The following is a 54,777-nucleotide window of genomic DNA, read 5'->3' as shown; positions in this document are numbered from 1 at the left end:
CACTGGCCAAATCTCGCCATTAAGAATGTGCCTCTCCTGCCTCGTAAGACCAGCCTACGCAGGGGAAGGGGAGTGGGAGGGAGGAAAACTGGAACTGCTGCCTGTGTGCAAGCTTTTTCGGGAATTTCGGAGCCACTGAAGTGACGGGAGCAGCTGACAGGACAAAACCCTCTGCCGTCTCCCAGACTGCCCCTCAAGGAAAGAAAAACAGAAGAGGTGAAAGAGGAGGAGCACGGGAGGCTCATGGGCGCAGGTCCTTTCCACCGAGCAGCTTTCATTGACTTCTGGTGCCATCCGTCTTCCAGCGGGGAAGCCCAAGCGTGCCAAGAATGTTAGCTACAGGCTTTGAAGCTTTACGAGGCTGAGTACTCCACCCACCACACACCTCAGGAAAAGCCTGGAGGCCTGGCACGGTAGGTTTTCCCTCGCAGCCTTCAGGCTGATCCGGTTGGACTTGATGCCCATTCTTGTGGCTTCCTTGCCCTGTGACCTTGAGCATTCGATCAACCTCTCCGGGCCTCAGCTTTCCCATCCATGGGAGTGAGATCCTGTGCCTAAACTGCAGGGCTGTTGTATGGTTACACAAGTGCCTGGAACACAGCCTCCCTCACTTGAAGGATGCAGAGACTCTGTGACTGGCCTCTGATAAACTGCCTCATCTTTCAGCAATTCAGGGCTTGTTTTCCACCCATAAAGTGGGAATGGCACATCTTCGGGAATTTGTAGGTATTACACACAAGGTCTGACTTTCTGAAAGCTATTTCACATCTTCTATCAAGGAGAACGTCAGTAGGTCTGAGCCATGGCATCAAATAGAATGGCCAAAGAGTTTCTGTGCTTCAGTAATGGACAATACTGAGGGCATCCTTCTCTCTAGACAAAGGGGTCACCTGTCACGAAATTGGCCAGAGGAGGGGCACCTGGCTGGCTCAGTTGGTAGAGCATACCAACTCTTAATCTCAGGGTTGTGAGTTCAAGCAGCCTCTTAAAAAAATTAAAAAAAAAAAAGAAAAGAAAAGAAATTGCCCAGTGGAGCAATTAATCTAGGATTCAAGAGCGGTACAGAAAAGAATCACACAGGTGAGAAACATAAAAGGGGGGACACATATGCTCCGTGCTGAGTGCATGCAGTGGTTAAGCACAGATTCTTGGCTAGACTGCCAGTCTTGATCTTGGCTCTACTATGGCGCATCCTTGCAACTCGGCCTCATCGCCTGCAAAATAAAGTGCTTTGAGGATGAGTTAATATACACGCAAAAGTACTTAGAACATCAGCCGGCATAGAGAAAGCTATTAACAATTGTAGATGGTTTTTACTCACCCAAGATCCAAAATACCCCAGGGCGATGATCCCTTCTGACTCCCTTGCAGTTAGGTTGGCTCATGTGACCCACGCCCATCAGTGGGCTGAGAACAAGCGCCCGTGTCATTTCAGGACTGAAGCACGGAAGAGTTGGTGCGTTTGCCAACTTTTCCTTACCCCCCGCCGTCAGGGAAACCATGTGCTAAGATGGGAGAGCGGCAAAGTGGAAGTAAACTGAGTCACTGGATCACCGCATGGAGAACAGCTGCCCTGCAGCGAATTTTAGAAAATTAGGAAACATTTGCTGAGCACCTGGAGCGTTCCAGAAATTACATGTAGTACTTTGTTTTTAATAATTCTGTTGTTGCTACAGGAGAGTGGTTCTTAACCAGGGGAGGTTTGGGCCCCCAGGGGACATCTGACAATGGAGATATTTTTGACTGTCACAACCGAAGGGCTACTACTGGCATCCAGTGGGTAGAGGCCAGGGACGCTGAATGACCCTGCATGTGGATGACAAGTGCACAAAGAAACCCTCCTGTGGCAGCCCAGGCACTGTCTCCTGCGACGAGCACCAGTGTCCTCGATCTTCCAGAAATCTCCTGCGCGTACACACAGGCACACCCGTATCCTTTATGCTCAGTGGGAACAAATTGCACACTGTTCTACACGTGTATCTTCACGTTCTTTCCGTGTCAGAACCAACCCTATCTGCCTTAGTGCTCAAAGAACCAAAAGTGCTGATTTCTCACATCAGGGCACAATGGGAGGCCTTCCCCAGGGGTGCTTTATCTTCGTCCCAGCCCCACTCCCAGAAATCCATAGATTCAACTGGCCCGGGAAGGCCTGCATACCCACCATTTTCCCTGAGTACCATCAAGCTTGAAGGCTACAGCTAGTCCCTCCCTCTGCGCCTGGCTCTCACGGGATCTCATTCCACCCGAGTCTCCAGTCTCATTCACTCTATTCCCCCTTCCCCACAGGCATTTAAACGTGTTCTCACCTCCCTCACACCACCTCATCTATCAGCCACTACTGCCACCCTTCCCCCTTCTAGAACAGCCAAGTCTCTCCACTCACTCACGTTACATTCAATTCACTCTTCAGACCGTTTAGGTTCCTCTCTCCCAGACCACCAAGCTCGAACTTTTCACATCTTACCTTTCCTGTCAACTGACCCTACAGCACACCCCTTTTGAAGTACTTATGTTGCTTCCACAACTTTACCAACATTCAGCTGGTGGGCTGGAAGCAGAGTCCAGCAAAAATATATGTGAGTACAACCCTATTAATCCAGGATGAAAATATTGGTGGCAACCAGGTTAAATACTGGGTGTAAACCAGTGAATGCAGGTGCTGCTTCTTCATGGTCCTCCAGTTTGGGAAATCTGTATTTGTGGTAGGCACGGGTGTGGGGTTTGCTGCACTTAGCAACAGCAGGAGTAAAGTCCTAACAAAACCAGGTACACTACGGAACACATTAAGATGGAGAGGTTTATTACAGATCCAAATCAAAATAGCAAACAAGCAATCTGACAACTCTAGAGTTCAGGAGAGAAGTTGGATATAAATTAGGGTCTTCAACATAGATGGTATCCAAAGCCATGAAAAGTAGGTGGGTTTCAACAAGGGAAGGAGTGTAGACAAGTCCAAGAACAAATCCCTGGGAAAAGAGGAGCTGGAACTGGCAAGAGACCGAGGAGGAGCAGGGTAGCACATCACTGCACAACAAGGCTAAGGAAGCGGTTCTGGAAGGAATAGTCAGACCTGTCAAACAGGACTGAAGGTTAAGTAGAAGACTGGACCTCTCAATGTGGTCAGCACTGCTGACCTTGACATGCGGCTTCAGTGGGGTGGCAAGCCTGATGGGAGTGCTTGAACAGTAAAACTGGGAAAGCTCGTATAGAAAACTCACCCGAGGAATTCTACTATAAAAAAGAACAGAAACTGGAGACGGACGTGGCCTGAGACCAACCCATCCTGAGTCATATAAAATGTGATTTCTTTAAAGGGCATCTAATTCCCTCCTACTATTTCAGAACAAGGAAGGAAATCCCATCATGCTCTCTTTCAACTGTTTTCATCTACTAGAAATTATTCTGCAGCCAGACTTGCTGCTAACAGAGAGCCACAGAGCATTGAATTCCTAAGAGTGAAGTTCCTATAGGTATTAGGCTTATCAGGTAGCCCACCAGGGAGGAAATAGGGCCACCCCAGTAGACAAAAGGCAAACTGCAGACTTACTAGTTAAATGCTGTTTTCAAACTAGTGGGCTGGGTAAAATCAGAAGTGATTTCCTTCCTGCTAAGATACATACCGCAAATATTTTCTAAGTATGCGTGCAAATGGGTACGTGATACATGTGCTAATTTAATTTCCTAAGTGAAATTCTGCACAACATCTGGGTCAGAGTGTACTTTGCATTATCAAAAAGGATGAACCAGAAGAAGGGAAAATGCATGACAAAGTCTTTACTTTTAAATGATTATCAGTACACGATGTAACAAGTTTTGGAATTCTATCAGCTAGTAATTTTGATTAAGAGAAACTAAAAGCAGCCCAAACAATTATACTAGTATTTATTGTTCTAACCCTTAGCCAGAAAGGACTATTTTAAGGCTGGCTGCTGCTTCACACAAGTTACAAATAACCTATTTACTACTTTTTCATAGATAAAGCCCCTGACCTTTAAGAAAGCTATAGGGAAAAAAAATATTTAATCCCTTTCTTTCTTTAAAAAAAAAAAAAAAAAAAAAATTAATTTTTTTTTTTTTACTACATCTAAGAAAGAAAAAGTATTGATATATATGTTGCTTGAGCTAAAAGGCATAGGAAAACAGACAACATATACACTTTAAATTTTAAGAAATATGAGGTAAAAGAAAATCTTTGGATAAGCTCTAAGTTTGTACAAAGAAGCTAGGTCTGCTATTCTCTAAAAAGTGAAGGGATCTACTATATGACATACAGAAATAATTTAATGCCTTTTCACAAGAAAGTAACTCAAGCTTTGCTGAAGCCTCATAACCACGAAGGCATCGAAAAATGCCAATCTGCACGCAGAGCTGCTCCTTCCTCCCCTATCCGTTTATGCGGTAGTTTTCGTGGATTTCTGGCCGGATGTCACAGACAAAGGCCAAGAGGTTATCCAGGACTTCATCCCTGTTCTGCTGGAAGTAGGTCTGGAGGATGGTCATCTTCTCCTGGGTCTCCTTCTCCACCTCAGTGCTGCAGCTGCCGTGGGATCCCAGGGCCTGGAGTCGGGGGGCAAGGACACACAGGGAAGGTCAGGCTGATGCTCTGGTTGGCACAACCTCCTTAGTTCTGGAGAAACCCAGTCTCGTTGGTGAATACAAAGAATCAGCTGCAGGCAGTGTGACCTCGTGACTGAAGAGCATGCGGGAAGGTGGCGTTCCCAGTTACTGGGAGCAAAGAAAGGACGCAATCCCTTGGTGGCCAACCTTCACACATCTATCAAAAGGTAAACTGCACAGCGTTTCCACCGCTCAGAAACTACCCCGGAGAGCAGTTCCTTCACATCTCTCTAGTGTCTAATGGATCACCTTAACCAAAGACTGGAAAGAACCTTAAGACCCGGAGTACAGCAAGACGGGACAAACTGTCAAATATGCAGTTTAAGAGGAAAAAGCAAGACGTAAAATGGTGTCAGCGTGGTTGGTAAATGCATATCCTTGTGTGGTTTTAAAAGGCAGAAATAAGTGATGTTAAAAAAAAAAAAAAGTCAAAAAAAAAATAAACCTAAGGGCACAACAGGATGCAGTTCGGGAGGAACCCGCAGTTTACATTAACCAACACTGGTTAATGTTCTAGTTCTTACATTCGGCAGTGGATTCACCAGCATTATGAATACATGACATCTTTTCTTTCAAACAGAATATTCTAGAAGGATTTGCAAGAAACTACTAACAGTGACTGCCTCTGAGGAGGAGTCCAGGTCTGGGTGGGAGGGAAACTAACTTCACCGTTGCCCTATTTTACTGCTTGAATTTTTTTTACCATATTCATGTCTTACCCCTTCAAATTCCAGTCACAATATAACACACATGGACGGATAAATTTCCTTTATCCTCAGTCTTCACAGTATGGCTGGCTTTTGTCAAGTGTATGCCTACTTGATTAGAATGAGACCTATCAGGTTCTTGAAGACAAAGCTTTTTTGCATCTGATCCTTTCTATCTTGTAACCTGTTTCTGCCTCTTTACGTGTACGTTAACAGCTACAGGCCTTCCTATCTGTATGCACACTACAGTGCTTAACGAGAAAGCATTCTCTCACATGTTACCTATTCCTCCAAAACCTGTTCAGAAGTCATCCCTCCACTTTTCACAGATGAGGAGACCCAGGCTCAAAGAGGTCAAAGTGAACATGCAAGGATTCAAACCCAAGTTTCCTGAGTTCAAACTTATGACCCTTCATCCTATATTGTAACTGTTCATATTAGCAGAATAAGGGGCCATCGCCTATTAGCTCAGTCGCTAACTCCTACTTTTAAAATTTTAGTCCAAAAACCCTACTGCGGGGAAGGGATAGGAGAGGGGGACACTACCTCTGTTCTGTGAATAGACACCGTATGCCAAGTCTGGGTACGCGGTCACAAAGCCCAAGGGGTTACCACAAACATTGCTGGAAAACCTCGGGGCTCATGCCTACACCACAGCGCCGATCCAGGCTCTGTGAGTAACTGCAGCATAGATGTAAAAATAAGATGAAGTGGTCGCCCCGACAAGAGTATTTCCACACTGTTCTGTGGGCGGTCTGACAGTTTACAGCACCCATCTACCCCGCTGCAAGAGCCAGAGACACTTTAAGTTTTAACAGCACGGTAGCCGCCCAGTGCAAAGACAAAAGGAACTTTTGCCACTTACTGCTCAGAGGGAGGCACGTGCCGCAGGCCTGGGAGGGTGTGCGCCTGGAACACCCAAGGCAGGCCACAGGGCAGGACTTGAGAATGGAGCCCACAAAGACAAGGCAGAGTTGAGAGATGGAAATGAAGTCCTGAGAGCATTATTTAAGCTCCTGATCAAAATAAAGTTAGCCTTTTGCCTGGGTTTTTCATTATACAAGCCAATAAATTCCATTTTCCTTAAAATCAGCCTGAACTGCTTTCTGTTACCTCGTAGTTTCTTTTCTCCGTAAAGCCCTCCTTCATCCCTTCCCCTCTCTGGGATCTGCTGCTGTACCAGTACTTCATGCATCTCACGCTCCCTGGCCCGGCCTGTACTGTCGCTAAGTGTCTCTACTACACTGAGGTGGGCTCCGTCTGATGGATGCTTACGACCACCGTGGCTCTCTCACAGCTGGAACTCCGCCAGACTTGCGTTTCGTTGCCGAGTCTCCCTGACCATCAGACTATAGGAGGTAAGCTCCACGAGGCAGGGACCATGTCGACTTCTGCTCACAGCTGACCCCCTAGCATCTGGCACAAGCTAACATGTTTAACAGATATTTTTGAAATGACTAAGTGAAGACCAGGGTTCAATGTTAGTTAAAAACTGATCACTGAGGAGACTCAGCCTGAGCATCCAAAAGACAAACCTTCAAATTTCTGCCAGAAATCACAATCTCCAAGCTATGCTAGATATTTTGAGAGCCTGGGGAAAAGGGAAGAAGAGGAAAGCCTCAGGAAACTAAAGCAGTAATGAAAATAAACCAGGCCCACCGCAGCTTCCTTGGCCTTGAACTCCTTCTCCCTTTGCAGGCGGTACTGTTCAATTTCAGCCTGAGCTTCTTCTTTGGCCTGCTTCAGCCTCCGGTTCTTTCCTGTTTTCAAAGGAAAAAGCTGCATCAAGAAGTGGTTAAAAGACAAGTAGAAGAGGAAGCAGAGACTGAGATAGTAAATTCTAACAGGTAACAAGGAAAAAAGTTTTATGCTATAGTCCCAAGAGACATGCACGGGGGAATTCAAAGCTAACTAGCAGTATAGGTTCCTGCCTCCTGCAAGCTGTACTTAGCTAGGAAGTGACTAGATAAAAAGGACCGTCTTCCATAACTACAAACAGAAAAATGATGGAAACAATTCTGCAATGTGTCAGAATATTCTCTCAATCTCCACTGTTAAGAACCAACATAAAATGGGTGACATTACCCATCTGGGGAATTCTTGCTCTTCCTAAGAAGTAAACACCTAAGTATGCTGTTGATTGTAACTAGAGGTCTGCTTAGAAGCTGAGTGAGGAGAGGAATATGCTCCCAAGAGACAGTAACCTAAAATGTAACTAATGAGACACATGATGTAATATTGGAAACTAAAACCATGCCTGTGCACAAGGAAATAAGTAACAAAGTGGTTCTGGGAAGGCATCCTGAAATGGGGAGCACTGGACCCTAAGACTCCACAAGCATCTAAGAAGTGAGGAGACACAGGGGCTCTGGTTTCTAGAGAATAAACATACAGCTGAAAAGATTCTTTAAATTCCATCAGACCCTGTCTGAAAACAGACCACAAGACCAGCCAGCATATATTCTCTGCTTTGATCCTCTGCTCACTGATCAAACTTCTCAGAAACCCAAATTGAGGCTATATGTTCAACCTGAGCATTTATTTAATCCAGAGCAAAAGACATCCTGCACCTAAAAGTAAGCTTTATTAGACATTCTTGTACATCAATTTCCCAAATCCCACTCAACCCATGTAGACAAATGAAAGTGAATTTAACCTCCCATCTCCTGATGAAGAACAGGATTTTCGATGTATAATGACCCCACATCAACACTCCATCATGTTTCTGGTGAAACAATCAACAGACCTCTCTAAAAACCCCAAACCTATTTCTGTAAGTGTATGTTTTCTCCAGTATTATTTAGGGCCTACCGCTGTCCCTGTGAGCTAACTTCTACCCCTGTCCTCCACATGTCATCTTCCTTATCACCCATCTCCAAACCCACACTTCAGAGCTGAAGATCTTTTCTAAACCAACAATCTACAAGTAACACTTATGACTCAAACATTATGCGAGCTCCACGTAATTTCACAATACCTCTCTCCTGGTCACTCCCAACTCCCAAAGTTCTCTGAATTAAGATAAACCATTCCCTGCCCATAACATATCTTTGAAGTTCAATGCTGATAGGCTTGTCTGAAAACCAAAAATAAATACTTGAACAGGAAACCATATTTCTTTTACACCTTATTTTTGTGGGAGCCAGTGTTTTATTGGCTCCCACCATGAAATAAACATCACTGAAACAGCTACGTCAATAAAATAAACCATAACGCATTTTTTTTTTTTAAGTTTTATGGTCCAAAGCAACAATTTCAAGAAAAATTTAAGTAGGATCCCTTTGCCACATATGTACTGCCTCTTCCCAATTCCTAAATGGGCAAGATAACCATAATTACAAATCAAAAAAGGCAGTGATTTTTTTCAAATTGTAGCTCTTGTCAATATTTCTGTCTTTTTTTTTTTTTTTTTTAACGTTTTTTTTTTTTTTTAAATTTTAACGTTTATTTATTTTTGAGAAGAGAGAGACGGAGCATGAACAGGGGAGGGGCAGAGAGAGAGGGAGACACAGAATCTGAAACACGCTCCAGGCTCTGAGCGGTCAGCACAGAGCCCGACGCGGGGCTCGAACTCACGGACCGTGAGATCATGACCTGAGCCGAAGTCGGATGCTTAACTGACCCAGCCACCCAGGCGCCCCTTAACATTTATTTTTGAGACACAGACAGACAGAGCATGAACGGGGGAGGGGCAGAGAGGGAGACACAGAATCGGAAGCAGGCTCCAGGCTCTGAGCCATCAGCCCAGAGCCCGACATGGGGCTCGAACTCACAGACTGCGAGATGGTGACCTGAGCTGAACTCAGACGCTTAACCGACTGAGCCACCCAGGCACCCCTCAATACTTCTGTTTCTAATTACTGCAAATTCTGAGATGTATATTAACCATAAACTCACTCCTTTAAAACAAATTCATTCAGTAAATATGTAATAGCTATATGACCTATACAAGACCCTGCACTAAGCTTGATGAGATAAAGAAAAATGTATAACATGACCCCTACATCCAAGACACTCAGAATTATTCTGACCGTTTTACAAGTATTTGTTCCTGCACCTCCCCCAAATAATCTCACATACTTCCCAACAGTAACTTCTGTTACTAATGAGCCACCACAGGACAAACTCTGAGAAGTCATTCTGGAAATACTTTATCATCAAGACCATGATGAGAAATATTCTATGAAGAACACAAAACTTTCCAGTCACCAGCGCAAGAATAAAAGTCTTGTTCCCATCATCCTCAGCTCCCTCAAAGAAAGCTTTTCCTATGAAATAGAGTATTTCATAGGAAATACTCTAAGCCAGAAAGTATAAGAGCCGTGCTTGAAATCTACTTGGGTATGGGATAAAAGTGTAAGTCTTCTAACAGGAGAAACACCAAAGAATTACTAAGGGTCATACTCCTTGCATGGGAAAAGAGGCCTCTAGGCTCCCGCTATGCTTTTTCTCACGGTATGGTCAAATCATTTCAATAAGCCTCCTATCACCCATCTGTATAACAGGGATAAGGATACCTATCTCACCAGATGGGAAAATGAATACATACAGTTAAGTTACACACAGTCCATGTACTCTAGGAGCTTAGTGACTAAGCTCTATTAAGAAACCTGTTATCGCATCGCGATGACAGAAATAAGGTCTTAGGAAGGACTCAGCCTGGTTTGAGAGAAGGACAAAGCAGGGAAGGCTTCCTGGAAGAAATGCTGCCTAAATTTTGAGATCTGAAGAAAGACTAAGTGTTAAAGAGAGAGGAAACTACGAAAAGGCACTTTCAACTGGAGAAAACAGCTGTACCGAGGCTTGCAGGTGAAATAAGGCATCACAGTGGTCCAGGATGGCTGGAGGAGAGAACCCAAAAATGAGATGAGGGAAGAAAGCTAGAGCCCGATCCAAAAACACTGCCTACACCCTATTAAGGAATCTGGTCTGGGCAACCCAGCCCTCTCACTCTTGAGAGCTTTGTACTTTTGCTCAATAAACCCTACTGTTTTGCTCAGAAAAAGAAAAAGAAAAGAAAAAGAAAAAGAAAAAGGAACCTGGTCTTTATTCTGCAGGCGCTAAACTGACTGTAAAGGAAGTAGGGAAGTCCTATCTGCACCCCAGGGAGGGCTCTGATGGAAGGAGAATGCACTTGGAGGAGGTTAGATCCACCCCTTAAGTTCCTTAGCAACCTTACACTTCTAACTAGCCCACATCTCACCTGCAACTAACCCACCCAGCATTGGCTTCCTCCACTGGGACTTTTGAATACCATGATGATGGAGACACCGGTCACTGGTACACTGGGTAATGCGTCTGGCACATATTAATCACATTTAAAAAAAAAATTTTTTTTTAAGGAATTAACGAAGCAGGCTGGTACCAGAGCCTCAGGAAACCTAGTGTCCCGGACTAAGATGCTAGCTGTGGGGATGCGGGAAAAGTAAACAGGCGTATACACCTTGGCTACTGTCTAAACGTGGCGAACAAGAGAAGCAGACGTGGCAAAGAGGACTCTGTGTTCAACAGCATGGATTACGGTAGCTCTGTACACGGACACAAAACAACCCAAAGGAGCAAGTGACAGGGAGAAAGACGAGTTCCGTTTGAATAGCCCATTTCACAAGCCTCCCAAGACCCCAAGGTCATCCACCTACTATTGTCTCCACGCCCTGTCTACTACCCCACATCGCGGCTTCCAGTCGACCCGCAAGCCTTCCAGAGCCTCAGATCCAGACAGTTTCGAGCCACACAAGATCCCGCGATTGTCACCACCACTCCACGCCGCAGTTTTTCGGGCCTCATCTACCTACGACCTCCTGCGGCCTGGCGGCGTTTCGTGCACTGGTACCACGCCTGGCCGCCCCACCCCGAAACTCACGCTTGCGGGCCTCCGACACCTTCTCGGCGGCCCGCTTCTCGGCCTGCAGCAGCTGCTGGATGCCCTGCGACTGGCTGGCCATGGCGGTGGCGACTCCGAGGCCGAGGTAAGCGGCCTAGATCGGCGAGATCGCCCCCTCGGGTCAGCTGACCCAGGAGCCGAGGATCTGCGCCTGCGCTGTGAGGCGACGCCCCGCCCGCCGCCACGTGACTACCGTAGCGCCGCGTCAGCTGACTGCACAAGGCGTCTGGTGACTGGACCGGGAAGGGAGGGGCGAGGGGAGGAAGAGTGGAATGTCTCGGCTGCGCCTGCGCAGAATCTGTCTTCTGTCTTCACCCCCTTCCTCCTCTCAGCGCCCCCGCTCCTTGCGTGGCTGTTCCTTCGCTAGTTCGGTTGTGGTAGCTGCCCCGGTATGTCGTTTTTGCTATAATCCCTCGCTTTACAATATACGCGCCTTAAGGTCGGGAGAGGAAGAGCCAAGCCAAACACAAAGAGGTTCCCTTATTTTGCACTCTTCTTTACTCTCCCCTTTCTGGAATTTTCTTTGGCACTCAAATATATTAGGGGGCACGTTAGAAAAATTCTTACCAGGCTCAGGGGATAGAGTGCGGATTGGGAATAGGGACACATGGGGACAGATATGCCACTTACGCTCTGTGATTTGGAGAAGGATGCTTTCCTCCTGTCTGAACCTCAGCTCAAAGAACGAGGTGGACTATTTGCCATAAATATTTGATGAATGCCTGCCATGATCCTAGACCACTGTACGTACTGAGGAACTAGAGAGTCAAACAGAGTCCCTGGTGGAATGCACATTGATGAACAAAAAAAAAAACATTAAAATAAATAGGAAATGGCAAACTGATACAGTAATGAAAAGTGCTCTAAGAAGAGGGGCATGAGGGCTTTCCAAGGAAGTGGCATTTAAAATGAGATCAGAGGGGCGCCTTGCTGGCCCAGTTGGCTAAGCTTCCGACTTTGGCTCAGGTCATGGTCTCACGGTTTGTGAGTTCAAGCCCCACCTCCCGCTTTGTGCTAACAGCTCAGAGCCTGGAGCCTGCTTCAGATTCTGTGTCTTCCCCCGCCCCTCCCATGCTCATGCTCTGTCTCTGTTTCTCAATAATAAATAAACGTTAAAAAAAAAACATTAGAATGATATCAAAAGAGTGAGAAGTTAACCAGGAAAGAATTGGGTGGTGGGTTGGGGGTGGGAAGAGGAGTTAGGGTTGATTAGTGGAAAAGAACCAGCATGTCTGGATTTGGTGGGCACAACTTGGCACAGAGATACCTCCCACCACAAATCGGTAGTTAGGAAGCCAGTAGTTGAGTTTACAACATGACGGGTATTGCCCTAACACTTGACTGGTTCTGACAGCAACTCTAAAGTAATGTTATTAACCCCTTTCTATAACCAGACTGAAGCTCAGGGAGGTTAAGTAACTTGCCCAAAGTCACTCCCCTATTAACTGTCAGATGGGATCAGATGGGATATTTGAATCCAACCAGGCCTGCAAAGTGGAACATCTGATCCACTGTGCTCTACAGGAATCTCGTGGGCTGTGGGAAGGACCAGATGGTCTCCTGGAGCCACCAAGCACTGGGAACATAAAATAACGCCAGAACTTTTTGATAGAAGCATCTCTGCACTCTAGGAGGAGCTGGATTCATGGTTCAGGACATTGTTCACTGGATTAACGTTAGAGATAGGGTTGGAAAGAAAGCTAAAATCCAGAACATCTAAGAACCAGCATTTGACTGGTCTCTGGGACTTTAAGTCCAGTCATTGATTTCCTGGAAAGATTTGTCATTTTCAGTGTTCTAGGAAAATGTAATTCATTGAATCAACAGAGGACAATACATGCTTCTAAGGGTGGCAAGAGGATTAAGAGATGGTGGTAGCCAAAAAGTGGAAATAACCCAGATGCCTATCAAGTGACGAGGAGGTAAACAAAATGTGGCTTACCCATCGATGGAATATTATTTGATCATAAAAAGGAGTAAAGTACTGATACATGCTGCAATATGGGTCGACCTTAGTAACATGCTAAGTGAAAGGATCTGGGCACAAAAGACCACATATTGTGCAGGTCTGCTTATCTGAAGTGTTCAGAATAGACAAATCTTACAGAGACAGAAAGTAGGTTAGTGGCTACCCAGGAGCTGGTGGGGGGGGGGTGCGGGGGGAGGGGGGAGAGGGAACAAGGAGTGAGGGCTCACTGGCAAGGGGGTTCTTTTTTGGGATCATGGAAATGTTATGGAATGAGGTAGTGGACAGCTGCACACCCTTGTGAATATACTCAAAATACCAAATTGTCTACTTTAAAACGGTAAATGGTACAGTGTGTGAATTATGTCACAATAAAGCTGTTACAAAGAGAGAGAAATGATGATAATGTTGGAGGTGAAGCTTTTGCACGGTTTCTAGTCTGTCATCAATGCCAGGAGATGGAAGCTGTTGTTTTTATCTGGCTAGGGGGTAATTGATTTACAAATCTGGTCCTCCACTTAACAAAAGCCTTCACATGAGGGTTCCTCTAACAGCCAGCTTCCTGAAAGCATCGAAATTTCTACACATTCCAGAATTTTTTTTGCTTGCAACATTTCAAAAGTTTATTGTATAAAGAGAACAGTACTAGACAATCCATCCACTGAAATTTTCAGACTAGTGTATGTTTTCTGGTTATCTGAGTGGGTGTTTGTTGTCAGAACTTGGGTACTCTGGGGAGATGTCCTGAAATAACTAGGAAATGAGGGTGAAGCAATTGCCCTCCAGAGGAAACCCTGAAGTCTTGAGCCAGCAGTCCAGAGCGAAGATTCACAAAGTCAGCTGAGGGACACAGAGTGGATCCCAGGCTTTGAACCCCTGATGTGCGGCTGTATTATCACATCTTTTTTTTTTTTTTCCATTTTATTTATTTGAGAGAGAGAAAGCAAGTGGGGGAGAGGGGCAGAGGGAAAGAGAGAGACAGACAGAGAGAATCTTAACCAGGCTTCACACTCAGTGCATAGCCTCACACTAGGTTCGATCCCACGATCCTGGGATCATGACCTGAGCTGAAACCAAGAGTCTACGTTCAACCGACTGAGCCACCCAGGCACCTGAAATGTATCAGCACATCTAAGAAAAGACTGTGCCCATTCTGATATGTGGCTGTTCAAACACAAGTCAGAAACAAGGTGAAGGAGCAATAATGACCTATACGGGTCCCAAGTCAGCAACAAGGGAAGTGTGACCTCTCATTGCCTTGCCTAAGGAAACTAGACAGTTGGGTTCAAATCCCAGCTCTGACATTTATCTGTGAGCCTCAGACTCCTCAGTTAAAAATGGAGTTAATGATAGTATAATAGGGTTATTGTGAGAGTTGAACTCGTTAATTCACGGAACTAGCTTTGAATGTACTCACTATTCATAATAACATAGGTATCTGACTCCTTGTGACCGTGACTTCTCAAAGAAAGGTAATCAGTGAGCCTTATGTTTTTATCTATCAACCTGGTGTACTTAGTTAATGGAAGTTCACCTCAGAGAAAGTGACTGCTCTAGAGAGTCTTTGCAGGACCAGTGCTTATGGCTGAACAGGTTGTTCACCGCACAAGGAAGTGAGACTATGCTAAAAACCAGCTCATGCTCCACCCACTCTCCCCAGAGAGAGCACCTTTCTCTAATTCATTCAAAGGCTCCATGTGGCCAACTAGTAGTCCTGTAACAAAATCCAGGGTGGGGGGCCTGACTTGCCTCATGGGAAACTCATAAAGGAACTAAATGCCCCACCCTACCTCCACTCCCACATAGGGCCTCCTATGAGACAGGTTCTTGGTCTCTGCATATACATTTTCCACCTTGGAATGTTGATGACTAATAGTTAACCCTTACTCTTCCTTGATTTACACTGAAAATAATTCTAGGGGTGCCTGGGTGCCTCAGTTGGTTAAGTGTCTGACCCTTGATTTCAGCTCACACCATGATCTCACAGGAACCCCACATTGGCCCTGCACTGACAGGTGCTTGGAATTCTCTCTCTTTCCTTCTGTCTCTGGACCTACCCCACTCATGCTCTCTTTCTCTCAGAATAAATAAACATTAAAAAAAAATTTAAAGTGGGGCGTCTGGGTGGCTCAGTCAATTAAGCATCCAACTTCAGCTCAGGTCATGATCTCACAGTCCATGAGTTTGAGCCCCACGTCAGGCTCTGTGCTGACAGCTCAGAGCCTGGAGACTGCTTCAGATTCTGTGTCTCCTTCTCTCTCTGCCCCTCCCCTGCTCATGCTCTGTCTCTCTCTGTCTCAAAAATAAATAAAAACATTTAAAAAAAATTTAAAGAAAATAATCCTAAAGAAACTAAGATTCTATTCTCAAATTTTACTGGTGTTATAGAGAGAATATTTATCCTCCAGTGAACCCAGGTGCTGTGTATTGCTGGAATAGTTACAGGGTTCAGGATACATCAACCAAAAATATGGCACCTGGACATATTGACTATTTTAAACTGAAAGAATTTGAGAATCAGCATGTTCAGGAAGGATTCTTTGGCCTTCCCTTAAAGCAGGTCATGAGACTCTCATGTAAAAAATGCCTTCCCTATTTCCAGAGGAAAGGAACATCCTTATCTGCAAGGACCCCAAGAGGGTTCAAGAGAAATCAGGACAAACAGGCCTTGCTAAGTTTCCTCAAGTTTCCTCCTCTTAGCTCATACCCCTTTTGTCCTAACACATTTTCCATGACTTCCCACACTTCATCAAACAAGTGTAAAAATACTCAGTTTGAAGCACTTCCTCTGGTCTTCATTTCCTTATGAAGGCTCCCATGTCACATAGAACTTACCTTAAATAAATTTGGATGCTTTTCTCTTGTAAATCTGTCTTTTGTTATAAAGACCCAGCCAAAAACCTAAGTTGGGTAGAAGAAAGATATTTATCCTCCCTTACAAAAGCATTTGCTTACTATTTCCATCTCTTCACAGACACAGATCTAGGATCTGCCTGGGTAACATTTATTTCTCTGCTTTCCCAGGAGCTAAGAAGCAGGCCTGGAAAGCAGGTCAAGGAACAAAGCATTGCAAATTATTCCTAGAAATTAACTACAAATGAGTCTGAACAAAGTCAGGACAAAAAGATATTAATAGAGACACTCTTCATTAATTCATTCATTTATTAAAAAGTGTTTATTGAGCACCTGGTTTGTGCCAGCCTTCAGCAAGCTACCGTATATGAGCAAAACAGACACATTCTTTGTCCTCCTGGAGCTTGGAGTTAATGAGGGAGACAGCCAGACAAAAATGCCCACCAATGAATACATAATATTTAACTGAGTTAGATGCTCCGCAGTCAGGCTATCCAATATGGGAGACACTAGCCACATGTGGCTATAGGGAAATTGAAATATGGCTAGTCTTTTTTTTTTAATTAAATATATTTTTTAACATTTATTTCTTTTTGAGAGGGGGAGGGGCAGAGAAAGGGAGACAGAGGATCTGAAGCAGGCTCCGTGCTGTGAGTGCAGAGCTCAATGGGGGCTCGAATCCACGAACGTGAGCTTGTGACAGCCAAAATCAAGAGTTGCTTAACCGACAGTGAAATGTGGCTAGTCTGAATTGAAATATGCTCTCAGAATAAAATATGTAACACATCTCAGGCTTTGCACCAAAAAATGTAAAATACCTCGTTAATAATTTTTTTATTGATGGTAGACTCTATAATATTTCAAATACACTGGGATAAATAAAATGTCTTATTAAAATTAATTTCACCACCTTATACCCATTAGGGAGGCTACTATAAAAAATGAGTGTTAGCAAGGATGAAAAGAAATGAGAACCCATGTGTGATGTTGGTGGGGATATAAAATGGTGCAGCTGCTGTGGAAAATAGTATGGTAGTTTGTCAAAAAATGAAAAGTGAAATTGTCATGTGATCCAGCAGTTCTGTTTCTGGGCAGATAACCCCAAAGCAGGGTCTTGAAGAAATATTTGCACATCCATGTTCATAGCACTACTCATAATAGCCGCAATGTGGAAGAAACCCAGGTGTCCCTGAAGGGAAGAACAAACCATACAAAGGAAAGAAATGCTGACACCTGCCACAACGTGGGCGAGGCTTGAGGACATTATTGAGTGAAATAAGTCAGTAAAAAAGACAGATACTGTATGATTCCATTTATGGGAGGTACGTAGAGTCGTCAAACTCCTAGAGACAGAAAGTAGAATGGTAGTTGCCAGAGACTGGGGGAGAGGAGAATGGGGTGTGGTTTAACGGGTCGACAGTTTGGGTTTTGCAGAATGAAACAGGTCTGGGGATTGACTGCACAACAGTGTGAACGTACTCAACACCACTGGGCTGTGCACTTGAAAATGGCTAGGATAGTATGTTTTATGTGTATTTCACCGCAATTAAAACTTTTTAAATAAGGGGCGCCTGGGTGGCTCAGTCGGTTAAGCGTCCGACTTTGGCTCAGGTCACGATCTCGCAGTCTGTGAATTCGAGCCCCGCATCGGGCTCTGGGCTGACAGCTCAGAGCCTGGAGCCTGCTTCGGATTCTGTGTCTCCCTCTCTCTCTGGCCCTCCCCTGCTCACACTCTGTCTCACTCTCTCTCTTAAAAATAAATAAACATTAAAAAAATTAAAAAAAAAACTTTTTAAATTAAAAAAACGAAAACATTGAATTTCACCTTTTCTTTTTACTTTTTCAAATTTGCCAAGAGGAACATTTAATATCACACGTGTGGCTCACATTGTATTTCCATTGGTGCTGCTCTAAAGGAAAAGAATTTTGACCTCCAGGGATTTTTGTTTTGTTTTTTGTTTTTTTAAAAGAATAACTATTCACTAAAGTAGTTATGCTCAAAATGTAATAGCGCTTTACATGTTGTGTTTGTGAAACCATTTCTGTTAACAATGTTTATAACCAAAAATTTCGATAGATTACAGATTTATTTAATTGTACTTGTCAGACACACAGTTGATAACCTTGAGGTGAAAATACATCAAAGGCATAGGAGTTCTTATTGCACATGTATCATGGAAGGTACATTTATTTACCACTTTTTACATATTCTAGATGACATTCAAATGAAGATAGTTGCTTCAAAGTGGTTGATAAACTTCTGGTGGTTGATGGATCTCTGGCAACTTTTAACTAAGGAACCTAGTCTGTACTGAAAAGGTAAAGGTAACCAGAAAAGCTTGAAGTGTCTAAACCCGGGTGGGGTTGAAGTCAGGAGGGGTGGAGAGTTTTTGAGGCAGAGAAAACAACTTGGGCAACAGTTTTTAGACAAAAGAGAGCATGGAAAATTCCAGAAAGAGCAATGGAGACTGGAATGCCCAGATAGAGAGGTAAGAAGGCCCAGAGATGAGTCCAGAGGGGCAGACAGGGGCCAGATCATGTAGGGCCTGGAGGTCTTGCTAAGAACTTCCATCTTTATCTGGAAAACAGTGGGAGGCCAGCAGAGAGGCGACAAGGATGCATTTGTCTTTGGAAAAAAAATTGCTCTTGCTCCATCTGTGTGTGTATGTGTGAGTAGTTACTGTTTTTATTTTTTTATCATTTTTAATGTTTTTTTAATTTAATGTTTATTTTATTTTTTAAGAGAGAGAGAAGAGACAGAGCACGAGCCAGGGAGGGGCAAAGGGAGACAGGGAGAGAGAGAATCCTAAGCAGACTCCACACTGTCGACAGAGAGCCTAGTGTGGGGCTCAATCTCACAGACTGTGAGATCATGACCTGAACTGAAATCAAGAGTCGGATGCTTAATCAACTGAGTCAGCCAGGTGCCCCTAAGATTTTATTTTTAAGTAATCTCTACAACCAATATGGGGCTCAAACTCACGACCCCAAGATCAAGAGTCACATATTCCACTGACTGAGCCAGCCAGGTGCCCCTCTTTTTATCTTTTAAACAAGTGAGGCATAATATATAATTAAATATAGCTTAATTTTTATATCTTTTTTAATGAAATTGACAATGTTAAACTTTCTCTGAGTCCTGTGATCCTGGAAAACAGCAACAGTTCAAAAGTCTCCCTAACCTTTGTTTTCTAAAATCCCCCATCTTTGTGTGTTCCTAGAAATGACTTACCCAAAAGGACCACTCTTCCCCATACAATTTATTTATCTATTTATTTATTTTAATGTTTATTTATTTTTGAGAGAGAGACAGAGAGACAGAGTGTAAGCAGGGGAGGGGCAGAGAGAGAGAGGGAGACACAGACACCAAAGCAGGCTCCAGGCTCTGAGCTGTGAGCGCAGAGCCCAACAGGGAGCTTGAACTCACGAACCTCAAGATCATGACTTGAGCCAAAACCAGACGCTTAATTGACTGAGCCACCCAGGCGCCCCTTTCCCATACAATTTAGATAAGGCTCCCTGGACACTCGTTGTCATGACTACCACAAATTCACAGATGACTTTCTTGTTTACTTAACAAAACCAACCACCGACAACCCTGGACTTCCCATTCTTTGCCTCACGAGCGATTAAGATTAGAATTGTTTTGGGGCACCTGGGTGGCTCAGTTGGTTGAGTGTCCGACTTCAGCTCAGGTCACGATCTCACCACTGGTGAGTCCGAGCCCTGTGTCGGGCTCTGTGCTGATGGCTCAGAGCCTGGAGCCTGAATCCGATTCTGTGTCTCCCTCTCTCTCTCTCTCTCTCTCTGCCCCTCCCCTGCTCATGCTCTGTCTCTGTCTCTCTCTCAAAAATAAATAAACATTAAAAAATTAAAAAAAAAAAGATTAGAATTGTTTGTCCCTCCAAAACCAGCCAGACACAGAAATAAACACTTCCTGTTCAGCTAGCTGAGACTTCCTCTGATTGCAAAACAATTCTAGCTCCACATCACCCTACCTGGAACTTGTGTTGCTCCTCCCTATAAGTCTAAGGTAAAGCCACCCTGCCAACATACCTTGACCTTCACACCTGGATGCCTCTCCCTGCTGTGATAACCTGAACAAAAATATCTCCATAATTCCCCTGTGCATTTTTGTCTCTGACAAGATCTTTCCAGGAAATACATTCATAAACCAGAACTTCAGTCGAACATACCATTCATTGAGCATCTTCTCCGTGCAAAGCACTTTGTGGGGCTCTAGATCGTGGGATGGATAAATCTGCCAGGAGCAATACACAATTACCTCTTAAGTAAATTGTTATCCCCACCATTTTCTATACAACAGCTTTCGAAAGTGATATCTTCAGAGAGGCGTTATTATCTCTGTTTTCTTAGCCTCGCTTTTGTCTTCTGTAAAATGAAAATAATAGTCCTACCCTACAGGAATGTTGCAGGGGTGGGGTTGGGTGGTCAATGAGATAATGCAGGAAGTGTTGGCGTTTTATTTTTTTTAATCTTTATTTATTTTTGAGAGAGAGAGAGAGCGTGAACAGGGGAGGGGCAGAGAGAGAGGGAGACACAGAATCTGTAGCAGGCTCCAGGCTCTGAGCTGTCAGCAGTCAGCACAGAGCCTGATGCAGGGCTTGAACTCACAGAGCACGAGATCATGACCTGAGCTGAAGTTGGACACAACCAACTGAGCCACCCAGGTGCCCCAAAACGTTGGCCTGTTATTATGGGCTACGTTGGGAAGGCAGTCTGGTCTTCTGAAAGGAGAGGTCTTGTCTACAAGAAGATGCCCGATCACACTGTGTCTGCCACTCTCTCAGCTCACTTATGAGCCAAGTGGCCAGAAGGCAGACCCTTGCACACAGGTCGTCATGCTTTTGCTCACATAACCCTGCAACCCTGATGTAGCAGCAGCTGTCATTGCCCCATCCAGTTTCCTGTGACCTTTTAGAGGGCTCTAGCCCATTTCCAGCAGTCAGTATCTGCATGTCTCAGCCTGAAGACTTTTTCTAACCCCCTTCTTCCGATGTGCAGAGCCAGCTGAAAGTGACCAGGAATTGACATCCCCAGGGAGCAACCCTCACCCAGTGGCACTAGGGAGTTGGTGTATGGATATCTGTTTTCTCTCGACCTTTGAGTGGAATAATTCTGGGGCAAATGTTTTGTGTTGGATTTTCCCTAGGGAATTAACGATAGTCTCCCACGACAATCATTGGCTCAATAATGTTCCTCCCCTTCCTTGCGTCACTTCTGTATTCCCCTACCAATCTGCCCCCTGCACCTTCCCAATGAAATCTTGGGCTTAAATCATTGCTTCAAGGTCTGCTTCCCAGAGAACCCACACTAACCATCAGGTTCAACTGATGAGACAAGGATTGAGCCTTGATCCAAGATAGCCACCAACTGTGGGCCAGAACTCCACTGTGTGCATGATTATGACTAAGCAAAGCAACTGGATTCTTTTTCTCAGGGAGCAGAGAAGAAAGAAACAAAAGGGGGAAAAAGGAAACAGCAACAGAGGAGCTAGATCCCGTGAGTGGTGGCCTGTGGCATCCTGAGCGAGGCTGGTGGTGGCTCCACCAGCCCCAGTGATGCACTTTCCTGGGTACATGCATGTCTCTGTGCAGTTTCATGCCAGCTTCCACCACCTGAGTCAAAGTATGGTGATGCTCACAGTTCTAGGAAGTGCAATTCACACAGACGTCAGGGCTAGGTGGTGCCAAGTTCAGATCTGTGTGGTCTTCAGCAAATGGCCTAGTGCCTCTGAGCCTCAGTTTTCTCAGTGTTAAATGGGGTAATACTAACATCCTTGTAGGTATGTGTGAGGATTAAATAAATAGACGCTAAGCAACCTGGTCCATAGTTCATGGTCAGTAATAGCTTCATCCCTTACCTGAGATCTTCTACAGGTACTGGCATCTACAAGTAGTTCCTGTCTTCTGGTCACCATGGCGACCCTAGACAAGCTCATAAATATCCACTAATGAAGCAGAGATATTTTCACTTTTCCCTGCTGTGTTTGTCTGTGTCTCGGATAGATTAAAAACTCCCAGAGGAGTCACATTTTAGAGTATGCAGTCTGGCCATTTATAATCCACATCATCTACTGTGATATGGGCAAAAACCATCAACTAGGAAAAATAGAAAAAGTTCGATTCAGTCTTCCCTGAGAACAAAATTGCCTCTATATTTCTGATGGTTTAGGGAACACCTAGAGAGTGGGAATGAGAACAATTTTGGGTTGGTTTTAGAAGGAAGAAGAGCCTTTGGTCAATTGGTGTCATTCAACAGACCATCAAGTAAGGTGCCTGCCTTGATGCCTTTCCTTCAAACTTCCCTTTGGGTTTGTCATTAATTTTGATTCCTCTTGAGCACCTGATCATACCAGGTCCTGAGCTAAGCATGAGGGTCTCAGATATGAAACTAGCCTTGGAACTGACCCAAGGAGCTCACCATCAGCAATAACATTTTCCTTCTTCATAAGATAAAGGTCTTGGACCAAGAGATTTTTAAATCCCTTCTCACCTTGAAATTCTGTGATTTTCATGACTATGAGGTCAATTCTAGGAAGAAGCCCTGTACAGAAAGGCTTTACTTGAAGATAAAGATGAGAGTGGGAGAGAATGGAAATATCATGGATTTTTGCGAAGAATCTAAAGTATTACCAAAATCTGGGGCACCTGGGGGGCTCAGTCGGTTAGGCATCCAACTTCAGCTCAGGTCATGATCTTGTGGTTTGTGGGTTAGAACCTCGAGTCAGGCTCTGTGCTGACAGCTCAGAGCCTGTAGCCTGTTTCAGATTCTGTGTCTCCCTCTCTCTCTCTGCTCCTCCCCCTCTCATGCTCTGTCTCTCAAAAATGAATAAATGTTAAACAATTGTAAAGTATTACCACAATCTTTCCATAAGTTTAAAAGACTATCACATAACTGGGACCCCAGTGTGTGAATAAGCTGCCTCCACTGTTGAGATTCAGAATGTCTGGGCCAGACATCTGTAGTGAGTTCAGCTTTAACACTTGTTTTGAAATGTGAATTTGTTCCTATGCCATGGATGCACTGGAGAATAATCTAAGCATAATACAGATGTTTATTTCATCCACAAGAAACGCTAGGTGCAAGCAGAACCATCCTGAACCAACTTCGTAGTGTCAAATAAAACACAAATCTGGACCGAGACAAGGAGACGCTTTATTTGATAGGTTTTTGCAACGGTGGCAGACGGACAACTACAGTAGGAAAAATTCTCCCACTGGGAGATCTGCGATGCTTTCAAAAATTAAGTGAGGGGCACCTGGGTGGCTCAGCTGGTTAGGCATCTGACTCTGGCTCAGGTCATGATCACAGTTCGTGAGTTCGAGTCCCGAGTCGGGCTCTCTGCTAATAGCTCAGAGCCTAAAGCCTGCTTCCGATTCTGTGTCTCCCTCTCTCTCTGCCCCTCCCCTGATCCTGCTCTGTCCCTCTCTCTCTCTTCAAAAATAAATAAATATTTTTTAAAAATTAGAAAAAAAAGATTAAGCGAAAGGATTTTTCTTTTTTTTTTTAATTTTTTTTTTTTTTAACGTTTATTTTTGAGGCAGAGAGAGACAGAGCATGAACGGGGGAGGGTCAGAGAGGGAGACACAGAATCTGAAACAGGCTCCAGGCTCTGAGCTGTCAGCACAGAGCCCGACGCGGGGCTCGAACTCACGGACCGTGAGATCATGACCTGAGCCGAAGTCGGACACTCAGCCAACTGAGCCACCCAGGCGCCCCAGGATTTTTCTTTTATGGAGAGAATTAATCAAGGCCTGAAAGAACCAACCATGGAGAGAAGGGCATGATCAGACAGAGTAGTTCAGAGGATTCCACTTTTTGAGGGTGGACCAACAAAGCTCAGACACCTAGGGGAAGGAGAGAAAGCTTAACCCAAGTTTGGGTAACAAGCATTTTGTTCCAATGGATCAGTGGGACAAAACAACTCAGCTAATCATTTCTAAAGTAAAAAAAAAAAAAAAAGGGAATTTGGAGGGTCTGTGTCTGGCCTTGCCGCAGGTTAACAAAGGGTCATCCGGGAGTCTTCTCTAAGTCACATGAGGAGGGTGGTTCTTTGCAGTGAGCTGTTTCTGGAACACTGAAAGGAGAAGGGGGTTCTCTCGTCATCCCTGTTTTCCAGCACCATAGGACTCCAGTTAAATTCAACACTGTCGGCAGGATTACACAAAATGCACGCAAGCATATGCTTCAAACATCGCCAGCTGCCTCAGCTCTCCCCCAGATCAGGGTTACAGCTGCCCCTCTGGCTTCAGATAACCCCCTCCCACCACTTGACCATTACTCGCAAGCTTTCCCTCACTTGTATAAGCCAACTTCAGGTCTTCCTCAAGGTAAGGGGCCATGCGTCGTGTGGCATTCATGTATTTCTTAACAACGTAATATATGCAAGACTGTGACATCATTTCTATCAGGTTCCTTTCTTTTTATTAATGTGTCCCTGCAAAAGCTTTTGAGCATTGGGCCCTAAGCCCATTTTCGCCACTGGCCCTGGGGTTTGCACTTGCACTGCCTTTTATAGCACCGGGATTTTCAGGAGCACACATAATGTGACGGCAGAACTGACTGTACTGGCAGTGGGTCCCCAAGGAGCTTCCTAGGAGAGAGAGCACCCCCCGAACAATGCTCTTGAGTGAAGCACATTCCAGGGAACGCGGGTCTCCCACATTCTCTGTGGCACAGATGCAGTCTTGCCGTGCTCCGCTCGGCGGTGAAGGGTTTGTCTCCAGACGGGGTGGGGTGGGGGGATGGCAAGCTGAGATCCAGGGCTACCCCTGCCTGACAAGCCCATGGCTCTGTCTCTCGGAGGGAGTTCCTGAACCCGCCTGTGAAAAAGCAGGAGAGTTTTTCATTGCATTTGGAATTGGAGGGAGTTAATTACGTGAACAAGAGTGTATCTTAAACACCAAAATGAGACCCTACTAATGACCTAAAGAAGCGCTTCCAAACCTTACAGAAAAAGATATTTATTAATCACTCGTGGCCCAAGGCAACTGGCGAGGAGATCTGACTACCCCAGACCCCACCCAGGCTGCTATGAGGGTTCAGGGGGTCCAGTGTCCCTGTACCTTCAGAGGCCGGTGTGCCATGGATGGCTTTGACCCAAGGAGAGGGTAAAAGTGAAGAATCTCACAGAAAGTGAAATCATGGGACCACCACTCAATGGGAAAGGGGAAGAGAGGAAGGGAAGGAGAGGTATACGGCAGTTTTTAAGCTCCTACTGGAAGAAATAAAGCTGTTTCTGTATTAAGGTTACCACACATCCCTGGGGCACCTGGATGGCTCGGTTAGTTGAACGTCCGACTTCGGCTCAGGTCATGATCTCACAGTTTGTGGACTCCAGCCCCACATCGGGCTTTGTGCTATCAGTTCAGAGCCCGGAGCCTGCTTTGGATTCTGTGTCTCCCTCTCTCTCTGCTCCTCCCCCACTCATACTCTGTCTTTCCCTGTCTCTCAAAAAATGAATAAATGTTAAAAAAAAAAAATATTAAGGTTACCAAACACTCCAATGTACCCAGGGTAGTCCTGGTTAATGTGACCCCTCTTATTCTCAAAAGGGTTCCATTCATCCTATTCATATTCCAACAAAGTTGAGACTCCTTAATAAATATTTGGTCAAACTGTGGTATAATAAGAAATATGTCTGGTCTTTGTCCTTGGGATCTAGCATAGAGAGCCTAAAACCCTTGCAATTTCCTGAGTGATAGGAACATCTTGTATTATCCATAATGCCCCCTTTTCAAACACAGCTGAGTTTATGCTAATAAGGTGAGGCTTGGTGGGCCCCTAAAGAGCTTCTGGATGGAGACTGGTCCCCAAAGACACCAGCCATATGATTATAGGGTTGGAACTTTCAGCCTGGGACCCCCTCAGGTTGGAAAAAGAGAGGGAAAGAGAGAGGGGCTGCCGATTGAGTTCAATCACCAATGGATGATTAATCAATCATACTTACAAAGTGGAACTTCCATTAAAACCCCAACATGGTGGGATTTGGGAGCCTCTGGGTTGGTGAACATATCTACGTGCCAGGAGGGTGGCACACCCCACCCACCAGACTTGTGACTGGTGTCTGAAGGGAAGTCAATCTCATGAGACTGAACCCTGAAACTTATGGAGTCTAGCTCTGGGTAGTTAATGTCAGAATAAGACTGAAATATTGGACACCCAGTTGCTGACAGAGAATTAGAGACAGCCATTTCAAGTTTTCATTCTAACCCCCTCTAGAAGACCCAAAGTCTCAGACAAAGGGTTTGACATCTGAGTGGCAGATGTCAAATCGAAAATCGCCCTTCCCCCTCAGCAACAGCGACAGTGATCCTGGGGTCACGTGTCTCCCTGAGATGCATCAAGGCTCCATGTTGCACACGTCCTCAGGCACCACTCACCGTGTTTCATGTGAAGGTGTGGACTCCATCTTCTTTAGCTCCTAGGAAGGAGGAAATCAAGGTCACATTTCTGACACCCTCTCTATCTGATCACTCCTGACGCTGCCATCTCTTCATGATTTTCTTTTCCTTGCTCAGGTAGTAGATGAGAAGTTTTGCAAACCAGCTGGCTAAATAGATGTCTAATTGTGCAACAAAATGCCAGTGCCCTGGGCACCTGGGTGGCTTAGTCGGTGGAGCACCGACTCCGGCTCAAGTCATGATCTCATGGGGTTCCCTGCTGTCAGGACAGAGCCTGCTTCAGATCCTCTGTCCCCCTCTCTCTCTGCATCTCCCCCACTCGTGCTCTCTCTATCTCAAAAATAAATAAACATTAAAAAAAAATGCCAATGCCCTTTGTGGCAAACATCCCACCTAAAGCCTTGTGCTTGTCTTAGTCTTAGGGAGGAAACAAGAGGGTCTCCCTGACCAAATGCTACACTGTCCACAAAGCCAACCACATCCACCTCCCTCAGTCCCCTTCTTATATCTCTTGGAGAGGGTGTGGATCTATCCCATTCCATCTTTGCTCAATAATATTTGTGGGGACTTGCATACTCCGAGGAGGACACATATCTACTATCATGGCAAGTGATGTTGTTAACACATCTGCCACAGAGTCCTGCTCACAGGAAAGAGGGCTGAAGCTAATCAGGTCTCTTAGGAAGCATATGTGAGACTCTACAGAGGCCTCCAAGAAACATTAGGTGGGACATCACTGAGCTCTGGGGTCCTGCATTAAAAATCGAATTACCCAGAGCACCTGGGTGGCTCAGTCAGTTGAGCATCCAACTTCGGCTCAGGTCATGATCTCACGGTCTGTGAGTTTGAGCCCCATGTCGGGCATGCTGCTGTCAGCACAGAGCCTGCTTCGGATCCTCTGTCCCCCTCTCTCTGCCCCTTCCCCGCTTGCTCTCTCTCAAAAATAAATAAACATTTAAAAATTGAATTGCCGATTCGCTCATATACATATTTATGTGTTCATTCAACAAATATTTATTGAGCACGTGCCTGTGTTAGGCACCAGTAATCGCAATCTAATCTAATGAAAGAGAAAGGAGAGGTAATCTTTTTGGCCTGGCCCAAGGTTGTTACCTCCTTCCAGCTTTCCTCAATCCATCCTTCACCTCCAGCTAGAGTAGATCCCCTCTTTCTCTGAGCCCTGGTGGTGGACCAGGACCTGTTAAAGACCTGCGACTGTTCACTTGCAGCCCTTCAGAATGCTTTTTGGCTACAAATAACGGGAAACCCATCCAGCTGTGGCTTAAATAAAGCAGACACTACTGTACTTCATAAGACTAGGAGTCCGAGAATCCAGGGCAGGTCAAAGATCAATGAAATCCTTCAAGAGCCCAGTCTCTTCCTAACTTACAGCTCCTCCTTCCTAAGTTGCTAGGGTTTTTGTTTTGTTTTGTTTTGTTTTCTGTTTTTCGGCTTTTTCCATTTTCACGCATCATCTCAAGGTCACACTATGGCCATAGCAATTATATATAAGTCCTCGAACCAACATCTCACTGAAGAAAGAACTGGCACAAGCAACAAGGTTTTTCGTTCAGAGGCTCTGCCTTTTTTCTAGGAAGGGAGGGCCCCAAGCACACCTCCCCTCTGACCTCTTTGGCCAGAACTGGGGCCAGAAACACTCACGATGAGGGACGGCATTGCCCGGGCTGCCTTAGACATATGGTGACTCACCCCTGGGACTTACTACATCCCAGGGAGAAGGGTGGAAAGTGGGGAAAGCCACTGGGCTTGGAATGGCCAACCTTGACCAGTCAGCCCCTCAGTGCCCCTGAGTCTGCAATGTCTGCACCCTTCTTGCCGACATCCCAGGTGCAAGCCCCTCCTCTCTTCCCCCTCCCAGGAATACGGCCCTTCCCATAAGCTGCTGGAGCCATCCCGTAAATGTTTGTGAGTAAAAGACAACCAGACCAAACCAAAACAAAGTTTGGTGTTACGGAAGGTATGGAGAGAAGAATTTGGAAGAAGAGTGTTTCATAGATTTAGTGAACAAATAGAACCCATAGACCAGTAGCTCTTTGCCAGAAGACCATGAATGAGTGTTCCATGAATCCCGGAAACTATAGGAACCATTTTACATAAATGTGTATATGAAGGTTGGGTAGGGTGTGTCCTTGGTTTCTATGGAATCCCGAAAATTTCTGCAACCACCAAGTCTTGGAAGGCCCGCCGCAAATGGCCTGCGGCAACACTCTCCAATTACCCAGGGGCACACCAGGAGCCAGGGTCTTGCAAGGAAGGTAACCTGACTGGGCAGAGCACCCAAGCATCCAGTACACTGGAATCTTACCACTTCTCCTCCCATGGTCACAGACTCCAGCTGTTCTATTTTCAGAGGCCGGTCCAAAGGGTGTTATCATTCTGTCTTCCAGCACCGTCTGAGAAGAGTCTCTCACCATGACTCACCACCATCCTCCCCTGAACAATGGCCTGTGGGCTCCATCACTCACTCTTGCTGACACACCGGACTGGAAAGAGCTGATTCTAAGCGAGCGGTTGTGTGGGTATATGGAATACTGAGGGCAGGGGCAGAGGGAGGAAGGTGGGCTGGAGGTAGAGCCAGTACTCACCATCCAGATTTACCGCAACCCCGGGGAAGGGAACGGAAATTTATTTATAGACACTGGAGGCCGGTGACCTACCCGTTAAGTTCCAAGTGGCCTCTGATGGCCCAAAGCATATACACAGGAGGGGGGGGATCCGAAAGAAGCCCCTCTTCTCTCCTCCGTCAGTGGGCAGCTCCTTCCCACCTATCAGGATGGAGAACAGGCTGCTGCTGAGTCGGCTTTGGGAGGCTGAGTGAGCTAATTGGAGGATAGCACCCACCCCCATAATTCAGAGTGAGACGAGACACAGAAGAGTTTCCCCTGTTCAGCCTCTCTGGTTTGCACCCTGGTTAAGCCCTGATCTTGTAACACTATCTTGGGAAACATGTCTGGTTCTCAGGTGGTTTCCTTAAAGGGAAAGTTACAAGGCTGGTTTTAACTATTATTCCCAACAGCCTCTGATCACATGAAAGTAACTCTGGGAAGGATCTAGAGAGGCCAGGAGGAGAGACACCTTGGGGGACTAATGAGAGGCCTTCGAGAAGAGGGAAGAGTCAGACTCTGGCCTCTGAACATCTCATACCTATGGTTCTCAACATGGCTGCCCCTAGAATCAGAAAGATTTGCCAACTTCAGGATTGCTTACCCCTTACCTACTGACTCAGAATCTTGCAGAGGATGGGGACGGGCACCTGGACTTTTCAAAAGCTCTCCATGAAACTCTGAAGCAGCTGGTGCTGGAGGTCCAAGATCTGAGCCAACCCAGATCTGCTCCACTGCCTGTATAGGAGATGCCCATTCGAAGGCAGTCCCCACTTCAAAAGGAAAGAAAAGGCCTTCTGAAGCCAGAATCTCTCAAAACAATGGGGTCCAGACCTCAGCCAGGTCCTCTGAGGGCAGCGGATCTCCTGTTTCTAGCTCCTCCAAGCTCGCACGCATGTGTCACCCTGCACTGCCAGCAGCCCCCTCCCCCCCCAAGAGGCATCATTCCCAGAGCCACAAGTCTATGGAGATCCTGTCTGGAAATACCTCTGTCATCTAGTGGCTGACAGACACAATACCAGAAACAGTGCACTTATTATCACCAGAGAAAAAAAAATTGAATGGGATTTCGAATAACCACGGAATGGCTCACACAGTGCTCAGGAATTCATTATCAAAGTTGGCTCCGCTCCTCTCAGACGTGCCTTTGGCACTCTTGGTTCTGAAATTTGCACTCCTAGATGGAGGCTGGGGCTGCAGAGAGCAGGCACCCCGAGATGACGTGGGGAAGGGAAGGGTTCAGAGGTGGGCTGGGTGGTGGTTGCCTAGGGGAAAAAAACGATATCCGCTGGAATTGTTCAGTTACAGTGGCAGAGTCTGTGTGGTTTCAGAAAAAAAAGATATTTCTGAGCATTGATGAAAGCGCCCAGAGTTATAGCTAAGGAATCTTTCTCCAGCTCCCGGTTCTGCTTTCCTCTTCGGGGGCTTCGATCTTGGCCAGGCCCGCCCAATATGGCGGCAGAGACAGTCCCTGTGGCTCCAGGTGGATGGGCTGCCAGCATAGCCTCTCCAGGAAAGCACTCCTCTTTGTCCTAGAACATCCAGCATAAGACTGAGGGTGGGATCTCATTGGCAGCTGTGTCTTCTAGACATTTCGGAGCAAAGCACAGTGGCCGGGCCTGGAGCTGAAAGGAAAGTTCAGCTCCACTCAAACCACATGAATTGGCAGGATGGCAATGGCTTCTTAAGGGAAACCTAAGGTGCTGACATAAAAAGTCGGGGGAGCAGATGCTGGGAAGACACGCAGGAACTCTTCCCAGACACCATAGCAGGAATGAAAAGTGCTTGCTTGCTCTGCCTTCTCTCACATGCCGTGCTCCTCTCTACTATAGATTTTTCTAGATGGCCATTTCTTTACTCTTCTGCACCGGTTATGTGCTTTGGGGGAGCAGCTGTGACGCCTATCATCCTCACCCTAGTAGCTCGGCACCTACTATGGAGTAGATGCTTAATAAATCCTAGTGGAATGATGTAAATAGCACAGAACTGAGATTTAAAAATCCTGGGTCTTTGTCTTGATTCTGCCTCTAACTTGAATGTAGACTTTGAGCAGTGACTTCTCTTCCTTGGGCCTCTTTCGGACATACTAGTTGAGGGTTTGGCAAACTTTCTTTGCAGAGGGCCAGATAGTCAATATTTTGTGCTTCGTGCGCCATGGGGTTCCCAACGACTCAGCTCTTCCAATGACGCACAACCGCAGAAAAAGGCAATATGTGAACAAGCGGGCATTGCTGTGTTCCAATAACATTTTATTAACAAAAAGGCAATGGCCCAAGTTTGGCTCTCTGGCCCTAGCTTGCCACCTGTCTGGTAGATGCTTTTTTCTTTCCTCTGTCTATTGCTGTGTGATAGTCCGCTCAAAAGTTCAGCAGCTTAAACAAACAGCAATCATTTATTTTGCCCGCGCATCCGCAATCCGGGAGACTCGTAAGGTACACCTCATCTCTGCTCCAGGCATTTTCAGCTGAAGAAGCTCCATGGAGGCTGAAGGATCCACTTCCAAGATGGTTCACTCGCATGGTTGGCAAGTTGGCGCTGGCTGTCGGCTGGGAGCTCGTGTGGGGCTGTTGACCAGGGACTTCATACTGCTCCATGTGTGCTTCTCCATGGGGCTGCTGGGGCCCCAAAAGTTGTTCTCATCCAACAGATGAGAAGAAGAAGCTGTCAGAGTCATAAGGCCTGAGTTCAGAAGCTGGCACGGTGGTGTGGTGGACTATTGGCCCAGTAGCCACAGAGCCCGGCCAGATTCAAGTGGAGGACACACAGTTGCCACCTGTCAATGGGAAGAATGTCAAAGAATTTGTAGCCACGTACAGTCTACCACACTGAATGCTAAGGGCTCTGCTAGTTAAGATGTCCCATGGTTTGAAGGCTCAGTCTGACCTTGGATTCCAGGAACAACTGTCCAGTTCCCTAAACTGATTCTCTAAGAGCATCACCATACCCCATACCTGAATCCCTCAGGTCCCTTGACCTTTATAATGTCCCTGCAATCCCTCTTCTCCGTCCCCACCGCCACCACCCAGAGCAGCCTGAATGTTGCAGTGAGCTCTTAACTAGTCTCTTGGTTCCCAGGCTATCCATGTCTGCTGCCAGCGTCATCCTCCTAAAGCATTCAGTGCTTGCCTGTCAAATCGCTAGGGACTCCCTCCTGCCACATTGGGCTCCATTTTCTTTCCCAGCCTTACTTCTGAATACTTCTTTCAAGCTGAAAAGCCACATCCTTTGCCTGAAATTTCTAATTCTCTCTTCCACCCTTCTTACTATTGAAATAACCCAGCTTTTTATTTTTTTTTAATTTTGTTTAATGTTTATTTATTTTTGAGAGAGAGAGAGAGAGACAGACCATGACCAGGGGAGGGGACAGAGAGAGAGAGAGGGAGACACAGAATCCAAAGCAGGCTCCAGGCTGTGAGCTGTCAGCAGAGTCCGATGTAGGGCTCGAACCCACAAACCGTGAGATCATGACCTGAACAGAAGTAGGACACTTAACCAACTGAGCCACCCAGGCGCCCCGAGACTCAGCTCTAATGCCACCACCTCCATGAAGCATTCCCTTAATCCTTTCCTCCCCTCCCAACTGGTTAGGATGCCCTCACTCTGCACCCAGGGACACCAGTATTACCTTTGGCTATAGCAACTATCACACTGTGCTCATGGCACTTAAAAAAAAGTCCATTTTCCACTAGACTCTTATCTCTTCAAGGGCAGAGATTTGAGCTTTTTCACTTATAATGCCAATGCCTGGCACAGAGCCTGGCATATAGCTGGCATTCAGCAAATGTTTATTGGATGGATAAATGTTTGCTCATTACTTTTTAGGCAATTTTGAAAAACAGAATAGTAAACCTTAGAAGGCAAATAGCACACTGGGGAAAAAGCAAACAGTTGTTATAGATATGGTAAAGAGCTAATCTATCTATATTACGAAGATCCTTTATAAACCAATAAGGAAAAACTTAACCTCAGAGGACCTTAGGCTAAAAACACAAACAGAAAAGAATAAACACAAATGGCCAATAAACACACGGAAAAAACGTCCAACAAAGCCTTACAAATTAAACACTATGCCATTTTATGTTTCATATTAGGAAGCACAAAAATGGCAATACTTGGTTGTAATGAGGTTGTGAGGAAGGGAGCACTTTTATCCACTGCTGGTGGAATATTCTTAAGCTCATTGTCACACGTTCTAAAAGTCTTTTAAATGTGCAGCCCCTCATAACCAACCATTCTACTTCTAGAATTTTAATTCCAAGGAGTTAATTAGTAATACGCCTGCATCTTCACACACAGGTCCCATTAATTCCTCATTATTTTCTGATTGATTGTTCAGCCTCTAAGAACACACTGACATTACAGTCACGGGAACGGATAGTATCTTACCACTGATAGTATCATACCAATCTGGGGCCGAGAACAGAAACTCCCCTAGTCTGGTTATTGGACACCAGCCTGGGGAAAGCATTTCGAGGGCTGCTATAACTTAAAGTTGGTCATGACTTATATAGGGTCAATAAATTCTATCATCTGCAGTGCCAGTTGGAAAATACCCAACAATTACTTGAAAGATCAGTTTGGGAGGGGAATTCTGCCTTGGCAACTAGAAAGGAAAAGTATTTATTGAGCACCTTCTGTGTGCCAAGAAGTTACTTACATGACTTCAATTTAGCTCTTTTTGGGCAGCCGTGATTATCCTATTTTACTGATAGAAAAACTAAGATACAGGATGCCTGGGTGTCTCAGTCAGTTAGGGTCCGACTTCGGCCCAGGTTATGATCTCATGGTCTGTGAGTTCGAGCCCGCATCGGGTTTTGTGCTGACAGCTCAGAGCCTGGAGCCTGTGTCAGATTCTGTGTCTGCCTCTCTCTCTGTCCCTCCCCTGCTCACACTCTCTCTGTCTCAAAAATAAATAAAAAAAAGAAAGAAAGAAAAACTAAGATACAGTGTAAGGAGAAAAACTAATGTATGAACCAGGCATCTCCCCCCCCCCCAAAGCCCATGAAAATTGTACCTAGGATAATCCTTAAGAAAGTAGTGCTTCGACATGCTGTTAGTTGTTTATGCAAAGGAGATTGAGCATAACCATTCTGGTTGCTCTTCATTAAATTGCATTGAGTGAAATATTGTCCAACATCCATGTTCCATAGCCTCAAATATTCTCCTGGGTACATAATAATAACCTATCATTCACATGGGAAGGAAATAATCTGATTCTGAGCAGGACAGAGTGGAACAGGCTGCTGAATGGATTCTCACTTGGAGCGTCTTCTTTTAAGTAAGTTCTCAGTCAACATACCTGAGCATATTGTGATAATTGCCTAAGGACAGACTGCCCTGCCCTGGCAGCTTAGAAATTCCTCTGAAATTATTCCTTTTTGCACATTCTGAGAAATAAACACACAAGCCCCAAATGCGCATTTGCATCCACATGATAAGCTAATAATGATTACTTGGCTGATGCCTCACCCCTCCACCAGAACCATAGTGTTTTTTCATGCCTCCAAGGAGCCTTGTGGTGAATGTACAGAACCTGGCCCAGGGTCTGTGACTGGGGTCCGCAGCAGAGAGGAGGGACGGGAAACCATCAGACTATCGGAAATGACTTATGGGGTCTTTTGTTTTAGTGCTGTTATTGTTTTGCAGGGATTGGTTCAATTCTCGGTTAAGCTTTTAAAAAATACTTGGGTTTGGGGCGCCTGGGTGGCTCAGTTGGTTAAGCATCCGCCTTCGGCTTAAGTCATGATCTCACAGTCCGTTAGTTCAAGCCCCCAATCAGGCTCTGTGCTGACAGCTCAGAGCCTGGAGCCAGCTTCAGATTCTGTGTCTCCCTCTCTCTCTGCTTCTCCCCCACTTGCACTCTGTCTCTCTCTCTCTCTCTCTCTCTCTCTCTCTCTCAAAAAAAAAAAAAAACAGTAATTTTTTTTTTTTTTAATATTTGGATCTGGTTTCTTGGAGGTTCAACAAATATATGTAGTCAATTGTGGATTTTTTTTCCTTTGGCTTAGTTGTTTGTTAAGGTATGTTTTGGTTGCTTTAAGTTCAAATACCTGCTTTGAAGTTCCGATGAAAGATGAAATTATACGCAAGCATACACTCAGCAATAAAGCCAAGGAATATGATTGTAACCATTCACAATAAAATCAAATTGTACCGCTCACATCAGCTGTCTTCTTTTATCCTTTTTATTCTTGCCTATCACCATTCTACAGATGGGGGGTTTATTGTTAAAAAAAAAAGTTAACTGACTTGCGGCTTGTGTAATATATCCAATGATTCTCAGTCTCCTTGTGCGAGGAGATGCCTTTGAAAACTGGAGTTTGGGGCAGACCACATGGTGGGAAAAGACTTAAAATGTAGTAATTATGATACGATGGCTGCCAGAATGGGAGAGCATTCTAGAGCATCATTAAAGAGATAGTCAAGGAGGACCTGGGTGGCTCAGTTGGTTAAGGGTCCGACTTTAGCTCAGGTCATGATCTCACAGATTGTGGGTTCAAGCCCCGCATCAGGCTCTGTGCTGACAGCTCAGAGCCTGGAGCCTGCTTCCAATTCTGTGTCTCCCTCTGTCTCTGCCCCTCCGCTGCTCGCGCTCTGTCTCTCTCTGTCTCAAAAATGAATAAACACAAAAGAAATTAAAAAAAAAAGGGGGGGCAGTTAACACACTGTTTCCTGGAAGGCACCATCCCCTGCAACTATGCCCCTCACCAACTAAACTTCTTTAGTGCCCTGACCATGCCCATAAATACTCTAGCCCCGCATTGTGCAATATGGAAGCCATCAGCCACATGTGGCCATTCTGAGTTGAGATGTGCTCTAAGTATAAAATACACACAGGATTTTGAGAATTTAGGACAAAAGAAAGAAGGTAAAGTATCTCAAAAAGAATTTTTCTACTGGTTGCATGTTGAAATAACATCCTGAGTATATTGGGTAAAATAAAATATCTCATTAAAATTCACTTCACCTATTTCTTTTAACTTCTTTTAATATGACTACCAGAAAAAGTATAATTACATACAATGTTCACATTATATTTCTATTGGGCTGTGCTACTCTGGAAACCAAGTTCTCCCATATTCTGGAAAATACACAACATCTCATTCGAGCTGGCTTGATGTTGGCCTTAGCTTCTCACCTGTAACAGGGCAGTGCAAGGGACAGGGTTCCTGAAGATCTTACATGTGATTCAGGACCCAAATCCTGGGCAAGGAAAATGGGTACTTTAGTTTACCAGCCATGGATCAAAATTCCAAGAAACCCGAAATACAACTCATCCCAGTCCCTTTCCAGTTTGGAAATCATTCTTTCCACGGTGCTTTTTTTTTTTTTTTCTTTCAATTTATGGGAATTTGCATCATTTCAAATTTTGCGGGCAGTATGAAAGCTTAATGAATATGTTTTATATCGCCACACTTCTAGTTCACACAATTCAGATTTCTATTAAATGTATCCTTAGAGTAACAGGAGAGGCGTGTCCTGCTCTGCCCTGTATCTCATAACCACTCAGAGGTACACGGTTGGAGAATATAGAGTAGCTTCTTTTCTCAGTTATAACCAAAACATTTTTTACATGGTGATTAAAGCTTTGCTCCAGACAGGTAGAGACAATCCAGTGGTCAGGAAGTGCTGAGTCAGTCAGGACAGGGGCAGGGCAGGAAACAGGACAGAGATCCTTTCTCACCCTCAACCTCACATATAATAGCAACCACGTTCTGAGTGTAAGCTTAGCATTCCTGTTACACACTGCCTGCCTGGGAAGGGACCTCAGAAGTCGTCAGGGCGGGCCTCCACCCCATGCATAAGGTTTGATAGCAGCCATCTGGCTTCTACTGGACCCTCTCTTGTAATGAACCCCGCCCCCCAGGTACAACCCAGGTGGTTAGGTTCTAGGGTTCATTTCTAACAGCTCCGACTGTATAAAGTTCATGCGTCTGCTGACAAAGTGGTCAGATGTTCATTCTGCCGTGAACGTAAGGAGATGGGAGAGGGGAAGGGGCTCCCTAGATGCTACGTGCTGCACGCATGCTCGGCTGTCTGTCTGCATTCAGAGTGCCTACTTCTTTAAAACAGGCAGGGGCTGCCTTCCAAGTGCCCAGCAAGCTCTTGCTTTCACAAAGATGCATTGGCAATTACTCAGCCCCGCTCTGGTCCAGGCATTTACAAATTGATTTGTTCCCATGTTTCCAGGTACAGAAAATAGGCAGCTGAGTAATGATCCATGGGTGAGGACTGGGAGTCCAGGGTGGGCTTTGTACGTGGAGGAAGAGGTGCAGAGCGAGGAGGAGGTGACCTAGAGACGCGTGGGAGAGCAGAGGCTGTGTGCGTAGGGTCTGCTGACTTCAAGTCAACAGCAGAAACGTGGACCGTGAAACAAAAGGAACACTTGATCTGGAGTCAGCCAGACATGGATATAAATCCTAGCTCTGTCACTTACCCTCTGTGTGGTCTTGGAGAAGGCCCATCATCCCTTCGACTCTCTTTCATCCATAAAATGGGAATAGCAGTAGATACCTTGCAGTAGAAAGTAGCTGAGCTACCCGAGCCAGGCTGCAATGTACTAGCCGCACGACCTTTGGAAACTTGTTTTGTAACAGATTTATGCAGGCGTGATTGACATACAATAAGCTACACATGTTCAAAGCTACAATTTTATGAGATTTGACACACATAAACACATGTGAAACCATCACCGCAGCAGCCGAGATGATGATGAACACACCCATCCCCCCAAGTTTCCCAGTGCCCCTCCCACCTCCCCAAGCCCTCACCTCCAGGGAACCAGCCACCTGCTTTCTATCCTGCAGATCAGGTTACATTTTCTTTGTTTAGTGTCAAATAGTTTCTATTGCTGTGTCACCAAATTCACTAATGGCTGACGTCTAACTTCCCGTGAATCCCATCTGATGTATTTTTACCTCTGACATGGTGGTTTTCATCTCTAGAACCTCATTTGGGGTATTTTGGTTTTTCAAAATATCTTCCTTGGATCTATTCAATATGTCTGACCCTTCCTCTGGCTTTTAGAACATATGGAATAAAGTTATAATGGCTGTTTTCATGTCCTTATCTGCTAATTCTATCATCGATGTCATTTCTGGGTCACACGTGATTGATTTTTCTCCTTATTTTGCTGCTCTTGGGCGGCTGGTTATTACTGGATGCCAGACATCATAAATTTTACCTCATTGTGTGCTGGACATTGTTGTATCAAACAAACAAACAAATTTGAATAGATCCCGTTTTAATTTGGTACGCTTACTACCACAAATGATAAAGGTGTATATATATTTTTTAAACTTTTTGCACACTTAGTCCATCCGCTTAAACATCTTCTCTGGCCCAGCCACAGTTACGTATCTCTAAAATGTATCTTTGAGGTGTGTTTTCTGGGATGTGGAAGCAGTTTGATCCTTCCAGGGCTTCCTTTTAAGCTTTGCTAAGACAAGAGCGGTATTTACTCTAGTGAATTTTCCCCACTACCAAGGCAATACCCTTCGAAGCTGGCCCTCTAACCGCCCCTACATGTGCTGAGAGTTTCCCACACTGGCTGTAGGGATCAGGAACTAGTCCCCGTGCCGGGTGAACTCTCAGCAGGCAATGCTTCCTCCTGTTCTCTGGGGTCTTTTCTAAGACTCAGTTTCTTCACACACAGGCAGTGATCAGTGAACTGAATACTTGCAAGTGACCCTTTGCAGAGGTCCAGAGTTCCTTGCCGGTGAAGCTCTCCTCTCTCTGGTGCTCTACCTTGCACACCCGAGCCACCTTGACTTCCTTGGACTCCTGGTGCTCTGTCCTGGGCTCAAGAATGTTCTGGGCTCTGCTGGATTCCCCGTTTCAGCACTGTGGACTGGAAACTCCCCAGGCAGTGAGCTGGAGCATGCCTGCAGCTTGCTTCATTTGTTTCCTGTCCCTCAGGGCTCACTGTCCTTCCATTCACAGATACCCAAAGTCTGGAGAGCTGTCATTTGGTTTTTCAGTTATTTCAAGAGGGAGAGTAAAACTGATCCCTGTTACTCCAGTTGGGCCAGAAGTAGAAGCCGGGAAACTTACTCTTTTAAAAATTCTCTAGGACTCAGTTTCCTCACCTGTAAAATGAGAGTAAGAATAGTGCCTGTGTCGCAGAGCTGTTGTGAGGATTAAATGCATGAATACTTGAATGTAATGAATAGTAAATTGCTCTAGAAGTAGAAGCTACCATTCCTTGGATTGTTGTTACTGTTCTTCCCTCCCCCCCCCACCCCGCCCCTCAAATCTTTAGTTAAATTCTAATTAGTTAGCATAGAGTGTAATATTGGTTTCAGGGGTTAGAACTGAGTGATTCATCATTTACATATAATACCCAGTGCTCATCACAAGTGCCTTCCTTAATACCCATCACCCATTTACCCCATCCCCACCCTCCTCCCTCCACCAACCCTCGGTTTTTTCTCCATCATTAAGAGTCTTTTGTGGTTAGCTTCCCTCTCTCTTTGTTGTTGTTCTTCATTATTATTATTGTTATTATTATTATTATTATTATTATTACTATTACCATCACTGTAGGATCTATAGATGGGTTTCTGGGATCTGTGAAACTCCTGACTTTTTGATCTCAAGCACAGCACTGACGCCTCATGGGAATTATATATTTGTACCTTTACTATTCTACTCCAGACCTCTCCAGCAGATAACTACTCATCCTCTTACTTGGGAGCAAGCTAAGAATGACCTTTGAGATCTTTACCAGCCATAATTTCTATGCCTCAGAGATCTAATTGATATTCTTATCGAGCAAATTAGCATTTGCAGCAAACATACCTCACTCCAGATTTATTATGCTCCCTAAATTAATGTAACAAGGATATTCTGAAGAGCAAACCAGAGTTTAATTCATATGAGTCTGGAGGTCAGTCTCTGAGTTGGCTAGAGGAATTCAAGGCAGGAAAGAAAAAGGCTGATTCCAGTCCTTCCCAGGCTAACCATATGGGCAAATGGGACAGAGAACTCAGCTCTCAAGAAAAGGAAACAAACCTATTTGGGACATGCAGTTGAATCAAAGGAAATAGTGGCCTCAGCCCCTCCACCCCCTTAATTTCCCACTCCTGGCCTTCAGACAGCTTCCTTCAGGGTTGATGTGGCTGGTATCAGATGCAATGGTCATAACTCTTCATGGACCAGACACTGACAGGGTCCTCCTGGACACCTGGGGAAAGTCAGCATTTGAGGCAGGTCACAACCCAACACCTGCACAAGTCTTAAGAAGCAGCAGCCCAACCCCCTTGCACCGCTTTATCTCGTGGAAGAAAAGTAGCTTTATTGTCCTAAGAACTAAAATCTTTATGCTTGAATCAGCAATGACTACTTGGTACACTGGTTTCTCATTAAGGTACCTGCAGTTCATTAACAAACTGGCATTTGCCCTTTTTTTCATCTCTGAAACCAAGATAATCATGAACAGAATTTTCACAAATATCTATGCACTGAAAAGGATGAAGTCTGGTCCCAAAGGGTGTTTTAGGGTTAAGGGGGTATGAAAGAATCCAGGGTGTTCAGGGAGCATGTCTGCCCTTAAACCTAGGGCCATAGTTTAGGGCTTGTATTGATTCTTTTATTCAACAGTTATTAAGAAAAGGTCTGAAATAATTTATTCTCAGACATCTGCAGTTCAAGAGGGGATCTAAGTAAGACAAAGACACAACGAATCGGAACTCATGGTAGAAAATGCTTAGGGCTAGAAAGTTTATTACATGGTAGTTAAGACTTAGAACTTTGGAGTCAGAACTGGGTTTGCCCTACTGGTTTTGTCACTGACTAACTGTGTGCCCTGGGGCAAGTCATTTCATTTCCTGAGCCATGGTATTCCCCATTGGTTTCCTCTTTGGTAATTTGAAGGTCAGAGAGCAGTTGTGTGAATCAAACAAGGGGAGATATATAAAGTAGTTAGGACATCGGTCTGAGTCAGTTAGCTAATACTATGAATTGTTTTTCCAGTCCAAAGGAGGACAAGATCTTAAACAGTTCCCCATGGGGGGTGGCAGTCACTTGGTGGCTCCCTGGACCAGAGAGAGGGAAGGATTTTGGAAGCTGGAGCATTCTGCTTCCACTCCCTGATGGCCAAAGGTTTCAAGGAAGATTCAGAATGGTTCTACTTTCGTCTGGAGGCCTGGGCAGCCTCGGTGTGAGCTACATAAGCTCTGTATACACTCCTTTTCTTGCCTTATGCTCCTTGACAACTTCATTCGCTCTCAGAGGTTGAACTCTCACCCAATATGCTAAGATTTCATATCTCTGGGCAATGCAGCTTGTCCCAAACCAAATGGCCTCCTCTCTGTGGCTGCAAACTCATTTATGAATGGCATCATCTTTCCAGGAATTGAAGCCAGAAAACTTACTGACACCTTTGGTAGCTCCTTTTTCTCCTTTCCTTTACCCTGTATCATCCACCATCGTGCCCATTCTCGCATTCTGATCCCATACAATCAAGTCTTGTCAATTTGATCTGCTAAGCATTTCCTGAATCCATGCACACAGCCACGGCCCTGTGCCGGTCATCGTCACCCTCCCCCTGGTGGCTCTGCTGCAATCTTGCCTGTTGTCAACCCAGCTCCACTCTGGTGAGGATGAACGAAAATCCACCTGTGGGTCTATCCTGCTGCTGCATCTCCCATGGCTCCCTAAACACCTCCTTCCTCCTAACCTTATGCTCCTCCCCACTCTTCTTTTCTGATAGATCCCAATTTTGCTTGAGGCAGCCATATGCTGAGTTAAAAATCTTACTTTCCACACTTGTGATCAGGTTCTGGTCAAGGAGATGTAAGCAAAGTCTCTGGACTGGGCTTGTAGAGAAACCGTGTTTTCCTGATAAAAAAGGAGAGGGGTGTTCAACTGTACGAATCACCTTTTTCTCTTCCCTCTGTCTGACTCACAGACTGATGCCTGCAGGAGGAGTCCTCTGGACATCAAGAAGAGGAAAGTCACCCATTAAGGTTGGTAGAGCAGGAAGCTAGAGGGAGCCTGTTCGCTCAATGACTTCCCGAACCAGCCACAGTCACCCAGGACCATGCAGCCCCAGATTTCTTGTTACGCAAAGAAAAGAAATCTCTATTGGGTTAAGTAACTGCATCTCGGTTCCTATTGCTGAAGACAGATTTGGTCTTAACTGATATACTCTTCCATGAACTACAGGAGCAGTTTGCAAACTTGAGTGAGCATCCAAATTGCTGGGGCACTTGATCCAAGTTCAGGGTGGGGACCCTACCCCAGTGGATTCTGCCCCATTTGGATCTGCAGTGGGGGCCTGCAGCTGGTATTCACTGATGTTCTATGTAGAACAGTTAGGAAAACACCAAGTCCTGGAAATGACACTTGGGCAGTTAAGGGAGGAAACACACGAATTCTGCGTTTGTAAGGAATTTCATGAATGGCCTCTACAGCTTTTCCAGGCTCATCTCTGGCCATTCCCACTGGCTGTCCCTGCCCAGAACTTAACATTCGGTGACTGTACCTGTGCTGTTTCTGTGTCTTTGAAGCCTTTCCTACCTCTCTGGACCTGGGCCTTTCCCAGTCTGCAGTGTGTAGCTGCCAACCACTCAGGAGCCCTTGAAAAGTTTTGGGTGGAGAGAAAGTTCTGGAAGGTAGGGAGGGGAGAGGTGGGAGGATATGTTGTAGGGTCAGATTTGCATGCCCACCTGATCCCACTGCTTTGGCTTGACTAGAGGTTGGAGGGTGAGGGTGGTAAATTGTATTGGCTTTAGTTTCAGCTCTTTTTAAATAATAATTTCTGAGACTGGAATCTGTGGCCAGAGTGGAATGCCTGTCTCAGAAATTATTAATTTTAGTGGGCTGTTTTCTCCTTTTCACTTTCCATTTCCATTTTGAGAGTCAGAGTCAACACCAAGCATAATAGAAGCAATCAGATAGGCTCCAGTGGAAACCAGGAACATCTAATTAAATCCTTATATTTGCAGGTCTAGCTCTCAAGGGAGGAAAGAACATTTGACTAGTTTGATATTTATGGAGGGCATTCACTCATTCAATCATGCATTCTCTCATTTACTCGCTCCCTCACTCTGCACTGACAAGATTCTCTTTGTTACAAATAAAAGAAACACAATTCAGGCTGTCTTAAGTCAGAGAAAGAGAATTCATTAGCTCCTATACCTGGAAGGTCTAAGAGTTCAGCTGGCTCCCCACATGGGGGCTTAAATTATATCCCCAAATGTGTCCTCCTCCTCTGTTCCTTCTTCTTTTCTCCTCATTCTCCTTTTCCCCTCATCCTGCCTCTCCTTTTCCCATCCTTCAGTCAGACTCTTTCCTTGTGGCAAATAAAGGAGCCTCCAGCAGCTTCGAATGAACATCCCTACAGTTTAGCAACCCAGGGAAGAGAGGTTGTCCACTGCTAGAACAAACCAAAAAGTCCCAAGGAGAACTCTAACCTGGCTTGTGTTATATGTCCTTGCCTGAAACTGAGTTCTGTGGCCAGAAGTTTGGAACAGTCTGATTAGGCTGGCCCGGGATGCATGGCCAGGTTAGAGAATGTGAGGGGTCAAGCTGAGCCCCACCTAATCATGGAGAATGTGTACAGGATACTGAAAAGACATAACCAACAGATTCCACCATTCCATCTATCCATCGTCCATCCATTCATCCAACCATCCATCCAACCACCCATCCATTCTTCCATCCGTCCACTCATCCAATCATCCATCTATCCATCCATCCACCGATCCATCCATCCCTTCATCCATCCTTCCATCCATCAATTTGTCCACCTGACAAGGATTTTTTAGAGCCTTTTCTATGCTTGGCTCTGTACAGGCACCCGTGTCAGGTCCTCTGCCACACAGCTAATGGGCAGGATCAGGGCTTAGCACAAAGCTTAGCCCAAAGTAGGTGTTCAGCCAATGTTAGAATGAATTAATAGATGACCTGAGTCTTAAGCCTGGGTCACTAGGATGATAATGCCCCTGATGTAAAATGACAGTGAAGACAGGAAAAGTGGCCCTGGGGTGAAGGGGCTATGCCAAGCAGAGTACTTGAGTGTCTTATGCTGCCCCCATGACTGATGGAATACCACCTCTCCCCTGGTAGCAAGAGAGCCAGGCAAGGGTGGGAATTCTCTGTGGCTCTGCACTGCCAGTCTCAGAGATTGGGGACTGAGGCAATTATTCTGAGCCATCAAATGAATAAATATTTTGGAATGAGAGTCAGCAGGGAGATGTGATGGGATTTAAATGCTGATATAATATGCCCAGCTGCTTTCAGGAGCCATAGTCACTGATAGGACTGGGAGAAGGCAGGCAAGAGCTCACCAGCTAGGGCACTAACAAGCCAGTAACTAAGGTCCTCGTTTCCCTCGTCTCCTTCGGGGGATGCTCCCAGGGAAGGGAAGGACACTCTGTCCTGCTGTATTTTTGGCCGTTATGTCCACCAGCATTTGGATCATGTTAGTGGGCATTCTATGTATCCACCAGTGATGGGAAATCTCCTGGTGACGGAGAGGTAGACTTCACTGTAAGAACCACCATTATGCTTGCCACTCAGCATTAAATACACGTTAGCCCCACAGATGGAGCAGAGTTGGAGCTCAGAGTTGGTTGTAGAACAGGATTTTTATGAGCATTCTCAATGTTCAGTGGATTCATTTCTCGTTCAATTGATAATTCACTCATAAATTTCTTCCTTCCTTCCTTCCTTCCTCTCTTCATTCATTCAACAAGCATTTTGGTGAGGTGTATTTTTTTTTTTTAAGTAGGCTCTACGCCCAGTGTGGAGCCCAATGCGGGGCTTGAACGCCGGATCCTGAGCTGAAATCAAGAGTCGGATGCTTAACTGACTGAGCCACGGAGGCACCCCAGTGATGTGTATTATTAATGCCGCACCCAGATCCCTTCTTACTGTTTCTGTGCCCTGCACCTGCTCCCTAAGTGGGCCTTCCTTTCCAACAGCTCACACCCATGAGTCTTTTCAAGACTCTTCTTGGGAATGTACATCCTCCCCATTCCCAGGGTGCCTTTAACCAGTGACTTAGTTCAGGAGTCAGAAAGCCCCAGACCCTGACCCTAATCCAGAAAACTATGGATGCAACTTATATTCCGGGGGCCCCAAGGGACCAGGATGAAGCTGCCTGGGAGGAATTTTTTCCGAAATCATGTTCCTTCCCAGAACGCTGGGGCTATAGCGTGAGGCAAGTGACAGGATTGTGCCCAGAGTTTAAGGGGACACTTACTCTGAGACTCATGCACCAGCCTCCACATTTTTGCACCCTGGGTGCCTCCTTCTGTTCCCCAAGCCCTCCCCCTCTTCCCTGTCTGCTTCCCCTGCTCCTTTATGGGTTTCCCCTGGGAGCATTTCCACGATACCCACGTGTCTGCACGTCTTCCTCTCAGGGTCTGTTTCTGGAAGCCCGACCAAAGTGCTGTGTGCTGGAAACTGTCCTGTGTGCACAAGAAGGAGTGTGACCTAGTCTCTGCCCTCTGAAAGCTCACAATCCTAGGGGACCACATGGCGCAAGGCCCTGTCCCTGCAAATAACCACGCCACCTCTGGCTGTAGTCCTGAGGCAGAGAGAAACTCACCCAAGCGCTCCAGTCACGGGCCTCAGCTGCCTCGTTACTGAAAGCTGCCCCTGGCTGCTGATTTCAGGAGGATCGCAGCATTTGAAACATTAAAACACTTTTTAAAATAATTGGTTTTGTACAGTCAGTTGCTGCAGACATCCCCAGATTTGCATGCTTCAAAGGCAAAGGGGTTTGTTCCTAATGCATTTATCTTGCAATACTTGGATTTGAGGTTTAGTGCAATGCCAGCTGCAGGGGGACTCTTGCCTCTTGTCACCAAAGTGCCTTAGCGTAGAGATAGTGAGCGAGGCCAGGGTGTTCTGAAGCATCCATGCAGAGGAACTAGGGAGCCGACAAAGGGATTTCAGTTGTGGGCTAAATCCCAGAGGTACCCCCCCTAAATTTACCCTTGTAGTGGCTGGAAGAATGTCCCCCAAACTCCATGTCTACCTGGACTCCCAGAAGCAAGTCAGACCCACAGACTGGGAGTTAAGAAACTGCACAAAGTGACAAGTCACTGGCAACCTGATGTGGCCCCTCCCAGCCTCGTGCCAAAACTTTATGACCAGGCAGAAAAAAAAAAAAAAAAAAAAAAAAGAAAGTTCCCACCAAGGTGGGGAATGAAGATGGGCCTTCAAATTAAGCACCCTGATCTCAGCTGTTCAGCCTCTGGAACTGTGAGAAGTACATTTCTGTGGTATGAGCCACTGGGTCCATGGCCTTCTGCTATAGAGGCCCAGACTAACACAGCAGGAGTGGGCACTGGGGGAGGCTACAAGATCGGAGGAGGGGAGAAGGGTCTTTCTCACGCCTGTTTGCCTCCTGATCCATCAATGTGCCACGGCAGCAGCCCCGGGGCCCGCACTAACCACTGGTTCCAGTTTCCAGGTGTTCCAGCCCTCCCACAGCCAGGCTCGTGGTACCCTCTGTGAGGTGCCAGCAGCTCCCTCCGCTCGAGCTCTCAGGGGTTCTGCACACCAACCCTGTGTGGTTTGCCTCTGAGCAGCAAGGTTCTGACAATTCCTAGTCTTCCCTTTGCTCCCCCAGACCTGGGGTGGACTTTGACACCTGCAGGGCTCTCTGCAATACCTTACGGCTCCCTTTGATTTGTCAGTCCTCTGATGTTCATTAGGATAATTCCCTGTTTTGAATTCTCTCTGTTCAAACAGCAGCGTTATTTCTGTTTCCCTGACCCTGACGTCCTACATGGGAGCTCGTCTGGTGACCTAGATCCTTGCAGGAATGATGCGGCAGAGTCATGGTCAACTGCCAGTGGACACACAATCTGAACAAGAAATAAACCTTTGTGCTGTAACCCGTCAAGATTTCTCGGGTCATTTTTGTTATGCGGCACAATCTAGCCTATCCTGACTAACACAGAAGCCTCAAAGTCACATGCCCTCTTGCTGGGCTCTTAGAGAGGATTCTCTCAAGGCACAAGTGGGCAGAAAATTGCTCCCAGAGCAAGCTGCACACTGGCAATTTTACAAATGCCCCAAAGCTTGGGCAGATCTTGCTGTGTTTGAAATTGAGTAAAAAAGAAAAGCCCAGGGCGCCTGGGTGGCTCAGTCAGTTAAGCGTCCAAATCTTGATTTTGGCTCAGGTCATGATCTCACAGTTGTGGTATCGAGCTCCACATTGGGCTCCACACTGACAGCACGGAGCCTACTTGGGATTCTCTCTCTGCCCCTCTCCTGCTTGTGCTCTCTCTCTCTCTGTCTGTCTCTCAAAATAAATAGAAAAAAATTTTAAGACAAAAGCTTAGAGTCTAAGCGTGAATATTTTTATTATATAAAGAGTTTTAAAAATAAGTAAGGAAGAGACAAATACCCCTGTGGGAAAATGGCCTAAGGGACATATGGGAAAATGCTCAGTTTTACCAGTAATCAATCAAAATTTCAAGTATGTAATCAACAATTCAAGTCTGTCAAAAATTCAAGTATGTAATACCATTGTTATAACTTAAATGGTGTCCCCCCTCCTTCCTGCAACCCTGCAAAAGAAGGTCTACTGAACTCCTAGCTCCCAGTACTTGACAACGTGATCTTATTTGCAAATAGGGTCATTGCAGATGTGGTTAGTTAAGATGGGGGTCTTACTGGAGTAGGACAGGTCTCTAATCCACTATGACTGGGGTCCGTATAATGAAATGGCCATGGGAAGACAGACACCCAAGGGAGAAAGCCGTGTGATGATAAGGGTAGAGATTGGAGTTATTCAGTGAAGGGGAGGAACACCGAAGACTGTCAACAAACTGCCAGAAGCCAGGAAGAAGAGGAAGGATCCCCCTACAGTTTTCTTTCCTTCTTCTTCTCCTTCTTCTTCTTCTTCTTCTTCTTCTTCTTCTTCTTCTTCACATTTATTCCTTTTTTGAGGGACAGAGAGAGACAGTGTGAGTGGGGAAAAGACAGAGAGAGAAGGAGACACAGAATCCGAAGCAGGCTCCAGGCTCTGAGCTGTCAGCACTGAGCCCAACGCGGGGTTCGAACACACAAACCGCGAGATCATGACCTGAGCCGGAGTCGGACACTCAACTGACTGAGCCACCCAGACGCCCTTCCCCCTACAGTTTTCTGAGGGAACACAGTCCTGCCAATGTCTTAATTTGGGACATTAGCCTTCAGAACTGTGACACAATAAATTTGTTATTTTCAGCCATACAGTTTGAGGTACTTCATAAGAACACCCCTAGGAAACTAATAAAACCAATCTTTATTTTTTATATTGGAAAAGAATAAATTACCCAGGACTTAGTAGAATGTTCATGAGGGGTGGGCCACCTGGGTAACTCGGTCGGTTAAGCATCTGACTTCACCTCAGATCTTACAGTTTGTGAGTTTGAGCCCTGAGTCAGAATCTGTGCTGACAGCTCAGAGACTGGACCCTGCTTCTAATTCTATGTCTCCCTCTCTCTCTGCCCCTCCCTCACTTGCTCTCTCTCTCTCTCTCTCTCTCTCTGTCTCAAAAATAAATAAACATTAGGGGCACCTGGGTGGCTCAGTTGGTTAAGCAGCCAACTTCGGCTCGGGTCATGATCTTGCGGTCCGTGAGTTCGAGCCCCGTGTCAGGCTCTGTGCTGACAGCTCGGAGCCTGGAGCCTGTTTCAGATTCTGTGTCTCCCTCTCTCTCTGACCCTCCCCCGTTCATGCTCTGTCTCTCTCTGTCTCAAAAATAAATAAACGTTTGGGGCGCCTGGGTGGCTCAGTCGGTTGGGCGACCGACTTCGGCTCAGGTCATGATCTCACAGTCCGTGAGTTCGAGCCCTGCGTCGGGCTCTGTGCTGACAGCTCGGAGCCTGGAGCCTGTTTCAGATTCTGTGTCTCCCTCTCTCTCTGACCCTCCCCCGTTCACGCTCTGTCTCTCTATGTCTCAAAAATAAATAAACGTCAAATAAAAAAAAATTTTTTTAATAAATAAATAAACGTTAAAAAAAATAAATAAATAAACATTAAAAAAAAAAGAATGTTCATGAGCGGTGAGGGGCAGGCACACTCATACAGGCTGATGGGAGACCAGAATTGTATAGTTATTTTTGATAGATCAACTGGCAAAATGTATCAATAACAGCCTTAAAAATATTTATATACTTTCTGAGCTAGCAGTTACGTTTCTACAAGTTTGTCTAAAGAACTGAGAAGGTAAAAAGATGAGGACAGCTATGCTGATAATAGGAAAAGTTAAAAATAATCAAAGTGTACAACAGTGGGAATTGCTTAAATAAATCACGCCACGTTGCATGTAGTCGTTTAAGAAAGAAAATGTAGGGGCGCCTGGGTGGCTCAGTCGGTTGAGCGTCCGACTTCGGCTCAGGTCATGATCTCACGGCTCGTGAGTTTGAGCCCCGACTCAGGCTCCGTGTTGACAACTCAGCCTGGAGCCTGCTTCGGATTCTGTGTCTCCCTTTCTCTCTGCTCCTCTCCTGCTCACATGCTGTCTCTCTCTCAAAAATAAATAAAGATTAAAAAAAAAAAGAATGAAAATGTAGATTTATATGTATTGCCATGAAAAGGGCTTTATAACATATCATTGGAATGACAGAGAGGTTTAAATGATAAAACACATATGTTGAAACACATATGTTATTCAGGAAATGATGTATATGTTTACATATATATATGTGTGCAAAGAAAAGTGTCATCAGGGTTTAGTAAATTGGCAATTGGTAGATACCGTATAAACATTTACTGAATAAATTAATGAATAATTAAATAAATAAGAGTTACATACTAAAATCTTAACATTAGTTTCCTGTAGGTGTTGAATTTATGGGTGATTAAAAAAAATGTTTTTATGTTTATTTATTTTTGAGAGAGCAAGACAGAGCATGAGCAGGGGAGGGGCAGACAGCGAGGCAGACACAGGATCTGAAGCAGGCTCCAGGCTCCGAGCTGTCAGCACAGAGCCTGACTCAGGGCTCAGAATCACGAACTGTGAGATCATGACCTGAACTGAAGTCGGACCCTTAACTGACTGAGCCACCCAGGTGCTTCTGGGTGATCTTTTTTTAAAAAATGTGTTCTTATTGTTTTTGAATTATATCAATTTTCTTATTTGTATACAATATGTATGCATCACAACTATAATAAGGAAAAAAAACCAACGTTGGTTTTCTGTTTGAGTTCTGCCATCAACTGATTTTCTGATCTGGGACCCTACAACCCCCACACAGCCAATCTTGCCTTAGCCCACAGAGGAAGTGAGGGGTTGGTGAGATGACCCCCCAGAACCTTCCCCAGTGGCCTGGGTATGGAAGGTTCTACAGAAGAGGAAATGGCAATGAAATAGAGCTAAGAACAGAAAGCTGCAGGAGTCCAACGCAAGCCTGTAGTGGGGGAGCCACCAGCCATAAATCCTGCTGGGGCCTCAGAGGCCAGCAGGAGGCACAGACAGAACTGCCTACATCTTATTAGCTTCTCTGGGCCTGAAGCCACATCAAGTCTGAATCCCGGTTTATAAAAAGCTGGCCAAGAAACAAAGCAAACAATAGCAGCAAAGAAGGAACTAAAAGTTACATGAATAAATGTTAGCTAAGAAAACCCCAAAGGCTCACTCTTGAGGGCTGTAAAATTCCAAGGCTTAGTGAAGCCACTTTGGAAAGCAACCTAACATTTCTTCCAAAGGTTCAACACAGAGTTACTGTAGGACCCAGAAATTCTACTCCTGAAAGAAATGAAAATATATGTCCACAAAGAAGCCTGCACACGAATGTTCAAAGCAGCATTATTCATAACAGCCAAGAGTGGAAACGACCCAAATGTACATGAACTGATACACGGATAAACACAATGGAATATTATTCAGCCATGAAAAAGAACAAAGACCATATGTGATAACATGGAGGGACCTTGACAACTTTATGCTAAGTGAAAGAAGGCAGTCAAGAAAGGCCGAATATCACATAATTCCATTTTATGAAATTTCCAGGAAAAGCGAGTCTCTAGAGACAGAAGGTAGTTTGGTAGAAGGGAATGGAGACAGTAGAGTGGGGGGGTTGATGGCTAAATGGTATGGAGTTCTTTTGGGGTGATTGAATATATTCTGAAATTGATTGTAGAGTCGATTCACAATTCTGTGAATGTATTTACAACTATTGAGTTGTTCTCTTTAAGTGGATGAGTTCTATGGCATGTGAATCATACTTCAATAAAGCTATTATTTCAAATAGATGAGGGGCGCCTGGGTGGCTCAGTCAGTTAATCGTCCGACTTTGGCTCAGGTCACAATCTCACAGTTCGTGAGTTCCAACCCCGCATTGGGCTCTGTGCTGACAGCTCAGAGCCTGGAGCCTGCTTCGGATTCTGTGCCCCTCCCTTACTCACACTCTCTCTTTCAAAAATAAATAAATATTAAAAAAATTTTTTTAAAAGAACGAAAAGAAAAGAAAAGTGGGGTTCTTGGGTGGACTCAGTCAGTTGAGCATCTGACTTTGGCTTAGGTCGTGATCTCACAGTTTATGAGTTTGAGCCCTCACTGCTGTCAGTGCAGAGCCCGCTTTGGATCCTCTGTCCCTCTCTATCTCTGCTCTCCCCCTGCTTGTGCATGCTCTCTCTCTCTCTCTCTCTCTCTCTCTCAAAAATAAATACACTTTTCTTGTAAAAGAATAAAAAAAAAGAAGAGGGGCACCTGGGTGGCTCAGTCTGTTAAGTATCATGACTCTTGGTTTTGGCCCAGGTCATGATCTCACGGTTTGTGAGTTTGAGCCCCATGTCGGTCTCCACACTGATAGTGTGGAGCCTGCTTGGGATTCTCTGTCTCCCTCTCTCTCTGCCCCTCCCCTGCTCTCTATATCTCTATCTCTATCTCTATCTCTATCTCTATCTCTATCTCTATCTCAAAATAAATAAACATTTTAAAACTTTTAAAGAATATAGAAAAGAAAAGAAAGAGAACAAAGCTTCTAAGGTTGTTTTTCCTAATCAGTTCATCGTGCAGGTAAGTGTGATGTTGGCTCCCATATATTAGGGACATCCCCTATACCAAGCAAGGGTGTTAACCATGGCATGGAGCTGGAGGACACGAGACATGTGGCTCAGTTGCTCATTTCACTGCAGCCAAGAGCCAGGAAACAGACAAGCCATGCTAGTTCATGCAGCTGCCTGCCGACCCTCCCACTGACCTCTCCTACAGGAAACAGCCCAGCAGAGATGAGCCAAGCTGGGCCAGAGCAGGAGAACTGCCCAGCTGACCCACAGCTAAATAAGTGATTGTTGGTTAAGGTGCTGTATTTTGGGATGATTTGTTACGCAGTAGAAACTAACTGATACACTTGGGTACAAATGTGTGAGAGTTCCTCCAGGGAATATATCAAGCTATAGAGCTGCTAGATTTGCCATGTCTTCAAATGTACTAGATATTTCCAAGTATTCTCCAACGTGGTCAGGCCCATTTACACCCCACTCGCCTTGTAGGTGGGTTCCTCTTGTACCACAATCTTGTCAATACTTAGTAACGTTGGATATTTTGATTTTTGCCAACCTGGCAGGTGTGAAATGGTATCTTGCTGTTTTAGTATGCAATTCCCTGATTAATATCTTTTCTGAAATTAATTGGTTGAAGGGGGTTTCTGTCAGACTTGTACCCTCCACCTTCCTCTTGTGGCAAACCGCTAATCATCCTTCCAGATGTGTGAAGAAGTTACGTTTCACTTCCAGAATGCCTCTACAAGTCTTTACACCTGCTTCTCCTTTAAGATGTAGCTCAGCACTGGCTCTCCCAGTAAGCCTTCCTGACATCCAGCCCCACACTGGGTTAGGTGCCTCTCTGTGCCCCATTCACCTCCCCCTGCCTGAGCACCCACTTCATTGCACTGTAATCGTCTAAACTCCTTCTGGAAAAGGGGTCGGGGCCCAGGGAACCAGTACACAGACCCTTTCTAGGACCCGGCCCATCAGCCCAGTGCTGGGCCCCAGGTAACCTCCTTCCTGAACATCTGCTTGAGACGAAGAGTCAAAAGGATAAATATGAATTCACTTCACTTACCTTGACACCATTTACATTCACATTTGTTTGTTGTCTTGAGGATTTACGGGGTGTTTCCAAGTTTGTTACCTGAGTGTGATTTAACAATAACAGTAATTATAGTAAATATAGGAATGCCTGGCTGGCTCAGTCAGTGGAGCATGTGGCGCTTGAGTTTGAGGTTGTGAGTTCGAGCCCCACATTGGGTGTAGAGATTACTAAAGAATAAAATCTTTTATTTTTTATTTTTTTTAATTTTTTTTTTAACGTTTATTTATTTTTGAGACAGAGAGAGACAGAGCATGAACGGGGGAGGGTCAGAGAGAGGGAGACACAGAATCCGAAATAGGCTCCAGGCTCTGAGCTGTCAGCACAGAGCCCGATGCGGGGCTTGAACTCATGGACGGCGAGATCATGACCTGAGCCAAAGTCAGCCGCTTAACTGACTGAGCCACCCAGGTGCCCCTAAAATCTTTTAAAAAGATGAATACAGGGGCGCCTGGGTGGCTCAGTCGGTTAAGCATCCGACTTCAGCTCAGGTCATGATCTCGCGGTCTGTGAGTTCGAGCCCCGCATCGGGCTCTGTGCTGACAGCTCAGAGCCTGGAGCCTGTTTCGGATTCTGTGTCTCCCTCTCTCTGACCCTCCCCCATTCATGCTCTGTCTCTCTCTGTCTCAAAAATAAATAAACGTTAAAAAAAAAAAGATGAATACATTGGGGCGCCTGGGTGGCTCAGTTGGTTAAGCATCCAACTCTTGATGCATCCAACTCATGACTCAGATCATGATCTCATGGTTCGTTAGTTCGAGCCAGATGTCAGGCTCTGTGCTAACAGTGCGGAGCCTGCTTGAGATTCTCTCTCTCCCTCTCTCTCTGCCCCATCCCACTCATGCACGTGCACTCTCCTTCTCTCTCTCTCAAAATAAATAAATAAAATTTTAAAATATATATTACTGGGGCGCCTGGGTGGCTCAGTCGGTTGAGCATCCGACTTCAGCTCAGGTCACGATCTTGCGGTCCGTGGGTTCGAGCCCCGCGTTGGGCTCTGGGCTGACAGCTCAGAGCCTAGAGCCTGCTTCCGATTCTGTGTCTCCCTCTTTCTCTGCCCCTCCCCCATTCATGCTCTGTCTCTCTCTGTCTCAAAAATAAATAAATGTTAAAAATAAATAAATAAATAAATAAATAAATAAAATATGTATTACTAAATAAATTAATATCATATTTATATGGCATTTATTGAGGACAAACCACGCTTAGTAAATTATATGCACTATCTCACTGAATTCTTAAATTTTTTTTTTAACATTTATTTATTTTTGAGACAGAGGGAGACAGAACATGGACAGGGGAGGGTCAGAGAGAGAGGGAGACACAGAATCTGAAACAGGCTCCAGGCTCTGAGCGGTCAGCACAGAGCCCGACGTGGGGCTCGAACTCACGGACTGTGAGATGGTGACCTGAGCCGAAGTCGGCCGCTCAACCGACTGAGCCACCCAGGCGCCCCTATCTCACTGAATTCTTTTTTTTTTTTTTAATTTTTTTTTAACGTTTTATTTATTTTTGAGACAGGGAGAGACAGAGCATGAACAGGGGAGGGTCAGAGAGAGGGAGGCACAGAATCTGAAACAGGCTCCAGGCTCCGAGCTGTCAGCACAGAGCCCGACGCTGGGCTCGAACTCACGGACCGCGAGATCATGACCT

The 54,777-nt window shown here is 45.4% G+C and overlaps 1 protein-coding gene and 1 long non-coding RNA gene across 2 annotated transcripts; one reads left to right on the top strand and one right to left on the bottom strand.

Moving 5' to 3' along the window:
- Positions 1 to 2,779: 2,779 nt before the first annotated feature.
- On the bottom strand, positions 2,780 to 11,366 carry ATP6V1G1 (ATPase H+ transporting V1 subunit G1). Its single transcript, XM_007094327.3, has 3 exons — positions 11,188 to 11,366; positions 6,984 to 7,084; positions 2,780 to 4,557 (listed from the first exon to the last, which is right to left on the bottom strand). Exons 1-3 carry the CDS (start codon positions 11,267 to 11,269, stop codon positions 4,384 to 4,386), a joined length of 357 nt encoding a protein of 118 aa, XP_007094389.1. The 5' UTR covers positions 11,270 to 11,366; the 3' UTR covers positions 2,780 to 4,383.
- Positions 11,367 to 11,453: 87 nt separating this feature from the next.
- Positions 11,454 to 32,411, top strand: LOC122233188. The gene is made up of 3 exons (XR_006210686.1): positions 11,454 to 11,597; positions 28,863 to 28,990; positions 29,492 to 32,411. It is a non-coding gene; the product is annotated as an uncharacterized LOC122233188 (long non-coding RNA).
- Positions 32,412 to 54,777: the final 22,366 nt, after the last annotated feature.

Source organism: Panthera tigris, chromosome D4, assembly GCF_018350195.1.
Source record: "Panthera tigris isolate Pti1 chromosome D4, P.tigris_Pti1_mat1.1, whole genome shotgun sequence".
NCBI classification, from domain to species: domain Eukaryota; kingdom Metazoa; phylum Chordata; class Mammalia; order Carnivora; family Felidae; genus Panthera; species Panthera tigris.
Note: the sequence above shows the minus strand (reverse complement) of the source record. Positions and strands in the feature narration are given on the sequence as shown.

What these genes read in the sequence shown, in the direction of transcription:
- ATP6V1G1 (XM_007094327.3), bottom strand. Translation starts at nt 11,269, where the DNA reads ATGGCCAGCCAGTCGCAGGGCATCCAGCAGCTGCTGCAGGCCGAGAAG. An exon ending in GGTGTCGGAGGCCCGCAAGC is followed by an intron (nt 7,085 to 11,187) that starts GTGAGTTTCGGG and finishes CTTTGAAAACAG; the next exon opens with GAAAGAACCGGAGGCTGAAG. An exon ending in TCAAGGCCAAGGAAGCTGCG is followed by an intron (nt 4,558 to 6,983) that starts GTGGGCCTGGTT and finishes CCCCGACTCCAG; the next exon opens with GCCCTGGGATCCCACGGCAG.